This window comes from Podarcis melisellensis, assembly GCF_964234715.1.
Source record: "Podarcis melisellensis genome assembly, chromosome: 17".
Classification (NCBI taxonomy): Eukaryota; Metazoa; Chordata; class Lepidosauria; order Squamata; family Lacertidae; genus Podarcis; species Podarcis melisellensis.
In genome coordinates, this window is record NC_138534.1 from 35,305,927 (window position 1) to 35,374,940 (window position 69,014).

A 69,014-nucleotide genomic window follows, 5' to 3' on the forward strand; every position below is an offset into this window, starting at 1 on the left:
AATAAAGAATTGCATAACTCCAACTTTTAACTGTGTAATTGACTGTCCAGCTCACTCTGTGACAACAACAACAACAACAACAACAACAATAATAATAATAATAATAATAATAATAATAATAATAATAATAATAATAATAAATTATTTATACCCCGCCCATCTGGCTGGGCTTCCAGAAAAATATTAAAATACTGTAATACATCAAACATTAAAAGCTTCCCTAAACAGGGCTGCCTTGGCCAGTGGCGTAGCATGGGGGTGCAGGGGGGGCTGGCTGCACCGGGCGCAACATCTGGGGGTTAGGGTTAGGGGGCGCAAATCCACGGGTTAGGGGGCGCAAATTACTTGCCTTGCCCCGGGTGCTGACAACCCACGCTACGCCACTGGCCTTGGCACACGGAAAGTCTCAATCCCAAGCATCTCAAAGTGGGGCTGGGAATGCCCGATCTGCAGTCCTGGAGAACTGCCACTTGGGATAAGGCATCGCTCTCTTGACACACAGAACTAGAATGTCATATAATCAGCTTCCTTGCCGCTAAGGGGTTGGAAGAGTCATGCACCCATTAGCCAATGGTGGGACACTTGCTTGGTTTTTTTTGTTTTTGTTTTCTTTGGGGTTGACAGGGGTTGTTTGTTTTTTAATTACATGATCAGGAAACACTAGTCACCCTGACTGTACTCATTCAAGCCTGACTGCACAATTCTATAAATTATAATACAAGAACAAGTACATGTGTTAAGAACCATCCATGATCAAAAGTTCTCTCGCTGACGAGAAGGCTTTTTGAAGTTGTTACAATATAATGCATGTAAAAATAGAAAGTTTAAAATCCAATCTCATCATTTCCATTTGTGTGCTGAAATAAATAAGGCAGCAGAAGCCATTAGTTAGAAGTGGCCTCCTTAAGGTATGCTATTAAATCTGCCCTCTCCCCCTTCTTCTTAATGCCAGCTGTAATGGTTCTAGGGGTTGCTCGTGCGTAAGTTGCCGCCACTCCTGGCTAGGTTACCTGGTTGAACCCTTTCTGTCTGGACAGCCCTTCACTTTGTGGCTGTCTCAGTCGCTGGCAGAATCCGTCAGTGGGCGTTTCTTGAACTTCTTCCAGCAAAGAAGTTCTTTGATGCCAAGTCTCCTCCTACTCCCCCTGCGCGGAAGTCTTCTGCGCAGGGAGGGTGTGGGCAGCGGAGGACCCGTGCTCTCCCCACTGGTCTCCGGTGAAGAGTCCTGGAGCCTCCTCTCCGATTCCCCCATCTGCCCCCCTTCTCCACTGGTGTTACGCTGATTTACTTCCCCAGCAGATGGGCTGCCTCTCTCCCTACTGGGACCCTCTCTGGCATCCCTCTTGAGCCTTCCCTCCGCCTCTAGCTCTGATGGCAGTTCCCTGACACCAGCAAATATCATCTTGGTTTTCCTGGAATATACTTCTTGGGGTTTTCCAAGTAAACCATCAGTGTATCTTCTCCCCAGGTTATACCTTTGCTTTTGTTGGCTTTTGTGTAAGAGAAACCTTTGGCCTGACAAGTCTTTCGGCCAAAAAGACCATGTAGGTTAGGGCCAGTCTTGTGCTTGCCTCCCTTCTCAACTATGTGGCACTGCGAACACTTCTGGACAAAGATCTTCTTGCCCTTCTCAACGTCTCCCATGGTCAAAGCACGCAAAGCAGAGGAAGGGATGCAAAGCTGTCACAGCACGTTCTCCCGTCAAGAGTTCCATAAACTGAGCCCAAGAGCACCCCATGCGCAGCGCTACGTAACCGGTGTCCGCGCAACCAAGCTTCGGGGACACTTGCTTATTAAATAAATTTATTAAGCACTTTACAGCTAAAAAAAAAAAGCAGCAGCTCTCAGAACAAATGCCCTGTTTACCCAAGGAAAAAATGTTCTCGCCATTGGTCGCTAACAACAATATTAAAGGAGGTATTTTAACCCCCTCTCCTAACACAGATTCAACAAGAACAAGAAACTGTTTAGCCCCACAACGGACTGGCTCCAGAGATGTGGGGATCAGTTCAGCAGGTGAGGGTCACTGAAGGCAGGTCCTAATACAGCCGCCTCCTTATCAACTTCTCTCCCGCTTTTGCATGCCGATGCCTCACTTCCCTGTGCTGGGTCTCGAAGAACGTATCCTTTTCCAGGAGAAACTGCGGCTTTGAAGGCTTCCTCCCAGCTCTTCGTCTCGTAGAAAGTTGACAAGGCATCAAGCACTGAGAGAAACACATGGAATTATTATAGGGATTAGTGGGAACCGGATGAAAGGTGGGAGACAATCGTGACATTGCAGAATTTTTTTATTATTATCAGGCGGCAGAGCAGCTGGAACGTCTTGTTTATGGAAACCTCCCCATTGCTTACAGCAATGCTTATACCCTTTGCACATTTTAAGCTTGTGACAATTTTGGTGTTTGGGGTTGAAGAATATCCATTTTGCTGTCTCTCACTTGTTCCTCAGGTTGCACTGTTATAAAAGGTACTGTGTAACTTGATAGTATGAGGACTCCTGAGCTAGCTATGTGTTCATGCAGCATTGTTGTTGTTGTTGTTTAGTCGTTTAGTCGTGTCCGACTCTTCGTGACCCCCCTGGACCAGAGCACGTCAGGCCCTCCTGTCTTTCACTGCCTCCCGCAGTTTGGTCAGACTCATGTTTGTAGCTTCGAGAACACTGTCCAACCATCTCGTTCTCTGTCGTCCCCTTCTCCTTGTGCCCTCCATCTTTCCCAACATCAGGGTCTTTTCCAGGGAGTCAGCTAATTCTCTACGAGTCTCCTAAAATCTCTGATATAGAGAATTAGCTGAAATCTAATGCTCCATGAACACATAGCTAGCTCAGGAGTCCTCATACTATCGAGTTACACAGTACCTTTTATAACAGTGCAACCTGAGGAACAAGTGAGAGACAGCAAAATGGATATTCTTAAATCCCAGACACCAAAATTGTCACAAGCTTAAAATGTGCAAGGGGTATAAGCATTGCTGTAAGCAAGACTTGTCGATTTCAACGGTAGTGTCAGGCACAGGCTCAACTGTATCCTAGTAAAATCAATAGTGCCTGAAGTTATTTACCCATATTTTTCGCTCTATAAGACGCACCAGACCACAAGACGCACCTAGTTTTCGGAGGAGGAAAACAAGAAAAAAAATATTCTGAATCTCAGAAGCCAGAACAGCAAGAGGGATCGCTGTGCAGCAAAAGCAGCAATCCCTCTTGCTGTTCTGGCTTCTGGGATAGCTGTGCAGCCTGCATTTGTTCCATAAGACGCACACACATTTCCCCTTACTTTTTAGGAGGGAAAAAGTGAGTCTTATAGAGCAAAAAGTATGGTAACTTTGGCTGAATTATGCCCCTCATTTTAGTATAGGTGCAGACGGCCATTTGGTTGTGAGAATGGGCCAAAAAAACAAACCACATAAGAGCTCTAGAATGCTCTTGCTTCACCCAGCCTAACCACAATGGGAGGCTTTCTACTTCATCCAAAGTTTTCCACCCTTCCGTGCTTCTCAAACTCCCCATTCTTCACAAGACTGAGCTACCAGGAGCGGGTGGTACCCACTGGGAAGGGTAGGGCATAAGGCTGGAAGACCAACACCAGGGGGATCCATTGCTGGTTGGCAGTAATAAGGCAGACAACTAGGTTTGATGACCACCTAAGGTTGGTAGGGCACTAACCCAATCATCATCATCATCATTTTAATATTTATACCCTACCAATCTGGCTGAGTTTCCCCAGCCACTCTGAGTGGCTTACAGCATATATAAAAAATTGTAGAAACTGTAGAAATTTCCCGATATTTGGGGTTGAAATCAAATGCCCAAACCTCCCTTCCAATTACCGTATTTTTCGCTCTATAGGACACACTTTTCCCCCTCCAAAAATGAAGGGGGAAAGTTTGTGCATCCTATGGAGCGAATGCAGGCTTTCGCTGAAGCCTGGGGAGTGAGAGGGGTTGGTGCGCACCGACCCCTCTCGCTCTCCAGGCTTCAGGAAGCTATCCGCAAGCCTGCGGAGCCTGGCGGGAACTCCCACCGGGCTCCGCAGGCTTGCGGACAGCTGCCGGCAGCCCGAAGCTGTTCTAGCTTCGGGATGGCTGTGGAAAGCCTCCGCAAGGCGCCAGGGTGAAGGCACCATGCTGCCCTGCAGAGGCTTGAAAGGCTGTCCCCGAAGCTGCGCTCCAAAGGCTTCAGGGATCTTTGAGGTTGGCGGTGGGGGAAAACAGCGCTTCCCCCCACTGCCAGCCCCACAAGCTTGGGGGGCAGCGGCAAGGCTGGGCACAGCCTTTGTGCTGTTCCCCGATCTGCTCTTGATCGCACCTTGAAAGCACCTTGTTTTTGAGGGGGAGAACAAGAAAAAAAAAATTTCCTGTTCTCCCCCCTCCTATGGTCCAGTGCGTCCTATAGAGCAAAAAATATGGTACATTTCTAGCAACAGAGATTATAATTATTGTTTCCTTTGTTCAAAATAAATGGAGCAATATCTTATAGATAGAAGGTTTAGAAGATCTCCAACATCATATTGAAAAACGCCCCCAGAAATCCTCCCCAAACTGATAAAAGCCTGTTTCTCCTATATCCTAAGTGTACTTTATCATATACTCCTTTACCCAAAATTCCAATATAATCTTATAGATCTTCAACAATTATCAGGGACAAGGCAAAATTATATCAGGATAAATAACGGTTTAAGATATGGGATTATATCAATGGACCAGCTTCCACTGACCACTACATAAAGCAACATTAATAAGACCATTGCATTGGGACGCGAGCAGACAGCGTCATTATGGTGTCCCAGCTCAAAAAGAGGGGGAAATATTTTATGATACTCTCCCATTTAATGGAACAAACAGCAGCTGCAGGTTGCATTTGAAAACTAGCAGCAGTGCATCACCTATGGGATGCATTCTTGTCAGGAGTTCAGCCTACACTCGAGTAGGACCCTGGCAGAGACACATGCCTGACTGGCATGTTCTCTCCCTCCTGGTCGTTCATTCGGGAGCTTCAAGAGCTTTCTTCTACCCGAACATCACAGCAACCAATGCCAAGCGACACCGGCACACTTAGGGATCCGTAGAGTTTGTGCAGTTGCGTAACAGACCTCAGCAACTCAGCATTTTGGCTAATCTACTTTATTTACATATCAACACACACGGAGCACTGCACCATGGCTCCCTCTCTCTCTAGCATCAGACAGCAAAGGAAAAAAGAACAAAGGACAATAGTCCCGCTTCACGGAACACAGTAACACAAACATCCTGTCTTTGTCACTTCCCACTCTGTGGAGTCAAAACATACACCGTCATGTGAAAGACAACAATCCTATGACTGCAATCATGGATCAGGAATTCTAACAAACTTCCAGCAAACACTGCAAGAACCTCACCTTGATTGATGGCCAGTGTTGTGGAGTGATAATTCTTTGCATTGACGTTCTTTACCATGTACTCTTGGATTGGCAGCCGTGCTGTTTGCAGGTGTTCTTCCTGGGCTCTTTGGAAGGTGAGTCTCTGTAAATATATATATAAAAGAAAAGTCGCACCAATGGTCCCTTGGGGACTGTCTCACCAGGAGCCCGTGAGTGAGCTGCAATTCAACCCAAAGACTCAACAGCTGAGTTGAGAACAATAAGAACATACATTTAAAGAAGACGGGAAAACGTTTATTGAATATATGGGAAATAATTGTGTACAGTGATAATAATAATAATAATTTATTATTTATACCCCACCCATCTGGCTGGGCTTCCCCAGCCACTCTGGGCGGCTTCCAAAAGAATATTAAAATACTGTGATACATCAAACATTAAAAGCTTCCCTAAACAGGGCTGCCTTCAGATGTCTTCTAAAAGTCTGGTAGTTGTTGTTCTCTTTGACATCTGGTGGGAGGGCGTTCCACAGGGTGGGCGCCACTACCGAGAAGGCCCTCTGCCTGGTTCCCTGTAACTTGGCTTCTCGCAATGAGGGAACTGCCAGAAGGCCATCGGAGCTGGACCTCAGTGTCCAGGTAGAATGATGGGGGTGGAGATGCTCCTTCAGATATACTGGACTGAGGCCGTTTAGGGCTTTAAAGGTCAGCACCAACACTTTGAAATATGCTCGGAAACGTACTGGGAGCCAATGTAGGTCTTTCAAGACCGGTGTTATATGGTCTCGGCGGCCGCTCCCAGTCACCAGTCTGGCTGTTGCGTTCTGGATTAGTTGTAGTTTCCGGGTCACCTTCAAAGGTAGCCCCACGTAGAGCAGTAGTCCAAGCGGGAGATAACCAGAGCATGCACCACTCTGGCAAGGCAGTCCGCAGGAAGATAGGCTCTCAGCCTGCATACCAGATGGAGCTGGTACACAGCTGCCCTGGACACGGATTTAACCTGTGCCTCCATGGATAGCTGTGAGTCCAAAATGACTCCCAGGTTGCGCACCTGGTCCTTCAGGGGCACAGTTACCCCATTCAGGACCAGGGAATCCTCCACACCTGCCCGCCTCCTGTCCCCCAGAAACAGTACTTCTGTCTTGTCAGGATTCAAACTGGTACCTCAGTTGTTGAACGTAATCCATTCCGGAAGACCGTTCAACTTCCGAAACATTTGACAACCGAAGCGGTTGCAAAGTCAATGGAGAAAATTGGGGGGAAATGCAGCAGAAGTAGTTTGACTTCTGAGGCGTGTTCGAAAACAGAAGCATTTACTTCCGGGTTTTCGGCATTTGAAAACTGAAACGTTCGGCTTCTGAGACGCTCAAAAACCGAGGTACCACTTTACAGCTGAAAATGCTGGCAGCATTAAGATAAATAAAGCGGTGCAAGTAAGTTTTGGTGGATGTAAAAATGGAATACTGAATGGCATAGTTTTTTGTAGAATAGGCAGGGATTTAGGATATGTAAAATGAACCATGGAAAGGGAAGAAGGGATGTCAATGACATCTTAAGGATGTAAAATGAATATTTTAATTGTAAAACAGAAAACTTAATAAAATTATAGACAAAAAGACTCAACAGCTGCTACAGCCACACCACAGAGCATTCACTAGTTTTAAAAGGAGCAGAGTTGCATCAGGACACCCTAATAATTTTCTTCTAGCAGCAAGAACTGGAATACAGTGTTGTGGAAAGGTGAAGAAAGCAGCACTGGCTGAAATTTCCTCTTACCAACAACTGCCTGAAAAGGTATGGAACTTTTTTACTACGAGAGGATACCGAAGCACGGCATAAGCCACAACATGACTAATGTTCAAAGTTGAAAACGTGCAGAAGTTTCCATCAAAACCATGGCTAAATCGTGTGCAACGCACTTGCCTTTTTGATGCTTTCGTCCACCAAACCTCCAAGGATGTACACTTTTCGCGGGTCGACTTCCTCGAGAGCTGGAGTGCAAAAAAGAAACGCGAGCACATGTGTAAACAAAAAAACAGTGACATATTAAATGACAGCATTAGAATGGCAACAGAAACATTATACAGTGGTGCCCCGCAAGACGAACGCCTCGCAAGACGAAAAACCCACTAGACGAAAGGGTTTTCCGTTTTGGAGGTGCTTCGCAAAACGAATTTCCCTATGGGCTTGCTTCGCAAGAAGAATGGTTCGAGAGGATGCTGAAACAAGATGCAAATTTGAGAGTTGAATATCATAGCCTAAGACAAGCAAAAGGCTGGAGACAAGTTTGGCCAGGATGACTTGAAACCTAAATCCCCAAGGCAAGAATTATTCATTTAAAAGAATAAAAAGCTTTAACAGAAAGCTGCAACGTCGTACCATTCTCGGAGTCTGGAGTGAGATACACAATTCTTTCTAAAGGAAACAGGTCAAGGTAACTTTCTGGAGTAACATCTATCTGAAAAATAATAAAACAATATAACACATGTGTATGGGATTGAATTTTTTAAAAGGCAGTCGGCAGACATCTTTTGGAAACAAAAGGCCATCTCTGGCCTAACTTAAGCCTGGGGTTATTTGTTTTTCCAGGGTCTGCTAAATAATAAGCAAATGGCAATTACAAATCCAGAGAATGAAATGAAATTAGCATTTAATCAAGCTGGCAAATAGAAATCCAGGGAATGAAATTAGCATTTTTCCACAGCTTCAGCGCTGAGCAACTCTAGAAAGTAAGGACATTTCCAGGATTGATCACCTCAACATTCTTGGTTCTTCCAGCAAGAAATGGCTTTGTTTGCTCTTCAAAATGTCACTGACTTTACAGTGGTACCTCACGTTAAGTACTTAATTCGTTCCGGAGGTCCGTACTTAACCTCAAACTGTTCTTAACCTGAAGCACCACTTTAGCTAATGGGGCCTCCTGCTGCCGCTGCGCCGCCGGAGCATGATTTCTGTTCTCATCCTGAAGCAAAGTTCTTAACCCAAGGCACTATTTCTGGGTTAGCGGAGTCTGTAACTTGAAGCGTATGTAACCTGAAGCGTATGTAACCCGAGGTACCACTGTATTTCTTGAAGGCAGGAGGGGGATATACTTACAAGATAACTGGCAAATCCATCGTTCATCCTCTGGCATGCTTCGTAAATTGGGCTGTTTTTCACAAACCCTGTGAGGTAGATCCAGAAGGGGGCTTGAGCTTTCTTGTTTGACCCATAGAGCCGCCTTATCTGAGCAGCAAGCCGGCTTGTTTCCTTGAGAGGAAGAAAAGAAAAATGATCAGGAAAATTGGCAACAAGCCTTTTTGCCCTAGCACTTTGCGTACTTTCCAAAATGGCTGACTCAACCACCATACACTCGGTACAAAATACAGTGGTACCTCCGGTTAAGAACTTAATTCGTTCCGGAGGTCCGTTTTTAACCTGAAACTGTTCTTAACCTGAGGTACCACTTTAGCTAATGGGGCCTCCCGCTGCCGCCACACAATTTCTGTTCTCATCCTGAAGCAAAGTTCTTAACCCAAGGTACTATTTCTGGGTTAGCAGAGTCTGTCACCGGAAGCGTCTGTAACCTGAAGTGTCTGTAACCCAAGGTACCACTGTAAGGGATGCTGTTAAACTCAACATAGCTCTTGATCTCAATTAGCTACTCCTCCTCACCAGCGTGGTAAAACAGACCCATTCACCACTTAACCCAGAGTTAAGTGGGCTAAGGAAGCAAAACTGGAAAATCTGTGTCAGTAGCCAAGTAAAAGCCAGTGTCTTCTGAGTAGGACTCCACTGGTCTCCAGTCTGCGTAACTCAGAACCAAACAACAGGAATCTCTTGCACTTTCTGTGCTTGGATCAGGCATGCCAGCAGCATCTGATCTGTGGTGTGCAAGGAGTTCAATCCTGCTTTCTGCAGCCTGCTCTCTGCCCTACACTAGACGTCATAAAGGTAAAGGAAAAGGGACCCCTGACCATTAGGTCCAGTCATGGCCGACTCTGGGGTTGCAGCGCTCATCTCGCTTTATTGGCCGAGGGAGCCAGCGTACAGCTTCCAGGTCATGTGGCCAGCATGACTAAGCCGCTTCTGGTGAACCAGAGCAGCGCACGGAAACGCCGTTTACCTTCCCGCCGGAGTGGTACCTATTTATCTACTTGCACTTTGACGTGCTTTCGAACTGCTAGGTGGGCAGGAGCAGGGACCGAGCAACAGGAGCTCACCCTGTTGCGGTGATTAGAACCACCGACCTTCTCATCAGCAAGTCCTAGGCTCTGTGGTTTAACCCACAGCGCCACCCGCATCCCACTAGACATCTTGGTGTGGGGGAAATGAGTGTGGTTTCAGAAAAATGGCCTAGCAGGCTAAATAGGGAGATCTGGAAGATGTGATCTGACCTATGGGCCAGAGGTTCTTCACCCCCATCTTACAGGCCTGTACTATTTCAGACTGCAGATGCGGGAGGAATGTTTGCAGGACCCTGTGCATTGAAAAAAAATCTCCCTCGATAGTAATCAACTCTCCCCAGCACACCAGGTCTGAGACGACAAGGTTTATGAAGCACTACACACGAGAAATGGATTTTATATTTGTAAGAAATAACAGAGGCGCTGTTTGTGGGGAGGAAACAATGGCTTGCTGTAAGAACGGACAACAACAAGTGAAGGATGAAATGGATATTAAAGGAGAGATGAGGTGGCTACAGGAGGAAATGATGGACATATGTTTGCGACAGGAGCGGGAAACCTGATTTTTTTAAATAAAAAAAATTGTATTAAATTAAAGCAATTTGGTTTGATTTGTAACAATTTGAAAAACTAATAAATAATTTTTGGGGGGAGAAATAAATATTCTTCTTGCACACAGACAACTCGTGTGTTAGGGAGAAGACTCTTACCTAGCTTTGAATGTGTTGGGTTTTAAAATGAGGAAGAATTCAAAGGTCCAGTCCTCTGCCCCACCAGCATTTCTCGGTGGTAAATCGAAACATCGCCAAGTGATGTCGCCGAACACACCCTTGTTCTCTTACAAGTGGCCTGTAATGTGTTCAATACAGTGGTACCTCTGGTTACGAACTTAATTCGTTCCAGAGGTCCGTTCTTAAGCTGAAACCGTTCTTATCCTGAGGCGCTTTTTTGCTAAAGGGGCCTCCCACTGCGCGCGATTTTCGTTCACATTCTGAGGCAAAGTTCACAACCAGGAGCAGCTACTTCCGGGTTAGCAGAGCTTGTAACCTGAAGCGTTTGTAACCAGAGGTACCACTATAGTGGCTACTCAGCCAAAGAGCAAAGGCCCACAATTCCCTTAAGCCAGCCATGAAAAAAAAAGGGGTGGAGAGGATTCACTGCCACTACCTTCTTCGTCATGTGAGCGGTCATGCTCAAATCGATACACAGCCGAGGGCCCGATTCCTTGGCTTCCAGAAGGCGCTCTTTGGCAATCAATTTCAAATCCCGCTTGCTGAGCTGGGGAAGAGAATCTGAAACCGAGGCAAATATGAGAATTGTATGAGAGAGGGGGGGGGAAGAGAACATCCAGTCACTCACATCTAAGCCAAATTAAAACGTGCAGACGTAGCATTGGTGCATAGTAAGGTCCTTGATGAGATTGTGCCCTATTTGAAAGTCCTCATGGGTCAAAATCTCCCTGTAGAGAGAGGCTGTCTGATGAAGTCAGTGAGATTACTCGCCTGCCTTCTAGGTACTACAGTGGTGCCTCGCAAGACGAAATTAATCCGTTCCGTGAGGCTCTTCGTATAGCGGTTTTTTCGTCTTGCGAAGCAAGCCCATTGGCAGCTTAGCGGATTAGGACTATTAGCGGTTTAGCGGCTTTTAGTGGCTTATCAGCTTAGCGGATCAGCTGATAAGCGGCTTAGCTGCTTAGAAAAAGGGGGGAAGGGGAAAAAACCCGCAGGAACTCGCAAGACATTTTCGTCTTGCGAAGCAAGCCCATAGGGAAATTTGTTTTGCGAAGCGCCTCCAAAACGGAAAACCCTTTCGTCTAGCGGGTTTTCCGTCTTGCGAGGCGTTTGTCTTGCGGGGCACCACTGTAAGGTCTTTTTTACAGCTTGATAGTGGAGTTTGGAAGGAATTATCACGGTCCATATTCATAGGTGGAAGAACAGTAGCTATGCATCTTACCAGAATGAATGTGAGAGCAAGATCCACAAGCACACTCCATTTATTTGAATAATAATAATTTATTATTTATACCCTGCCCATCTGGCTGAGTTGCCCCAGCCACTCTGGGCGGCTCCAAATCAAGTGTTAAAAACAGTACAGCATTAAATATTAAAAACTTCCCTGAACAGGGCTGCCTTCAGATGTCTTTTAAAGATAGGATAGCTGCTTATTTCCTTCACATCTGAAGGGAGGGTGTTCCACAGGGTGGCCCCCACTACCGAGAAGGCCCTCTGCCTGGTTCCCTGTAACTTGGCTTCTTGCAGTGAGGGAACCGCCAGAAGGCCCTCGGCGCTGGACCTCAGTGTCCGGGCTGAACGATGGGGGTGGAGACACTCCTTCAGGTATACTGAACCGAGGCCGTTTAGGGCTTTAAAGGTCAGCACCGACACTTTGAATTGTGCTCGGAAACATACTGGGAGCCAATGCAGATCTCTCAGAATGTTTTGGGTGCCAACAAGGCCCCTTAAGAGATCCCAAGTTGACTACTTCAACCTTAGATCCCACATCTAAAAAGCTTGGCTCCCACATCTAAAACTATCTATGTACACAGAGAGTCTTAAAATAAATGGATTTCTGAGTAAAAGTCCTATGGAAGATGTTTTTAAGAGAATAAATCAGCAATGCCTCTAAATCAAGCACCACCATTTGAAGATATGCCTGTTAGCTTCAGAGAAGCCTTTCTACATTTGATGTTTTCTGCCAACAAGCCCAGCACCCCAGAACATTGCAAAAGATGGTGGAGCATCTTCTGGCATGTAAACTCAGCTCATGAAGAATAGCAGCCAGGCCTGTAAAGCCTCAACATTACCCTGCAGGAACTGAAAGTGTGCCCTAAAACAGACACAGCACTCTCTTACAGCTGCACATTGCAGGAGAAGGCCAATGATAGCAGGAACATAGGAAGCTGCCCTACACTGACTCAGGTTGCCCACACTGACTGGCAGCAGCTCGCAAGGGTTTTCGGCAGCCTTTAACAGTCCTACCTCGAGATGCCAGGATTAGAACTCGGAACGTTCTGAATGCAAAGCAGATGTTCTGCTCCTGTCTTTTGGGGAGTCTTGTCCCACTTCATGAAGGGCCTGTGATCAGCTGTGACCAAGCATTCTTAAGAGATGTGGAGAGAGAAAAATGCAATTTTGCTTGTACCTTTTCCTTCCGCGTGCTTAGCTTTGCGCCGTTCTCGCTCGTATTTCCTTTTGCTCTTTTTTGCTGAAATTATCTTCTCCCAGTGCCTCTGTTTCCTTAAAACGTTTCTCTTAATGGAAAGAAAACAGGAAAAAGTCTAAAATTACTCAGGGGAGCATTCATCAACACAGCTGTCTTGTCGGAATTCAAAATGCTGTGCGTGCTTTTAAAATAAAATAATAATAAATACTAATTTTATTTATATCCCGCCCTCCCCAGCTGAAGCCGGGCTCATGGTGGCTAACAATAAAATAATACAACATTCTAAAATCATTTCATTATAAAACTAATTCAAATCAAATTGATGCCAACCACTGGGCTAGAGTTCTGTGAAGATTGCCAAAGGAGGGAGTCAGGCTGCGCCCTGGCCAAAGGCGTGGTGGAACAGCTCTGTCTTGCAGGCCCTGCGGAAAGATGTTAAGTCCCGCAGGGCCCTAGTCTCTTGTGACAGAGTGTTCCACCAGATCAGAGCCACAGCCGAAAAAGCCCTGGCTCTAGTTGAGGCCAGCCTAACCTCTCTGTGGCCTGGGACCTTCAGGATGTTTTTGTTTGAAGACCGTAAATTCCTTTGTGGGACATACCAGGAGAGGCGGTCCCGTAGATACGAGGGTCCTAGGCCTCCTAAGCTCCCAAACTTTCCCCTCCTAAACATACACAGCTCCATTGGTGCACATTACCTGGTGAGATACTTGACTGACCTTGCTTGTTCTCCTTGCGTCAAGGCTTGCAGCCCTAGTCTTAACTTAGATGTAATCATGTTTACATTTGGACACACAGAATCATGGAACTATAGAGTTGGAATGGGCGATAAGAGTATCCTGTGTGTTACACCACTTTTAAAAGATCTGTACTTAAGCAGGTAGAGAGAAGTGAAATGCATATACAAGCCACTGGGCTCTTTAATATCCACCTCCACACTGCAGGCAACAACAGGAATTCTGAATTCCTCCTTATTCACCAGTTACCCTCTTTTTTTTATCGTCTTTATTGATTTAAAATACCGTCTTGTATTACAGATAAAGCTGTACATTACAAATGATTGCAACAGAGTTATACACGAAAATTTAAAAAATATATAAAGAAAATAAAAATAAAAAAGGAATTAACAATAACAAAAGAATATCAGTTAAAAAGCCATTTATTTATATGGCATCATAGCTTATCCAATAAGGTCTTCTGTAATAAACTTCCAATCGTTCTCATTGTACTTTTTATCTTGTCTTGGTTTTATCGCACAGTTTGTTTTATAACTTTTTCTATATATTCCTCTGAGATATTTATTCCATTTGTTTATTATACGCAAGTATCATTCAATTCTGCTAGGATAATATCGTTTTTACAATATATTCACCAGTTACCCTCATTTCATGCCAGCTTGGCTCACAAACAAAGGAGTCAACAGCTGAGAAGCATAAAGGGGAAACTACGCAAGGCCGCCGACGGCAGTTCACACTGGGAAGAAAGGGGCAAACTACAGTGGTGCCTCGCAAGACGAAAAGAATCTGTTCCGCTTTCGTCTTGCGAAGCAAGCCCATTGACGGCTTAGCGGTTTAGCGCTATTAGCGGCTTAGCTGTTAAGCGGCTTAGCGGATCAGCTGATAAGCGGCTTAGCGGATCAGCTGTTAAGCGGCTTAGCGGATCAGCTGATAAGCGGCTAAGCGGCTTGGGGAAAAGGGGGGGGGAGGAAAAAAAACCCGCAGGAACTCGCAAGACATTTTCGTCTTGCAAAGCAAGCCCATAGGAAATTCATTTTGCGAAGCACCTCCAAAACGGAAAACCCTTTCGTCTAGCGGGTTTTCCGTCTTGCGAGGCATTCGTCTTGCAGGGCACCACTGTACTACGGTTGTGGCTGCCACCTCCACCATGTTTATATCCAATATTTCCTTCTCCTTCATTTCATTCTCACAACAGCCCTGTAAAGTAGGCTTGGCTGAGAGGCAGGGACTGCCTCAAGGACATGCAAGGATCTTGATGGCTGAATGGAGCTTTGCACCTTGGTCTGCTCAGTTCTAGCGCTACACTCTAACCACTACACTACACTACCCTTGTCCTCTGCCTTAACAAATGGATTAAAGAGTGTCAGGTGTCTTGCCTCGCAAGTAAGGAAGTCAGAAGGCCGAGACAACGTTGCCGACCTTTCAGACTTTCTGAAAGCAAAATATCACCCTTGTTTGAAAAAGACATTGCCAAGCATCAATGCTTAGATTCTCAAACCATGTGGCTAGATTTATATTGGCTGGATATATTTTTCCCCACCAGGACAGACTTTGCTCATGTGCTCAAGACATCAATTCCATAAAACATATTTTGTTGCATTGTGCAAAATATGAGCAAGCTAGGGCTGAACTGATACTACCCTTGCTGGTACCTTTCCCAGGAAAATCAGAGGCTCACTATGTCGGGTTCCTATTGGAAGATCAGACAAATGCTAGAACGTTAGCAGTGGCAAAGTTTTTATCGTGGTTGCAAGAACAAATGATCCCTATATTCTGAACAAAATGCTTGTTTAATCTGGAGGTAGGCTGTATGAATTGTGTCTTGCTTTGTAATGATTTGTTTGGTCTCTGGACCATAATAAAGATTGATGATGATGATATTGGCAGCAGCTGCTGTTTGTGTGGATTATTGTGGCCCCACAGCTTTACGGATTCATTTCAAAATACAGGTCTGTTGTTTGCACTGTACATACCGAACACCAATTCTGGTTTTCTGCCAACCGGTCCCTGGGGCTTTCACATCCCACGTCAATCTGCAGAAGCCCAAAGGTGTCCCAGAGGTTTTCCCCATCGCCACTTTCCCGGAAAACAACCTCATGCTTCTCACACTGATCCTGCTGGTCTCCACAAGCGCTCGTCTCGCTTGCATACTCAGGGCAGGTCGTCATTTTTGCTATCCCCTTGCAGGTCAATTTGGGGAGCTGTGCAGAGACAAATGCAGAAGATGTTAATACACTGAAACACAGATTTTAACTTGATCTGGCAGAAATCGGCCCTCTAGACTGCTGCCAATGCAGCACTAGATTTGCATTTTTGTCCGTGCTTAATGTGTCTGCTACAGTGATCATAAGAGGCGTGGGTGGCACTGTGGGTTATACCACAGAGCCTAGGACTTGCCGATCAGAAGGTCGGCGGTTCGAATCCCCGCGACAGGGTGAGTTCCCATTGCTCAGTCCCTGCTCCTGCCAACCTAGCAGTTCGAAAGCATGCCAGTGCAAGTAGATAAATAGGTACCGCTCTGGCGGAAAGGTAAACGGCGTTTCCTTGCGCTACTCTGGCTCACCAGAAGCGGCTTAGTCCTGCTGGCCACATGACCCGGAAGCTGTACACCAGCTCCCTCGGCCAGTAAAGCGAGATGAGCGCTGCAACCCCAGAGTCGTCCGCGACTGGACCTAATGGTCAGGGGTCCCTTTATCTTTACAGTGATCATAATGAGCATAAAAATATGAATGGGGGGAAGCACATGCGGCTGGTCTCTGTGCACATTCACACAACAGAGGTTGTGTGTCGTGTTTTGACACACAACAAACCCCTCGCAAATATGTGAATGGCACAAGGTCACTCTCCTCCACAAGCCTCCCAGCTGCATCCCTCTCCGGCCACATGCTTTCCCAAACGAAGCATGTCCACTTGTACCCGCAGGGGCTCTTTCAGACGTTACAATAAACACAAGGGGATCCTTCTTTCCTTCCCACTATATAACGTCTTGAAAGGGGCTGTTTCTATATAATGGGATCCAATCAGCTAGGATGCCTTAATTAGCATTGCAACAAAATTGATCAAGCGAAAGACTTAAATGTAAAATAAACCCGACTTCACTCCAAGACTCATTTAGCTCTCATGAGGGCGCAACCAACGCCCAAATCAGCTGAAGAAGTTACTGCCATTTAATGGTCGGCAATTGCTGGACGTTTGCAACTCACCTGCCTCGGAGACTAATTGCTTCGGAGTCAATCTGATTGCAAAAACAGGGCGGTTAAAGGCTCCCAGGTGGGAGCTGTTTCCTTGAGAATGTGCAGATCGCTTTGAACATGTGATGCGGTATCACCGTGCGAGACTTCCCTCTAACGTCACAATCCAGTCAAGGTGCATTCTGGGGGTTGTAGTTTACTTAATTGGACGGCTCTGATTCATAGCATGGTAAGAGCTGAAAGGGGTCCTAGGATCATCTAGTCCAACCCCGTGCAATGCAGGAATCTTTTTGCCCTGTATGGAACCCACGACTCTGAGATTAAGAGTCTCATGAGCTATCCCACTTGCAGTGATATTTGGGACGAGGCAGCGTTTGAGTGTTTTAAAAAGCGTTATCACTTGATTTGGAAGAAAAGCCATTTTATATTTTGATTTCTGGTTCTTAACGCTAAACTCTTGAGCCGCTGGTTTCCTTCACTGCTTACCCAGCAGCCGGAGACATGATACTGATAGCATCTTTAAAACAGTTTCCTGGAAGATTTTTACCACGCCTTTCAAAAGCAGATTGTAATTTTGAAAAACCACACGCATAAGCTCGAAAGCCCACAGAAACCCGACAATCCAGTCCTCCGGCTGCCGGCCAGAAAAAGTTCCCCTTCGGCAATGCAGACCCAGAGCAAGCGGTAGTTATTTGCAGCAGGGTGGAAGTTGATGTGTTAAGGGCTGCAATTCAGTGGCAGCTCCCATCCTTTTGCATGGAGAAACTCCTCGACATCTCCAGGTCGGGCTGAAAATAAAAGCCTACTGTGGGAAAGCTGGCTATTTTGTTTATTTCATAAAATTTGCACAATGCTCGATTGCAAAAAGAACAATGTCAGGTGTCTGTTTTGTGCAATCAAAGAAGCCGGCGGCGCGTGACTCTCATGGCACACCTTGCAATAAAGGCTTTTTTTGGATGCAGGGCAGAGGATGCGAATCCATTTACAAAAGATGGGGTTTTCTGCAATAGCACCTGGCCACATTTGCCATTCGCTCTCGGAAGGTGCAATGTGACACACAGACACAATCATAAAATTGGAAGGGTCCCCCAAGGAGCATCTAGTCCACCCCACTGCGATGCACACACGCATGGGAGCGCGCGAGGAAACCCAACTAAGTTCTCCATCGTTGGGAAGTCGGGTCCCGTGTCGACATGGGGGGCGGTGGCTAGGGGGGTGGGGCGGGCCTTTCCGGCCATGCGCGCATGCTCTCGCCTCCGGAGGAGCGCTTGGGTATAAAGGAGGAGGCGCCGAGCCGCGCCTGCTCGTCCTTCGGCCCTTCCCAAGTCGCGCGGCGGCCGGATCGCGGCACCATGATGGCGAGGCGGCTCCTCTTGGGTACCAGGCTCCTGCAGCTCCGCAGTCGGGGCTCCCTGGCCGTGAGTATCCCCGAGGCCAGCGCAAAAGGCAGCCCGGCTCGGCTGGGATGTCCTGGCGGGACATGTGCGTCCGGGAAGCGGGCAGCGCTCCAGAAGGGGGCGCTTCCCCTTGGCGCAGCTTCCTGCGTCTTTACGCGCCGCTCAGGTTGCGCCTTTGCGCTCTGGGTAGGCAGGGTGGGCGCACCCAGGAGGCAAGGGGAGGCAATGGTAGAGTTGGAAGGAATCCCGAGGGTCATGTAGCCCAACCCCCCACCCTTACAAATTGCTAAAATACTAAAAAAAACACAGGGGTCTCTATAACGTTTAACCCGGGAGACACCAGCCACACATTGCAGTCCTGGAAGCAGGGCACATTGTCCAGACTAAATAGCATTACGCCAGTAATATCGCTTTGAATCTTGTTTGGTTGCTTGTCTCTAGCATTTTTTATTATTATTTTTTTTTTGTCTTATCCCGCTATGGCTGTATGCTAATACAATAAAGGTTTGATTGATTGAATAGCATTCCGCTCGGGTAAGGTCTGATTCCCTTGGTTGAATCAACGAACATAGGTAACATTAAAATCATTTAAAAGCTCCAGTAGAAGTTACCCTTAAAAAGGAGAAGAAACACAAACCACCCCATCATGGTCTTTCAGTCCCACCCTAACCACAAATAAATTAGAGCAGGCACAGGCAAACTCGGCCCTCCGGATGTTTTTTTGGGACTACAACTCCCATCATCCCTAGCTAACAGGGCCAGTGGTCAGGGATGATAGGAGTTGTAGTCCCAAAAACATCTGGAGGGCCAAGTTTGCCTATGCCTGAATTAGAGAGAGTCTCCCGAAAACGCTCCAAAACTACTTTAAAGAAAATGATGCTACAGTTCCCAGCATCCTTGACAAACCTCAGCTCCCAGGATTCCCCTTTGGAGGGAACCATGTGCTTTGAATGTACAGTGGTACCTCGGGTTACATACGCTTCAGGTTACAGACTCCGCTAACCCAGAAATATTACCTCAGGTTAAGAACTTTGTTTCAGGATGAGAACAGAAATCGTGCTCCGGTGGCGTGGCGGCAGCAGGAGGCCCCATTAGCTAAAGTGGTGCTTCAGGTTAAGAACGAGTTCAGGTTAAGAATGGACCTCTGGAACGAATTAAGTACTTAACCCGAGGTACCACTGTACTTTAAGTGCTGAAAACCTCTGTTCTTTCCTTGAATCCCTTGGCCGCCCCTCTAACTCTTAATTAATTTCATTCTTGCTACAACCAGGTGCACAGAAGCCCCTCCCCCCTCCAGAAACATTTTCATTTTTTTTTTAAGCAAGGATAGCACTTCAAAGTTTGCACACGCTGCTCTTAATTCCACCCAGCAAAATGGGCATAGCATTTGAATTATGGAGCCTGTATAGCTCAGCTGGTTAGAGCTTGGTGCTGATAAGGCCAGGGTTGCAGGTTCAAGCCCTGTATGGGATGGCTGCGTAGTCTTGCATTGCAGGGGTTGGATTCGATGGTGCTTAAGGTCCCTTCCAGCTCTGCAATTCTATGATTCTATGCGGGTGGCGCTGTGGGTTAAACCACAGAGCCTAGGGCTTGCCGATCAGAAGATCGGCGGTTCGAATCCCTGTGACGGGGTGAGCTCCCGTTGCTCAGTGCCTGCTCCTGCCAACCTAGCAGTTTGAAAGCACGTCAAAGTGCAAGTAGATAAATAGGTACCACTCTGGCGGGAAGGTAAACAGCATTTCTGTGCACTGCTCTGATTCGCCAGAAGCGGCTTAGTCATGCTGGCCACATGACATGGAAGCTGTACGCCAGCTCCCTCGGCCAATAAAGCGAGATGAGCGCCACAACCCCAAAGTCGACCACGACTGGACCTAATGGTCAGGGGTCCCTTTACCTTTACCTTATAATTTGCAGGGCTGGCATAGCCACAGCCCCACACCTCCAAAGTGAGTGTATTAATGATAAGACTTTGTTTGCACCGACACTGGCAGGGTAGCTTTTAAAATGAACTCACGGGGTCACTTTTTTGGAATGCAGTCTGGCAAAGAGAAGCTGCCCCAGTGACCCCTCTGTTACTTAACCAATTTCTCTCTTCACGCTTGGAAAAGTTTACGTGTAAGGCAGGGGTGTGTGAGAGAGAGGGTGGTGCTACTGTTGTTAGAAGTTCCAAGAGCTAGCAGTTTTTGGTTAGAAATACATAAATGCAATCCCCGCAAAGTAAAAAAAAATCCTGCTTTTTGAAATATATAATGTTTTGCATTGCTTTATGTTGGGGTTAGGGACACGGGTGGCGCTGTGGGTTAAACCACAGAGCCTATGACTTGCCGATCAGAAGGTCGGCGGTTCGAATCCACGCAACGGGGTGAGCTCCCGTTGCTCAGTCCCTGCTCCTGCCAACCTAGCACACCAGTGCAAGTAGATAAATAGGTACCACTCCAGCGGGAAGGTAAACGGCGTTTCCGTGCGCTGCTCTGATTCGCCAGAAGCGGCTTAGTCATGCTGGCCACATGACCCAGAAGCTGTACACCGGCTCCCTCAGCCAATAAAGCGAGATGAGCGCCGCAACCCCAGAGTCGGCCACGACTGGACCTAATGGTCAGGGGTCCCTTTACCTTTACCTTTATGTTGGGGGTGCATTTTAGATGCACTTTCCAACAAACTGCCTCAGATATTCCCCAAACAACCTGCATGTTAAAGGCATATTTATGCAGACCCACTGGTGAAACTCTAACCCGGGGGCATCCTGATAACGTTGACATTCAGAAACGGACTTTCCATTATGGTCAGGAAGAAAGAGATGACTGAAGAAACTTCGCTAACTGGGTGTTGTTTGACTAACAAACAATGCAAGGAGATTTCAACAGAAAGACGAGTTCTGCCTTTGCTAGTCTAAGTGAAATGGCATATTGCTCTGTGTGTCTCTTAATTGCACAAGTATTTGTTTCATTGCAAAAGAATGGCTGGTATTTTTTCACACTGTGAACAGCTCATTTCGTTGCTTTCTGCCAAAGATCAGGAACCTGGGGCCATGCAAATATTGTTGGACCAGTTCCTTTAATCTCTGACTGACTGAGGCAGATAGGAGATGGAGTTGAATAATATTTGGAGGGCCAGATTTGCCCATCCCCATCTACGGCCCAACAAGTAAATGCTTCCCCCAATTCTGCACGTTCGCACTTGAGGTCTTATTTCAAATTTGGTGATCCCATTCTTCTTTTAAAAAGCTATTAGTCATAACAGTCAATCCATTGTTCTATAGCAACACTGTATGCTACCTCTCAAGCGCTTGGTGCATTTAAGAAAGGCAGCAACCATGTTTGGTTAGAACAAGAGGTCTGTTTGCTTTTAAAAATAAGAACACAGTGTCTCGAACACATCATTTGCCCAGAGGAAAGCAAAAAGCCCACGGGAATAGAAATGTGATTTGGAAAAGCACAAGCAAATTTCACTGCCTATGCAAATTGACTTTAAAGCTTAGCTGATTTCCCTCTCTTGTGAATGCACGCTAGACCTTTTAATTTTAAGAGCTCTAAAGTAGGAAAATGTTTGGCAGCCTTCAACCAGCCTGGCCAATATTCAAGGATGGTGAGAATTGTAGTCCATAAAATATGGAAGGCACCACACTGAATCATAGAATTGTAGTGTTGGAAGGGACTCTGTGGATCATCTAGTCCAACCCCCGGCAATGTAGGAATATGCAGCTATCCCATACAGGGTTCGAACCTGCAACCTTGGCATTATCAGCGCCATGCGCTAGCCAACTGAGCTATCCATATCATATTTCTTGCCATCTTGAGATAGCCTGCTGAACCAATGAGTCAGCCTCACATTCCGTTCACAGAAGCCTGGAACTGGAATGTGTTAGAATGTAGGAATTTTAAGAGCAGCCCTGCAGAATCAGACTAAAGCTCCCATCTAATCCAATATCCTGAGAGGTCAGCCCTTAAACCTTCCCCAGCAGAAAGACTACGCTCAGTTTCTTGCCTCTAATTGATGCTGTAGACCCGCCAAGTGTCCCCATTTTCTGGGGATGTCCCTGATTAAGAAGCCGTCCTGGTTTCTGAGTTGATCCCGGAATGTCCCACTTAGGATGTCTCTATTTTCATTGGAGAAATGTTGGCAGGTATGGAGTTATCCGGCCCACAACACAATCCTGCATAGGGAAGTTTTTTTAATGTTTAATTATGTTTTTGTATATGCTGGAAGCAGCCCAGAGTGGCTGGGGCAACCCAGTCAGATGTGTGGGGGGTATAAATAGTAAAATTATAATTATGGAATGGGGTGTCCTTCTTTTCATCAGAGAAATGTTGGAGGGTATGTTAGTCCATCATCTTGCAATGCAGAAATATGCAGCTGTCCCATACAGGGATCGAACCTGCAACCTTGGTGTTATCAGCACTATGCTCTGACCAACTGAGCTATTGGCTATCCCTGCCCTCCAGAATAATGAGAAGAGAAGAGGATGAGTCCAGAAGGCTGGAAGAAGCGTAATGGGAGGGAGTGCTTAGGAGATGATGGGAAGTTAACACAGAAACCCAGGATATTTGAGCCCCAAACACTGAGGCATGTGAGCCCTGGGAAATTGGAAGACACTCAGATTTATATATCTGTGCCAGGAGCCATAGAACCAGACAAGTGGTTCTGCATGCGGCCTGTGGCTTTGTCCTCTGCCATCTGGCAAACAGTTACAGTATTTGCTTTTAAAAAGTCACTCAGTTTCAGCACTGCTTGAAGCTCTCCTCTTCAAGCGTTGTAGGGACACGGGTGGCGCTGTGGTCTAAGCCACCGAGCCTCTTGGGCGTGCCAGTCGGAAGGTCAGCGGTTCGAATCCCCGTGACAGAGTGAGCTCCCGTTGCTCCTGCCAACCTAGCAGTTCGAAAGCACACTAGTGCAAGTAGATAAATAGGTACCGCTGCGGCGGGAAGGTAAACGGCATTTCCATGCGCTCCGGCTTCCGTCACGGTGTCTTTGTTGCGCCAGAAGTGGTTTAGTCATGCTGGCCACATGACCCGGAAAGCTGTCTGTGGACAAATGCCGGCTCCCTCGGCCTGAAAGCGAGATGAGCGCTGCAACCCCATAGTCAGCTTTGACTGGACTTAACCCCCCAGGGGTCCTTTACCTTTACCTTGTTGGTTTCCTTTAAAAAAACCCACTGCATTGGATCCTAGCCTTTTTTGCATCATAGCCCTGCAGTGGTGCCAAAAAGCAGAGAAATCCAGCCGTTCTAGAACTGCATGGAACTGCTAGATGGGGAACCAACAGCCCTCCAGATGTTGTTAGATTCCAGCTCCTATCAACACCAGGGATGGTTGCTGATGGTCAGGGATGATGGGATGGGATCCAGAAACATCTGGAGGGTTGCAGGTTCCCCCACCCCCATGCTAGTGGGTTTACAACTTTGTTTTCTACACCGACGAAGCCAACATTGTGGTGCTGCACTTTGTCAAACAGAGTATATTTCCCTTTATTTCTGTGCTTCCAGCTTCTGCCTCGCAGTTTGATGTCTTCCCCGAAAACTCCTCAACACTCTGTACCTCAGAACCATGTGTGCAGCACAGAGGGAGGGAGTGCCCGCAAACCGTCCGGTCGCTATCCAGTACCCAACAAGAAGGATTTGCCATATGATATAGTAGAGCTCATGGAGGAAGTGGAAGTAAAGGTAAGGGGGAAGGTGGAATCTTGTCCTTTCAAAGAAACTTGGAACTATCTTAAAGCCAGATGTGGTCACAGTTGGACCCACACTAGAAATAGTAGCAGTGGTATGATAAGCAAATTTTTTTGTGTGCTTGGTGGCTACAAGAGAGTGGCAGGGTTAGGCCGGCATCTGTGTCTGCTTCACTGCCCATCCGGGGGCAGTTGCGACCTGTTCTGGGTGCAGGTGGAATCAAATGACCATATGTCATTCACCATGGGTGAAGGTCCTGTGTGAGTGTCTGGAGGCGGTTGGAGGATGGATGGTGGCTAACAGATTGAGGTTGAATCCTGACAAGACAGAAGTACTGTTCTTGGGGGACAGGAGGCAGGCGGGTGTGGAGGACTCCCTGGTCCTGAATGGAGCAACAGTGCCCCTGAAGGACCAGGTGCGCAGCCTGGGAGTCATTCTGGACTCACAGATGTCCATGGAGGCGCAGGTCAGTTCTGTGTCCAGGGCAGCTGTTTATCAGCTCCATCTGATACGCAGGCTGAGACCCTGCCCACGGGTCTCGACAGTGTGGTGCATGCTCTGGTTATTTCTCGCTTGGACTACTGCAATGCGCTCTGTGTGGGGCTACCTTTGAAGGTGACCTGGAAACTACAACTAATCCAGAATGCGGCAGCTAGACTGGTGACTGGGAGCGGCCGCCGAGACCATATAACACCGGTCTTGAAAGGCCTACACTGGCTCCCAGTACGTTTCCGAGCACAATTAAAAGTGCTGATGCTGACCTTTAAGACCTAAACAACCTGGGCCCAGTATACCTGAAGGAGCGTCTCCACCCCCATCATTCTACCCGGACACTGAGGTCCAGCACCGAGGACCTTCTGGCATTTCCCTCACTACGAGAAGCCAAGTTACAGGGAACCAGGCAGAGGGCCTTTGGCTTAGGGAGTCTCAGGCCTGCCATTTTGGAACGAGGAATGCTTGATAGACTTTTTCTTTCGTGGCGCAGTGGTCTAAACCACTGAGTCTCTTGGGCTTGCCGATTGGAAGGTCAGAGGTTTGAATTCCTGTGACTGGGTGAGCTCTCATTGCTCTGTCCCAGTTTCTGCCAACCTAGCAGTTCAAAAGCACAACTGTCTTCCTCTTGCACACAGACAACTAGTGTGTTAGGAAGAAGACTCCTACCTGACAACCTAGCTTTGAAAGTGCTGTATTTTAACATGAGGAAGAATTCAAAGGTCCAGTCCTCTGCCCCACCAGCACTTCTTGGTGGTGCATCAAGACATCGCCAAGTGATGCCGCTAAACACACCCTTGTTCTCTTACAAGTGGCCTATGATGTGTTCAATAGTGGCGCTGTGGTCTAAACCACTGAGCCTCTTGGACTTGCTGATCAGAAGGTCAGCGGTTCAAATCCCCTCAACAGAGTGAGCTCCCGTTGCTCTGTCCCAGCTCCTGCCAACCTACCAACTCGAAAGCACGCCAGTGCAAGTAGATAAATAGGTACCACTGTGGCAGGAAGGTCAACAGTGTTTCCGTGCGCTGCTCTGGTTTCCATCACTGTGTTCGGTTGCGCCAGAAGTGGTTCAATCATGCTGGCCACATGACTCAGAAAGCTTTCTGTGGACAAACACTGGCTCCCTCAGCCTGAGAGTGATATGAGCGCCGCAACCCCATAGTCACCTTTGACTGGACTTAACCGTCCAGGGGTCCTTAACCTTTATCCCAGCTCTGCTGATTTGTATATCTTGTCCAATATGGTCTACTGTAACAGGGAGCAGTTACCCAGGGTTTTAGGCAGAGGAGAGGGTCTTTCCTAGTCCCTGCTTCCCTAAACCTTTTGAGTGGAGAAGCCGAGGATTGATAAGCTGAGACCTGAGTGCAAAAGATGTGCTCTGCCACTTCCTCCCGCACTGCTATGAGGATTGAGAAGGGGAGACTTGCCGTTTTCTAGGAACTGACCCGTGAAAGTGTGGGGGAGTGGAATGTTACTAGGATGATTATTTTACTGTTAGGCTCTCTGTCATGTTTTTATTACGCTTTTATTATTGATGTTCTGTAAAGTGGTTTTTAACATTGTACACCGCCCTGGGATTTTCTAATAAAGCGTAGTATCTAAATTGAAATAATAATAATAATAATAATAATAATTAATAATAATTAATAATAGAAGAAGAAAACTGTATCAGCATCTTCTCTTAACTATTTTAAGGTGATTGACTGGTGTGTTTTTCTTAATTCTTCCAACAGACTGGGTTTCTGCCCAACGTGTTTAAGGTTATGTCTCACCGACCGGCAGAATTTAGAGCATTCTTTGCTTATTACAATGCCATCATGAACAAGGAGACAGGTAAGAACAGAAACCATACTTGGTCTATCTTAACGTGACTGTCACTGAATTCCACTAGGGTTACCTATGGGTAAGATGAGCTCTCATGCTACAGGCCTTCCTTGGTTCTGTCAACAGAAATAAGTACCAGGCAATAATAATTTCCACCGGCTCCAAGATTCTTTAAGGCCTCTAATCAACAGAACAAACAAATAATGCTATTCCGGAACCCCTAGCTCACACTGCATTACCTTAAGGACTGCCTCTCTCCTGATGAATCTACCCAGACCCTGAGATCATCTTCTGAGGCTCTTCTTCATGAGAGATATGGAGGGTTGCAAAATGAGATGAGGCCTTTTCTGCAGTGGCTCCCTGTTTGTGGAATGCTCTTCCCTTCTCGGTAGTGGCACCCGCCCTGTGGAACACCCTCCCATCCGATGTCAAAGAAATAAACAACTACCGTATTTTTTACTCTACAAGACGCACCAGACCACAAGACGCACCTAGTTTTTGGAGGAGGAAAACAAGGGGGGGAAAATTCTGAATTTCAGAAGCCAGAACAGCAAGAGGGATCGCTGCGCAGTGAAAGCAGCAATCCCTCTTGCTGTTCTGGCTTCTGGGATAGCTGCGCAGCCTGCATTCGCTCCATAGGACGCACACACATTTCCCCTTACTTTTTAGGAGGGAAAGAGTGAGTCTTACAGAGCAAAAAATAATGTATATGACATTTAGAAGACATCTGAAGGCAGCCCTGTTTAGGGAAGTTTTTTATGATTGATGTTTTAATGTATTTTTAAACTTCTGTTGGAAGAATGGCTGGGGAAACCCAGCCAGATGGGCAGGGTAGAAATAAACTATTATTATTATTATTATTATTATTATTATTATTATTATTATTTCCAAGGGGTTTGGCTGGCAACTCCATTATACAGCTTTAGCCACCAGGCAAAAACGTTCTTCTTTAACCCGGCTTTTGACTGATTGACAGTCAATGCCCTTTTAAATGCGTTGGGGGCAGGAGGGATTATTGGGTGGTTCTTGTTTTTATTTTTATGATGTGTTTTGTAACCCATGACCTTGATACTAAGAGTCTCGTGCTGTTCCAGCTGAGCCATCCAGAGCTTTTTTTCCAATATACCTGCTGCTGCTTCTAACTGACATCTTCCAACCCTTATTATTTGGGAGCCAGTGTGGTGCAGTGGTTAAGAGCGGTAGACTCGTAATCTGGGGAACCGGGTTCGCGTCTCTGCTCCTCCACCTGCAGCTGCTGGGTGACCTTGGGCTAGTCACACTTCTCTGAAGCCTCTCAGCCCCACTCACTTCACAGAGTGTTTGTTGTGGGGGAGGAAGGGAAAAAGGAGAATGTTAGCCGCTTTGAGACTCCTTAAAGGGAGTGAGAGGCGGGATATCAAATCCAAACTCCTCTTATCTCTATATAGTGGTATTTGTGCATGTTGCTTAAGTGACTCAATCCCACTGCCACTCTAGAAATATGACCCACCTTCTGCATGTCTCTTCTTCTATAGGAAGCCTAAGCAAGGCTGACAAAGAGCTCATTATTGTGGCCACGAGTATTGTTAACAAGTGTCCTTACTGCGTGATTGCGCATGGTGCTCTACATCGGATATACTCCAAAAAACCAGCACTAGCAGATCAGGTTGGTACACATGTCTGTCCTGCTCGTCTGTCTCATCTTATTCTGTTTCACTTCCTTGCTTAGGATTTCTCTCCTGTACAGTGGTACCTCTAGTTAATAACCTGAAGCTAAAGCGGTGCTTCAGGTTAAGAACAGTTTCAGGTTAAGAATGGACCTCCGGAACAAATTAAGTACGTAACCAGAGGTACCACTGTACTGTATATAAGTCCAATAAATAAAAATAATTATTAATAAATAAATAAGAAGTTGCACTCAGCATAATTCCCTCTCTTGAACAAGGAGCAAAGATAGAGAAACCCTTTACTCCTTTGCATCACCCTGTTCAGGATCTGGCAGCAATGCACTGTGGTTCATGTTCACGGTTGTTCCCTAATGCTTTTCAGCCCTCCTTCTCTTTGACCTAATGCTGCCTATAAATTTGGTCCCCATAACTGGTCTAGTAAGGGACGCAGGTGGCGCTGTGGGTTAAACCACAGAGCCTAGGACTTGCCGATCAGAAGGTCGGCGGTTCAAATCCCCGTGACGGGGTGAGCTCCCGTTGCTCGGTCCCTGCTCCTGCCAACCTAGCAGTTCGGAAGCACGTCAAAGTGCAAGTAGATAAATAGGTACCACTCCAGCGGGAAGGTAAAGGGCGTTTCCATGTGTTGCCCTGGTTTGCCAGAAGCAGCTTAGTCATGCTTGCCACATGACCCGGAAGCTGTACGCCAGCTCCCTCGGCCAATAAAGCGAGATGAGCGCCACAACCCTAGAGTCGGCCACGACTGGGCCTAACGGTCAGGGGTCCCTTTACCTTTACCTTAACTGGTCTAGCAGTTGACCATAACTGCCAATAACCTCCCGTGGCTCTGATTTTGTGCAGGTCACTGTGAACTGGCAAATGGCCGAGCTGAGTGATCGGGAGAGGGCCATGGTTGAATTCGCACTCGCCGTCTGCCGAGCAGATAATATCACTGAAGAGCACTTTCAGAAGCTGGAGGCGAACGGGTTTGGCCGAGAAGATGCCTGGGACATAGGCACGATTGCAGCCTTTTTTGCCATGTCGAACCGCATAGCTCACTTCACAGATATGCATCCAAACCCAGAATTCTACATCATGGGAAGGATACCAAGAGAGAAAGAGAAGAACGACGCCTCCTAACAAGGCTTGCTGGCACCCAAATCATTGCCAGGACATTGGGCTCAGTGACAGGCAGGAAGGTCAAGATGGGCAAATGTTGCATCCACTGAAAATGAAATGTGCTTCACTTGCTGTTGTGCTATACTTTTGAAAAAGGTTTTCCGGTAGGGTCTCGATTGTAATGAGGTGCTCTGAAGAAACGGCAAGATTGGAGATTTGCTGCTCAGTTTCTTTTGATTGTAATAAGCTGTATACTGTGATTTCTTCATAACTGCAGAGTTAATACTTTTGTCATATCTGTTGTTTCTAATAAACGTATTTGAGCAAATACATATCTGCTGTGGCAAATCTTTTAACGGACAGAAATTGGAAAGAGCTTTTTATGTATACACTGGAGAAAATCTGGAGGAAGATCTCCTTTCCTCTACAAGTGTAAAATCTCGTTAGTCTCCTTGGAAGGTCTTCTCAGGAACAATTCCATCTGCATTTCCCCAACCTGTACAAATGAGGAAAGTTTTCTAGTCGGCATCCCACAGATCTGTTAAGCAAACTTGATGTCTTACTGATTCCTTAATTCTTACAAGGGGAATAAGCAACTATTTTCCATGAAGGAACATGCTCCTTGTCTCACACATTGGTTGCAGTTTTGACCTTAGTTGTAAAATATGTATAAGCGTCTTTCCTGGAAAGAATGTACTTTGCAGTTTGGATTCCATATCTGCTTTAACACTAACTTGTTAACTTGAGGCCTTTGACCATTGTACAGGAGATCTCAAAACTACTTGCAGGCAGGTTGTTGTTGTCGTTTAGTCGTGTCCGACTTCGTGACCCCATGGACCAGAGCACACCAGGCACTCCTGTCTTCCACTGCCTCCCGCAGTTTGGTCAAACTCATGCTGGTAGCTTCGACAACACTGTCCCACCATCTCGTCCTCTGTCATCCCCTTCTCCTTGTGCCCTCCATCTTTCCCAACATCAGGGTCTTTCCCAGGGAGTCTTCTCTTCTCATGAGGTGGAGCCTCAGCTTCAGGATCTGTCCTTCCAGTGAGCACTCAGGGCTGATTTCCTTCAGAATGGAGAGGTTGGATCTTCTTGCAGTCCATGGGACTCTCCAGAGTCTCCTCCAGCACCATAATTCAAAAGCATCAATTCTTCGGCGATCAGCCTTCTTTATAGTCCAGCTCTCATTTCCATACATCACTACTGGGAAAACCATAGCTTTAACTATACGGACCTTTGTTGGCAAGGTGATGTCTCTGCTTTTTAAGATGCTGTCTAGGTTTGCAGGCAGGTACTGGGTCCAAAATGCATTCTATTTGATTCACAGCCTCACATCTTGTTGCATTTTTCATCAAACGTCAAAACTAAAATGGAGTTGAACCTCATCTAATTCTGTCCCCTGCATAGATGAGAGGTCCTGTATGAAACAATTAGATGCCCTCGTATGGGATCTGTTGCAGTTCACATTCCAGGTCAAAGTGGGCTTTTTCTCTGTGAAAAGGATGCCCTGGAGGTAGAAAGTCTAATAAATACTGACCTTGAGAGACGGGCATAAGAAGAGATTCGTTGTCTAAGAATGAGGTGTACCGCACTATGAAATTACTCCAATGACATCTAATGTCATTGGCCTTTCCTGATAAACACCGTAAGGATCAGACCTTCCCTTATAATTTGACAACACTTGTACAACCAGTCATGCCATGAATAAAATATATCTGCATTCAGCTGACAACACATGGGTAGTGTCTTTTCTGATCCATGGAAGGGTTTTGTGGTAGTGTATTTGTTTCAGATACAAAAGGGCCCAGGTCCAATCCCTGATGTTCCCAGGAAGAGCAGGGAAAGCTTATCTTAAAACTGCAGAGAACAGCTGCCGGCAGGAAATCTCTGGATCTCCTGATCTCTGGGTGATTTGCAGTAGATTGGAAAACGTTTATGACCCCCTTTTCTTTAACAATAGCAACAGCGCAACTGCTTTCCCACCCCAAATTTTTTTTAAAAAAAGCTTGGGTAACCAATAATTGCCTTTTGTGTGTGGAAGAACTGTGAGCTCCTGTCACTTCTGTCAACTCAACTTCCTGGATTCATAATAATAATAATAATAATAATTTATTATTTATACTCCGCCCATCTGACTGAGTTTCCCCAGCCACTCTGGGCGGCTCCCAATCAGTGTTAAAAACAGTACAGCATTACATATTAAAAACTTCCCTGAACAGGGCTGCCTTCAGATGTCTTCTGAATGTCAGGTAATTATTTATCTCTTTGACATCTGATGGAAGGGCGTTCCATAGGGCGGGTGCCACTACCGAGAAGGCCCTCTGTCTGGTTCCCTGTAGCCTCACTTCTCGCAATGAGGGAACCGCCAGAAGGCCCTCGGCGCTGGATCTCAGTGTCCGGGCTGAACGATGGGGGTGGAGACGCTCCTTCAGGTATACAGGACCGAGGCCGTTTAGGGCTTTAAAGGTCAGCACCAACACTTTGAATCGTGCTCGGAAACGTACTGGGAGCCAATGCAGATCTCTCAGAACCGGTGTTATGTGGTCCCGGCGGCCACTCCCAGTCACCAGTCTAGCTGCCGCATTCTGGATTAATTGCAGTTTCCGGGTCACCTTCAAAGGTAGCCCCACGTAAAGCGCGTTGCAGTAGTCCAAGTGGGAGATAACTAGAGCATGCACCAGAGTTCTTTAATTCTAGGGCTGCAATCCTAATCCTAACCAATTACCTGAGAATGAATTCCACTGAATTCAGTTGCCTCTACATAGATATGGTTAGGAAGTAAGTACATGGATTTTGCAACAGGCCCAGTTTAGGGGAATCTCAGGATTCCAGAAGAAAACAGAAGCAGAGCCTACAACTTGAAATCTACCCACTTCTGCTGTGGAGCAATTGTTGTTGACTGAGTAGGGATTTCAACAGGGCGGGACTTGCTACTCTTTACTCTTCCACGGGCTGCTGTTCCTTGTGGACTAAATAGATGTGTGTGTGTCCCCCCCCCCCCCTTGCACTGGGGAAGTGTCGAAATGTGGGCGGGCTAGGGGAGACGCCGTCCTGCCAGCGCGCTTGGCTGGGTTACTAGAAAACGGCTCTCCGCCTCGCCTGCGCCTCCGTCGGTGCCGCCCAGGAGCGCAAGGAAAACAGCCGCGGTTTGGCAATGTGGCGGCTTCTCCGCAGCAGCCTCTTGCAGCTCGGCCGTCGGGGCTCTCCCTCCGTGAGTATCTCCATCGCCATAGGCGTTCAACCCTGGCTGTGGATGCGCGCTTGGGAGGATAGCAGTGGTCCAGAAAGGGGCGCGCGTCTCCTTGGCGCAGCGGTGCCATTGGCTCCGTGCGTCTTTGCGCGACCGAGGGCACCTGGATCAGGTGGATCTAGTTCAGCCCCTGGCCAGACAGGTAACATCGAGTCAGACCATTCATCGCCCTAGCTTAGGACAGTATATGTTCTTCTCTGCGCTGACTGGCGGCTTGCCGGGCTGGGAGATCCAATGGCTGCAGCGCTGGTTCCGAAAAGGTGGTGCGCTCCTCCAAGGACGAGAGGTGCAAAACTTCTTTTAAAGGAGAGTGAGTGCCAAATGCCAGAGCCGAGGGACTTCCGGCTGGCGCAGGCACTTGACTTCTTCAGTTTTGCCTTGCAGTGTTTTCCCCCCGCACCTCTCTCTGGTCACCTATATTATTAAAGTAAATCCTCATTAAAGTAAATCCAAGAGGGAGAAAATGGGGAGCCCTTCCAGCGATGCTGCCAAGCATCTCTCCCCCCCCCCATAATAATATTTATTATTTTCCAGACATAGACATAGCAAAAGAAAAAGTTGACAATAATAAAGGGAAAATAATGGAAAAGGAAAAAGAATATAGAACATAAAATACAACAAATCATCACTACACTAACAATTAATTAGTTAAGATCCATCTTCATAAACATATTATTTGACTTCCTCAAATCTCTTCCATCTGAATTTCTTAGTAAATATATATAGCAGTTTCCAATATCATCATTTCATAAAACCATATCACAGTCATAATCATATTTCCTAACTTTTCTTATCGTACATTTTCTTATTTATATATTTAATCCTAATTTAATCCTAGGCCTAATTGATTCTTTCAAGCGATTACATATCTTTAATATTACAATATTTATTCAGATAGTCTTTAAATTTCTTCCAGTCTTCTTGGTGTTCCTCTTCTTTCTGGTCGTGGATTCTCCCGGTCAGCCAGCTCCATAAACTCCATAAGGGTATGGTGCTGATAACGCCAAGGTTGCAGGGTCCCTTCCAGCTCAACAATTCTATGATTCCAAGCTCTTTTAATCAGATTGCTTTATTGCAGAGATGAGGAACCTGTGGCCCTCCAGATGTTGCTTCCATCAGTCCCAGCAAACATGGCCAAACTCCAGTTTCCATAAGCCCCAGTGAGCATGGCCAATGGTCAGGGATCATGGGAGCGGACGTCCGGCAACATCTGTACAGCTATAGATTCCCCATCCCTGTGCCAAAGAGTTTTTTCAGGCCCTAAACTGTGCAGTTAATCGTTTTACAAATAACACTTGAAGCAGACGGAGCCAACTTTGCACGATACTACGGCAAATGGGTCATTTCTTCCTTTCCGCGTTTTAGCTCCTGCCTCCTGGTGCGTTGGGGAGCTTTGGGGTAAGACCTAGAACTGTAGCTTCAAACCTTGCATATAGTACAGGCGAGAGGAACGCCACTAAGTCCACTGAGCGCTTTCCGCTACCTAAAGAGGAGGATTTGCCAAACGATATAGCAGAGCTTATGAAGAGAGAAGAAGCAAAGGTAAGACTGATATACTGGAATCACCTTATAAGACAGCTGAGCACCTAGCAGGTCAACCGGTTCACTCCATTAGGTTTAGCATGTCAGAGGCTTGCAAAATTGCGGCAAAGAATACGTGCTAGACTTTATTAAAAAGCTGGCTTAATCCCAGGTCAACCAATTTACTCGCCTTGCCCTGCATGGTTTGCTGAACTGAACTACAACTCACAGCATCCCTGGCCATGCTTCCTAGGGCTATGGAAGTTGTAGTTCAGCAACATCTGGAGGGACAAAGGTTAACCTAATTTTTCACTCCATAAGGCACACTTTCTTCTTCCTAAAAAGTAAGGGGAAATGTCTGTGCGTCTTATGGAACAAATGCATGGTCCCTGGAGCTGAAGTGCCCAGGGGCAAAAAGCAGATCTTGCTTTTTTGGGGAGGGGAGAGGAAAGTGGGTGTTGAAACAAAGCCGCCGATCAGCAAGCGATCGGGGAGGGAGATAAGGGACGCTAGCAATAAAGGAGGCTGCCTGGGAGCGGGGATGTAAAGAAAGCAAACTTGCAAGGAGAGGAGACAGGAATACTAAAGCAATGAGGAGAGAAATTAGAAGAAAAGGAGGAGCAAAAAACTGCTCCAGCTAAGGAAAAGACACTAAGGCAAACAAGAGGGAAAGGAGTGTTGAAAGGAAGCAACTGATCAGTAAGTGATTGGGAGGGAGATAAGGGACGCTAGCGATAAAGGAGGCTGCCTGGGAGGGGGGAGGTAAAAGCCCATGGATCCTCAGGATTTTTGCATTGGGTCACCCCAAATTCACCATCAGATCACATAGCATGTCCATGGCTACAGCCTGCACCAAAAAACACATGCACCCACTGTTTTGTGGGGCCGCAATGGCGCAAAAACGTGGTTACAAAGCACAGATCCACATGGGTCCTCAGGATTTTTGCATTGGGCTACCCCAAACTCACCGTCAAATCACATGTCTGTGGCCACAGCATGAACCACAAAAATCATACATCCACCGTTTCGTTCAGAATATTTTTTTTCTTGTTTTCCTCCTCTAAATACTAGGTTTGTCTTATGGTCAGGTGCGTCTTATGGAGTGAAAAATACGGTAATTAAACACATTAAGCACAGTAAAGCATCAAGTATGTTCCCCATGTCTGGTCTATTCTGGCTGGTAGCAGCTTTGCAGAGCCTCAGACAGCGGATCTCTACCACTGCCTGATTCTTCTGAGTGGAGAGATTAGGCTGAGAAATTAGGATCTTCTCTGCAAAGCACATCAGCTGTGGCTCTTCTCCACTGCTTGGATGATTTGGAACAAGAGACTTGGCATCAGCCTGCAGTTTTCTAGCGAATGGCCCTTAGCTAATTGTGCCATATCTGAGAATGGATGGCATAGTATAGACTCTTCCCTTGACGGCAATTTCAAGGTGTCTTGACTAGCTTCCCCCCCCCCTCGATTCCCGAACAGCGTGGGTTTTTGCCCAATGTGCTCAAGGTGATGTCTCACCGTCCAGCAGAACTCAGAGCATTCCTTGCTTATTTCAGTGCCGTCGTGAACAAGGAGACAGGTAAGCATGGCGATCAGACTATGATCTTCATTCCTGTTCCAACAGTCATAAACCCCCAGTGGCAATTTTATTATCATCTACTCTTCTATTTTTATACCAGTTCTCATAAAAAAAGAGAAATCCCAGAGGAGTTCACACCAAAGTATGCTGGGGTGAGCGTCGGCTCTGTGTGCACTCCAAATTATAGGGCAAATTGGGCCAATCCTGGAAAGGTCCTCCGGTTTCTGAGTTGCGTCATACCATGAAGGAGATGCCTCAAGGTGGACCTGGGACTCCCGAAGCTTTTAAGACGCTTTGGGGCTTCAGTTTTCTCCCACCCCCTCATCAGAAATGAAACCAAGCTGACTTAGACAACACCCAGAACTTGAGAGGAGGGAAGGAATGAGGGCAGGATGGAGCCAGTGCTGTTCACAGCACCCCTGAGCATCATTCAAATCACCCCAGGGTGCTACGGCACACTGGTTGAAAACCTAGGCACTAAAGCAATCATAGAACAGATGCATAGCACCCTCAAACTCAGATACAGGGTATAAGCGCATAAGCCCAGGTTTAAGTGACTCATTCCCATGACTAGATATATGATCCACCCTTTGCATGTCTTTCCTCCCACAGGAAACCTTAGCATGGCTGACAAAGAGCTCATTATCGTGGCTACGAGTGCTGCAAACAAGGTTCCCTACTGTGTCATTGCACACAGTGCCTTACATCGGATGTACTCTAAGAAACCAGTGCTGGCAGATCAGGCGAGAACCCATATTTGCTAGTCTTAGTGTGTATGTGCGCGCTTCACTTCCGTGCTGTCTTAACTAGCAAGCTTCCACTTGCGACCTTGCTTCTGCGCTTGTTCCAGGTTCAGGCAAAAATCCGGACTCTACCTACAGCTTGCAAAAAAGAGAGAGAGATGAATGAATTGTATGAAGGCGACTTGAGTCTGAATTTGAATGCTAGTTTATGCAAATTATTCTGGTGAAATCTTTATAGTAGGGTTTTTTTCCTTTTTGTGCAGTGCACTGGAAATATGATTGTAAATTAGTATATACAGTGGTACCTCGGTTTATGAACTTAGTCCGTTCTTAAACCAAGGTGCGCTTTCCCTAATGAGGCCTCCCGCTGCTGGTGCCCTTCCACTGTTCGGCTTCCATTCATGGACCGAGGTAAAGTTCACAAACCGGGACACTACCGATTTTGCGGAGTTCGTAAACCGAATAGTTCGTAAACAGGACTGTTCGTAAACCAAGGTACCACTGTATAGCAATTTAAAAGAAACTTTGAAAGATTACTGAACAAAAATTATGGGATTATAATTTATTATATTCATATTTATACAAACCTTTTTGGGACGCAGGTGGCACTGTGGGTTGAACCACAGAGCCTAGGACTTGCCGATTAGAAGGCCGGCAGTTTGAATCCCCGCAACAGGGTGAGCTCCCGTTGCTCAGTGCCTGCTCCTGCCAACCTAGCAGTTCAAAAGCACGGCAAACTGCAAGTAGATAAATAGGTACCGCTCTGGCGGGAAGGTAAACGGCGTTTCCATGCACTGCTCTGGTTTGCCAGAAGCGGCTTTGTCATGCTGGCCACATGACCCGGAAGCTGTACGCTGGCTCCCTCAGCCAATAAAGCGAGATGAACGCTGCAACCCCAGAGTCGGCCACGCCTGGACCTAATGGTCAGGGGTCCCTTTACCTTTATCTTTATGATTAGTTTATATTAGCTTTCTCTAACCTGGTGGCCTCCAAATGTTTTGTAGTGAAACTTCTATCATTCCTGATCATTGACTGAGCTGGCTGCAGCGGATGGAAATTGGAGTCTATTTAAAAGCTGCAGGTTGGGGAAGACTACAGTATAACATTACAAGCTGCTGGGCACTTTATAACTAGATAAGTGCATTTAAAAGCCTTATGCAGCAGTGTTTAAAAAGGCCCTTGCCCAAGGCTAAGAATTGTATGGAAAAGGGCAGTTTGCGAGGTGCTTATTCTCATGCCACAAAGCTGAGTAGTTGCACTTGGCAATATTCCCTTTTCTGTACAGCCAAGCTGGCTGCTTTCTTTTGGACCACATCAGCGAGGCTGAGATGGTGGGTCTGGTTGTCTGGGCATCCCTGGACCTCCATACACACTGCCCAAGCTTGCGTCTTAGGGAGGTCAAATCACTGCTGCTAACTTAGTGGTTTGACTTCACCCCCGGAGGCACACTCTATTGTTTATTGAGACAGCCGAATGCCAACAACCCAAAACAAGAGCAAAGATTGGGGAAGCACTTTACTTCTTTGCAGTGATGCATTGCAGTTCATATTCAAGGTCACTCCCTAACCCTTCTTTTCAGCCCTCAGTCTGTTTGTCACTGGTCTGATACTGCCTGTATATATGGTCCCTTATGTCCCACACTTGGCCATTACGTACCCCAGCAGCTGTGTTTATGATTTCCTGCTGCTTTGTTTCTGTGCAGATCATGGTGAACTGGAAAATGGCTGACCTAAGTGATCGCGAGGTAGCCATGCTCGAGTTTGCACTCGCTGTCTGTCGAGCAGATACCATCACCAAAGAACACTTTCAGAAGCTGGAGGCACACGGGTTTGACCGAGAAGATGCCTGGGACATAGGCGCCATTTCAGCCTTTTTTGCCATGGCAAATCGCATAGCTCAGCTCACAGATATGCAGCCAAACCCAGAATATTACATCATGGGAAGGACACTGAGAGAGAAGGAGAAGACCAAATAGCACCCAAATCTTTGGAAGGAAATTGGACTCCAGATGCTAGGGCCAAAGTTCACTAATTAGTAAGTGGCTACAAGTTGTACAATAACTTGTACAAGTGGGTACAAGTTAAAAATGGCAGGCAAAGAATCCAATGAGAAGGGAAATGTACCGTATTTTTTGCTCTATAAGACTCACTTTTTCCCTCCTAAAAAGTAAGGGGAAATGTGTGTGTGTCTTATGGAGCAAATGCAGGCTGCACAGCTATCCCAGAAACCAGAACAGCAAGAGGGATCGCTGCTTTTACTGCGTAGTGATCCCTCTTGCTGTTCTGGCTTCTGAGATTCAGAATATTTTTTTCTTGTTTTCCTCCTCCAAAAACTAGGTGCGTATTGTGGTCTGGTGCGTCTTATAGAGCGAAAAATACGGTACTTAATAGTCCTGAAGAGGAGTGCTATTTTTCTAGAAAAAGAGGAGCTGGAACTCACCATGAGTGCCTCCCTTGTTTTCTTATAATGGCACCCACTTGAGAGGGGCCGGAACTGAGTTCAGGTGAGTCCCCCGTGAAAAAAGCCCTGCTGAAGAGGATAGCCCTTTACAAGTACTATATATAAACTATATCCCTATATATCTTCTTAGGAACATTTCCATCTGCACCATCTCAAACTCAAATCATAAAGATGTGAAAGGTTTCCCAAGTTATCTGTTAAAATTAAGAGGGCGAGCCTACGAAGAGTAATTACGGAGCCTCTCATTTCATCACCCTGTGTTTTCCAGGAAGTCAGTATATAAACCTGGTATGCAAGGAAGCCAGTGAAAATATACAGCTAAATAAATAACCAACCCCATTGTGCAAGAAAGTAAATCTTTGCAGGTTTAATGATGTACTTTGGTCATTGCATTCCATTTCAGACTGGTAAATAAACAAGATAAAAATGGTCAAGTATAATGGTACTAGTGTGCTTTCTAAATCCCTGAAAACAGTTTACTCCTTTATTTACTCTGGCAGCAATGGCTGTGTGTACTATCTTAGCAGCCAGCTGGCAATTTGAAATCATTCTAATAAGTGCTGAAATTACACCTCAGATGGATCTGCTACTCAGTGAGAATACACACAAAAACACATGGTTTATTTTTAAAAATTCAGATAAATCTGATGGCATGAAGGAACACGGCAATCTCAACAGTGCAAGATCACTCCTCCTCAAGTTACCAACATTTTTTTTGAAATGATTTTTATTTGATTTTACAATTCTAACAATGCAAAATACATACCCATATTTAGAGATTTCTCTGAATCCCTGGACTTCCCACCTTCCCCTCCATGGGACCTATTGTCAACCTTTTCAACTGCATATCTGTATTATTTAGTAATCCGTATTTTATGCCCCTCCATTTTGTCCATAATAATAATTACCGTATTTTTCGCCCTATAGGATGCACCGGCCCATAGGACGCACCTAGTTTTTCAGGGGGGGGATAAAGAAAAAAATTATCCCCCCCCAGCCGCGGCTTCAGCGCGTCCTGCGCTCTGTGCAGCAGGCTGCGGGTGTCTGCCCGAAGCGCAGGGCGCTCTGCTTCAGTGCGCCGCTGCGCTCCGGGCAGCAGGCTGCTATCCGCAGCCTAGGGAGCCCTGGGGAACTCCCGCAGGCACCCCAGGCTTGCTGATAGCTTCCTGAAGCCTGGAAAGTGAGAGGGGTCAGTGCGCACCGACCCCTCTCGCTCTCCAAGCTTCTGCGAAAGCCTGCATTCGCCCCATAGGACGCACACAGATTTCCCCTTCATTTTTGGAGGGGAAAAAGTGCGTCCTATAGGGCGAAAAATACGGTACTACATTACAAGTGGTATTGCCATCCTGCTAATGTTTCCACCTGCTTACAGGAGTCTCCTAGGTAAATTACAAATGTTCCCCCACAAACATTTTTTTACGGAAAAAAGTAGGTGTGAGGCTGCTCAGTCACCCAGCTCGTCGGGCAGTGCCCACGGGTCCCTGTGGAATAAAGGAAGGATTCCAGCCAACCGGAGCAAATAGCTGTAGACCAAAGTTTATTGCGCAGTAGGTTCAAAGAGCAAATTTGAACCCCCAGGATGGGGTGACAAAGACTTTTAAAACTTTCCCACCATATCCCAGAATACAGTTCGTACAGCATCATTGTGACTGACATGTCACAAAATGGGAGGGGTTAACTTTGGCAAACATGTCCAGACAAGTCCTTGGTACAAGATTAGCATAAGCAGACATGGCAGGGCAAGACTCAGGTATAAGATTAGCATAGACAAATATGTCTTAAGTGCCCCCCACCCAAAAGTATAATAGAAGTTCCTTTGCATGTCTGGAGCCTGAGGCGAGTCAGGTGATGAGATTTGGCTTCCCTTGGCTACCAATGAGCCCAGCAATTGTCACGTCTGGGAACTTCCTGGAGTCCTTTTTCCAAGGGAAAAATAGCTTTGGAATGGCAAGGAGTTGATTTTATATTATTTTAAAGCTAGGTAACTTCCCTGAGCTGTCAAGTTGAAAGGATCCATTCAGGCATAATATTTGTATCATTTAACAACTTTAAAGATGATAAGAAGAAGAAGAAGAAGAAGAAGAAGAAGAAGAAGAAGAAGAAGAAGAAGAAGAAGAAGAAGAAGAAGAAGAAGAAGAAGAAGAAGAAGAAGAAGAAGAAGAAGAAGAAGAAGAAGAAGAAGAAGAAGAAGAAGAAGAAGAAGAAGAAGAAGAAGAAGAAGAAGAAGAAGAAGAAGAAGAAGAAGAAGAAGAAGAAGAAGTGTCCCCCACCCCCCTTAATTTCCGTAACCATTTACAGTATTTTTTATTCCCCTCCCGCCGCAGAAATCGGGCAGAAATCGCAGTGGGCGGGGCGACCCACAAAGGAGGCGTGGCCTTCACAAGGGGCGAGGCTTTAAAAGCAGGGCGCCAGGGAACCTCCCCTCTGGGGGAAAGGAATCCCGGCGGCCCTTAAGAGCCAGGTCCGTGTTTCCGGCCGGCGCCTTTTCGAAGGGTGCTCCCCGCACCGGAAGTCGGGGGAAGGAGGCGGAGGAGGCCGAAGGGTGTGTGTGTGAGGGGGAGAGAGGAATGCCGCTGCCGGTGGCGGCGGGGCCGGGCTCGGGATGAGCTGGAAGGCGCGCTGGGGCCCGACGCCGGAGCGGCCGCCTCGCGGCGAGGGGGACCAGACGACGCCGCCTCCGTCGCCCCCCCGGGAACCGCCGCCCCCGGACGCCGCCGCCTCAGCGGCAGCAGCAGCCTCCTCAGCAGCAGCGGTGGCGGCCGCCGTCTCGGTGCCCGGCGGGGGCCTGTTCGCCTGGGTGCGCGGGCGGCGCCTGGGCCATGGCGGCCGCTGCGTGGAGCCGGCGAGGGACACGTTCCGGGCTATGACGGGGCTCTACGGCGCCATCCAGCCCGCCGACTCGGTCTCGCCCATCACCCGCACGCACGGCGCCGTCTTCAACCTGGAGTACTCCCCTGGAGGGTAAGGGAGGGACCGTCGGTGGGAAATTCCCCTTCCGAGACTGGTAAAATCTTGGAAAGGGGCCCCGAGGGTCATCTAGACCCACCCCCTCTGCGAGGCAGAAAGCTCGGCTGGGTCATTCACGGCAGGGGGCCACTCAACCTCTGCTTAAAAAAAACCCAAGGAAGGAGAGTCCTTCAGCTTCCGAGGGAGACCGGTCCGCGGTCGAACAGCTCTTCCTCTCAGAAAGTTTGCTTTTTTTCTTCCTGAAATGGATTTTATTTTATTTTACAAGTATAAAATGATAACAATACAACCATTCATATCCGCATTTACAGAGGAATCTGTAAATTTTACAGAGGAACCTGTAAATTTACAGAGGATTCTGTAAATGTCAGAAAGTTTTCCCATATGTTTAGTTGGGATCTCCTTTATTGTAACTTGAAGTTACAGTGGTAACCCGCAAGACGAACGCCTCGGAAGACGAAAAACTCGCTAGACAAAGGAGTTTTTCATTTTCTTAGCCTCTTCACAAGACGCATTTCCCTATGGGCTTGCTTCGCAAAACGAAGCTTGCCCCGCAAGCTCCGGGGATAGCAGGGAAGCGCAGCGCGTCTTTCCCGCTGTCCCCGGACCTCTTTTGAAGCAAGGGGCGGCAACGGGGAGAAGCGATCTTCTCCCCTCCGCCCCTTGCTTCAAAAGAGGGGACAGAGGGGAAGGCGCGTACGTCTTCCCCTCTGTCCCCGGACCTCTTTTGAAGCAAGGGGCGGCGGGGAGAAGATCGCTTCTCCCTGTTGCCAGCCCCGCAATCTCCGGGGACAGATCTCTCCCCGGACCCCTTTTGAACCAAGGGGCGGCAACGGGGAGAAGCAATTCTCTCCGCTGCCCCTTCCCTTGCTTTAAAACAGGTCCGGGGACAGAGGGGAAGTCGTGCGGCGCTTCCCCTCTGTCCCCGGATGGTCTCCATAGGAACGCATTGATTGATTTTCAATGCATTCCTATGGAAAACTGTGCTTCGCAAGACGAAAAACTCGCAAGAAGAAAAAACTTGCGGAACGAATTAATTTCATCTTACGAGGCACCACTGTATTTGGTTCAGGTCCTACCCTCCGGAGCAGGAGAAAACAAGTTTGCTCCATCCTCCGTGTGGCAGTCCTTGATATATTTGAAGATGGCTATCATCTCTCCTCTTTTCCAGGCTAAAAATACCCAACTCCCTCAACTGCTCCTCTTAAGGCTTGGTTTCCAGACCCTTGATCATCTTGGTCGCCCTCCTCTGCATACACCGGCTTGTCAATATCCTGAAATTGCGGTGTGCAGAACTGGGCAGAGTATTGCAGTGTTCAAAAGGGATCTATTTAGATACTGAGCTACAATGTGTTTCGCTTCTTTATAGTCTCTCTGTCACACCTACCCACCCAAAAACCCGAAGTATGGGTCTAGCAGCTGGTATTGAAATTTGAAGCATAGACTTGTGCCCTGCACATGCTTACTGACTTTTGTCCCCATATCTTAATCTTTGGAGATACTGTATTGCATTGCAATGTGATTTCGGATCTTTCTGCCCCCTGTGACTGTTTGTGAAAGTGTTGAGGAATTCTATAGTCGAGTAATTGACCCCACAAGACTTTTGAATAATAATAATAATAATAATAATAATAATAATAATAATAATAATAATAATTTATTATTTGTACCCCGCCCATCTGGCTGGGTTTCCCCAGCCACTCTGGGCGGCTTCCATAGAAACCAAAAATACACTAAAATATCATACATTAAAAACTTCCCTGAACAGGGCTGCCTTAAGATGTCTTCTGAATGTCAGGTAGTTATTTATCGCTTTGACATCTGATGGGAGGGCGTTCCACAGGGCGGGTGCCACTACCGAGAAGGCCCTCTGCCTGGTTCCCTGTAACTTGGCTTCTCGCAATGAGGGAACCGCCAGAAGGCCCTCGGCGCTGGACCTCAGCGTTCGGGCAGAACGATGGGGGTGGAGACACTCCTTCAGGTATACAGGACTGAGGCCGTTTAGGGCTTTAAAGGTCAGCACCAACACTTTGAATTGTGCTCGGAAACGTACTGGGAGCCAATGTAGGTCTTTCAAGACCGGTGTTATGTGGTCTCGGCGGCCGCCCCCAGTCACCAGTCTAGCTGCCACATTCTGGATTAGTTGTAGTTTCCGAGTCACTTTCAAAGGTAGCCCCACGTAGAGCGCATTGCAGTAGTCCAAGCGGGAGATAACTAGAGCATGCACCACTCTGGCAATACAGTCCGCAGGCAGATAGGGTCTCAGCCTGCGTACAAGGTGGAGTTGGTAGACAGCTGCCCTGGATACAGAATTGACCTGCGCCTCCATGGACAGCTGTGAGTCCAAAATGACTCCCAGGCTGCGCACCTGGTCCTTCAGGGGCACAGTTACCCTATTCAGGACCAGGGAGTCCTCCACACCAGCCCGCCCCCTGTCCCCAAAAAACAGTACTTCTGTCTTGTCAGGATTCAACTTCAATCCATTAGCCGCCATCCATTTGAAGTGTATTCCAACATGAATGTAAGAACACAGTATTCATAAACTACATGAGGGTTGATGCCACATTTCTAACTGTTGGTGTGCATTCGTATGGCACATACAGATGTTTTTAAAATAACCTAAACCTAATTTGTAAATCCACCTTCATTTCAGTCTTATGTCAACTAGAGATAGTGGTTCTGCAAATAAAACTGCTAGCACATTTGCAAATAAGCAGGGTCTGGTATGGTTTCAAATTGGATGGGGGGCACTGCATGCTGAGATTCCTGCATTGCAGCGGGTTGGTCTAGATGACTCTCAGGGTCCCAACTCCACAATTCTGTGATTCTATGAACTTCTGACTTTCAACAAGGTTTTCTGCTCTTTCACTCCATCTGTTGGGCATCCCTAGAAACACATGACATATCTCTGATGCCTGCAGTTTATCAATAACTGATGTCCATAAGTACATTTCTTCCCAGTCTAAGCTTCAGTACTTATTGTGCATTTTCTAGTAGCAGGAATATAGGAAGCTGCCGGATAACAATTCAGACCATTGTCTGTCTAGCCTGGCATTGTCTACACCAGGAGTGGAGAAGTCTTTCCTCTTCCAGTCATTTACTCACAGGAAAAGTAAATTGGGTGCTTGAGATAACTTTGAGAAGAGTCATCTCTTCTCTCTCTGTCCCCTCTTTTCTTTCATTTTGCACCCCTCGCCCCCAATGATTCTTGGTAAATGGTCCATTGACATAGCAACTAGTGAGTCAATTGGCATTGGAAGTGTGCTTTCTGAGTTTTATGGAAGAAGCAACTGAGTGGTATTCATCTGTGTTTTACTTAATGAACATGATGACATCACACCTGAGAGTTTTGTTGCACATACCTAATTGGGGGAGGAGAATTGGGCACTGAAGTTTGATCAAATAGGAGTGGCCTTTTGGAATAGGCAAGAGCAAAGTAACATGCACGCCATACTGTTATACGACTTTAACAGTCATGCTTTCCCCAAAGAATCCTGGGAACTGTAGTTGGTCACAGGGCTACAATTCCCAGCACCCTTAACAAGCCAAAGTTCCCATAATTCTTGCTGTGACAGTTAAAGTGGTATAATACACTCTGATTAAACATATGGTTGGGTTGGGTGGTGAGAGGAGCATGTCCCTTTGCCTTCTGGTTTCAGGGATCATTTGATTGTGATCATATAACATGTGATCAATTGGTGGCATTTAATTAATTGATTCACGATCCACTACATTGCAGCAAATAAGAGAAAATAAATGTAGTTCTAATTAAAAAATCCAGTGCATAGAAATTCTGCAAGTTACTCCATGGAACGCCTCTCCCTTTGGAACTATTATTCACGTTTCAGCTCTGTGTGTGCGCGCCCTTTAAATAAGGAAACCTTTCTGTTCTTTACCAGATGTCACTGAGAGGGTGTTGAGTTTCTTTGGGCATAATAGCCTGTTTCTTGTTTCTTTCCTATCCAGGTCAGTGCTAACTGTTGCTTGTGAACAGACAGAAGTCCTTCTTTTTGATCCCATATCTTCAAAGCACATCAAAACTCTCTCCGAAGCTCACGAGGACTGTGTAAATAATATCAGGTTGGTTGGCTGGGAAATGAAAACCAGTTACAGATATCTAAAATTCCAGTACTTGTTTTATTTACACTCTGGAAGCATTGATGCTGTAGTGACAAACATATCTTCTATTTTCTCTTTTATGTTTTTCCCTCCCATCAATTAGTAATGAGAGTCATAGTACTAATTTTTAACTTTTTGTTGCAAGCCAAGCCAGAACTTGAATGCTGTTGCCCATAAACAGCCACAGAAAACTGAGGCAGGCCCTGTCTGCCTTGCCCATCCCTGAATCTGTTTCTTGGTTTGAAGCTAGTTTGCAGTGGAACCAAGGAAACTGCCTTCTTGGTGTACAAGTTGGACCTTTCCCTCTGTACACTGCTTCACCGCCAATCCCCAAATAGTTGTAATTGTCACTTGCCATTCCCTCCCTCCACCCAAAAAAAATTGCTAAGTGTTTTTGTTTTTCGGCTGGTGCCTCCCCTAAAGAAGCACAGGTGTGTGCACATCTTGGACAGCTCATTGCATCAGATAACAGTGTAATGCTCTATTGAAATTTTGCATGGTTTGAGGTTATTGAAATCTCGGGAACAAATGTGCATTGAAAGGATGATGAAACCAATCCAAACATGGGAATGCGTTTTGGCAGCTTGCTAAATCTGTTTCTGAAACTCTAGCTAGCTCCCGAATGTACACCTCTAATCTGACAATGTCTGTCTTTGTTTCCACATCAAGATGTTGTGAAAATCAATATCCTGGCATTTCTCTTCATGTGGCTGTCATCTCAAAGTTTCTTTTGTGGGGGGCGATTTAGAGAGGTTTTGCATGTATTTCAAGATACGAAATGGCCTCCCTCCTTGTCCACTTTATTTGTAGGTTTCTTGATAACAGACTGTTTGCAACTTGCTCTGATGACACTACCATAGCACTTTGGGATCTGAGGAAGCTGGACACGAAAGTGTGTACCCTGCATGGTCACACTAGCTGGGTAAAGAACATTGAATATGACACTAACACAAGACTGTTGGTAACATCGGGATTTGATGGAAATGTTATCATTTGGGATACCAACAGGTAAGCAGATTTTAAACAGGCATCCCTCTTGAAATGGAAATATTGAGGGAGATAGATGTCTGTTGCTCTGAAATGCCTTTATTCTGTACCTCATTTGCAAACTTGCCTGTTGCAAACATGGTGTTATGGCAGCTGGGGTTGCATAGACTCAGTGTGTGGGTTAAATCAAACAAGTGCCAAGTAGATGTGAATAGAAAAAGGGGCTGGGTAAAAGTCTTATCTCCTGTCATCCCCATCCCCCCATCCCCAAAGCATCCCTCTCAAAATTCAAATAACAGATATAACTCTGGTTTCAGTTGATAAGAATGAACTTCTGAGCATGCTCACTTGAAGCAACCCTTGATAGTTCCAAATAATAATAATAATAATAATAATAATAATAATAATAATAATAGTTTATTTATACCCTGCCCCTCTGACTAGGTTTCCCCAGCCACTCTGGGCAGCTCCCAACAGAATCTTAAAAGCACGATAAAACATCAAACATTAAAAACTTCCCTAAACAGGGTTGCCTTCAGATGTCTTCTAAAAGTCAGATAGTCATTTATTTCCTTGACATCTGATGGGTGTTCCACTGGGCAGGTGCCTATAACCTCATTTCTATCAGTGAGGGAAGTGGCAGAAGGCTCTTGGAGCTGGACCTCAGTGTCTGGGCTGAACAATGGGGATGGAGACGCTCCTTCAGGTATACTGAAGGAGGCTGTTTAGGGCTTTAAAGGTCAGCACCAACAGTTTGAATTGTGCTCGGAAACATACTGGGAGCCAAAGCGTGAGAGGGAGTTTAAATAATAATCGCTGAATTACAATTACAGTGCTTTATGCTTAAGCAATCCTATGGCTTGATGTAGTAATCCTTTGTCACTACTAAACAATGTTCTGATTGTATTAAGCCTGAAAACATGGAACAGTTGAGAAAGAGAGAAGGAATGAAAGCACATTGGAACTTGTGTGGTTTGGTCTCAACAGTCTTTCGGTATTCACAGCAAAACACCCAGTGTAGCTGGATATGTTAATGCGAAATTTCCTCCATGAGATCTGACTCAGGTAGCCTTGTCTTGTAAGCAGAGACCAGAAAAGTAACCCAGTGAGACCAGCCTTATCCCCTTCTTTCATTGTACAGTGGAACCTCGGGTTGTGGACGTAAACCGCGACAGGCACGTCTGCAACCCACAGCGTTCGCAAGCTGAAGCACCACTTTGCGCAGGTGCCAGCGCGATTTGGCGCTTATGCACGAGCGGCAAAACCCGGAAGTAACCCGTTCAGGTACTTCCAGGTTTCCTTCAGTCCGCAACCCAAAAACACGTAACCTGAAGCAAACGTAACATGAGGTATGACTGTAGGAAGTAGAAAGCGAGGAGTTACAATGAGCACTATATTACTGTTAAGATACATACCATCTTAAATATAAGGCTGAGGTTCTTCCACATGTGCCTACTCCATGAAAAGCAACAGAATGGGCCTTTTCTGTGGTGACTCCTCGCTTGTGGAATGCTCTCCCCAGGGAGGCTCGCCTGGCGCCTTTGTTACATATCTTTAGGCACCAGGCAAAAGCGTTCCTCTCCTCCCAGGCCTTTGGGTAATTAAATAATCTATGACCTTTTAAACTGAGGGAGTATTGTCTATGTTTGTTACTATGTTACAGTGGTATCTCGGGTTACATACACTTCAGGTTACATACGCTTCAGGTTACAGACTCCACTAACCCAGAAATAGTGCTTCAGGTTAAGAACTTTGCTTCAGGATGAGCACAGAAATCGTGCTCCGGCGGCGCGGCGGCAGCAGCAGGAGGCCCCATTAGCTAAAGTGGTGCTTCAGGTTAAGAACAATTTCAGGTTAAGAACGGACCTCCGGAACGAATTAAGTACTTAACCCGAGGTACCACTGTACGTATTTTTGTGCTTTTATATTGTAACCCTCCCTGTGATCTTCGGATGAAGGGTGATAATAGAAATTTAATAAATAATAATAAATAAATGGAATTCTTGAAACTAGAAGCCAACAGTGGATGTGGTTTGACGCTTCTCTTTCCCCAGGTGCACAGAAGATGGTTGCCCTCACAAGAAGTTCTTTCACACCCGCTTTCTCATGCGCATGAGGTTGACACCAGACTGTTCCAAAATGTTGATCTCAACCTCCTCTGGGTATCTCCTGATCTTACACGATCTTGACTTAACCAAATCCTTAGAGGTTGTCAGCTATCCGATTTTAAGAGCTAGGAGAACGACATCCAATTCGGGTAAGTCGTTGTGTTTTGATTAGTATATACCCGTGTCATGTCTGCTATTCATTCGCCTAACAAGAGATAGCTAGTACTGGGGGAGCTGCGCTGTGAGCAGTGAATTAGCCAACCCCTCCGTTTATTGCATTTCATCAAGTTTATGCACCGTTTCATTGCTTTAAAAAAACCTCAAAGCGGTTTACAAAAGGAGACCGACTTGTCCACTGAAAAGTCTTTACATGATGCATTGGATTCTGGGTAGTGTTTTAGGCCATGCGCTCAAAGTTCATATATAGTCCCTGCTGTGATTCCACCATCTGCTCATGTGAACTGAATGTTTTACACTCCCCCCGCCCCAAGGCTTCCCTGTGGCTGCAGCATCTGTGGAAGGAACATAGGTAGTGGTGTGTGCAAGATGCCTTTCAGATTCACCATTACAGTGGTACCTCGGGTTACATACGCTTCAGGTTACATACGCTTCAGTTACAGACGCCGCTAACCCTGAAATAGTACGTTGGGTTAAGAACTTTGCTTCAGGATGAGAACAGAAATCATGCTCCGGCGGTGCGGCAACAGCAGGAGGCCCCATTAGCTAAAGTGGTGCTTCAGGTTAAGAACAGTTTCAGGTTAAGAACGGACCTCCGGAATGAATTAAGTACTTAACCCGAGGTACCACTGTACTGATCTACTCACTGAAGAACTCTGATCAGCTTCCAGAAACCCAGGGTTTCACAGCAGACAGTTTGTAAATATTTGCTTTGTAGTGGTTTTGAGTTGTGTCTTTTTAATAAAAAAACCCTGCTGCCTTTTTCCTTATCTGCGACTATGACAAGTAACCTATTGTCCACAACCTTAGGAGGCAAATAAGAGAAACCTAAATTATGCCTCCGCAAAATAGAAGCTTATCAAGAAGATCCGTGGGCTCTGACATTAGCAGACATCCACAGGGAAGAGTTTAAATCCGTGGTTCCCAAAATGGGGCACATGCCCCACAGGGGGGCAATTAGATTTTTAAGGGGGGCAATTCGAGAACCAGTTATTAACAGTGAATGGCCTTTTAGGCTTCCTCCACGTGAATAGGAGTTCACTTTTTGAATAATAAGAATTATATGTCGGGGGGGGGGGAATCAGGATTTTGGAGATGCTTAGGTGGGGCATGGCCAAAGAAAGGTTGGGAACCACTGGTTTAAAGTGATGGAACACAGGAGACAATGGTTGAACAGGATCCCTTCTGTACATTTCATTTTATACGTTACTGCTTTGTTCTCAGATTTGACATCTGCCACATCGTCCATTCCTCGAAGCGCTGGGTCAACGTGTCATCAGAGTGACACAAACCCAGTGTCTGAGAAGCATATGGCACGAGCTACCCAGCGAGAAGGTGTGTTAAAACAGGGTTAAACCAAGTGGGGGGGAGGGATATTCCACCAACAAGGGTGTCCCAGAAACTAAAAACGGTTTCCTCCATTCAGGTTCAATAAAGTTAATGCAGCCTTGCAACTCCATGTAGGCTGCTTGAGGACTGGTTCAGAACTTCATGCTTGTCCTTTGATAACTACAGGCCACACACTTGCATGTGTCGCTGAGCTCTGGGCCCAGTGCAGTACAGTAGACTTTCCATTCATACCATAGTTCTTACGGTCCATTGTTTCCTTTGGCTGACAAGGAGTTTGGGAAATGAAAGGGGGATAGCGACAGTGATGCTTTCTCTCCCTGTAGGTGGATCTCCGCGCAATAGTCTTGAGGTTTTAACCCCAGAAGTTCCTGGAGAGAGAGATCGCGGGAACTGCATCACATCGCTGCAGCTTCATCCCAAAGGATGGGCTACACTTCTTCGATGCTCAAGTAACACTGATGACCAAGAGGTATTTTTTGTGTGTGTGTGTGTGTGTGTGTGTGTGTGTGTGTGTGTGGTTATCACATAAGGTCGGTGGTTTGAATCCCTGTGACGGGGTGAGCTCCCGTTGCTCTGTCCCAGCTCCTGCCAACCTAGCAATTCGAAAGCATGCCAGTACAAGTAGATAAAATAGGTACTGCTGTGGTAGGAAGATAAACGGCATTTCCATGCGCTCTGGTTTCCATCATGGTGTTCCGTTACGCTAGAAGCGGTTTAGTCATGGTGGCCACATGACCCGGAAAGCTGTCTGTCGACAAACGCTGGCTCCCTTGGCCTGAAAGCAAGATGAGCGCCACAACCCCATAGTCACCTTTGACTGGACTTAAACATCCAGGGGTCCTTTACCTTTTACTTTACCTTATATGTAAATAATTTTCTCTTCTTGAAGAGAAATGCCTTCAGATGTCTTCTAAAAGTCAGATAGTTGTTTATTTCTTTGACATCTGATGGGAGGGCATTCCACAGGGCAGGCACCACTACCGAGAAAGCCCTCTGCCTGGGTCCCTGTAACCTCACTTCTCGCAGGGAGGGAACTTCCAGAAGGCCCTCAGAGCTGGATCTCAGTGTCCGGGCTGAACGATGGGGGTGGATACGCTTTTTCAGATATACTGGGCCGAGGCCGTTTAGGGCTTTAAAGGTCAGCACCAGCACTTTGAATTGTGTTCAGAAATGTACCGGGAGCGAATATGGTTTTGGCAATCACTCCCAGTCACCAGTCTGGCTGCCGCGTTCTGGATTAGTTGTAGTTTCTGGGTCACCCCCACGTAGAGCGCATTGCAGTAGTCCAAATTATGTTCTTTGGCCCACAAGAGTAGGATGAACTGGCACTTAGCAAAGTGGATTAATTGTGCTTTTCTCCCCCTTGCTGTAGTGGACTTGTGTCTACGAATTCCAAGAAGGAACTCCGGTCCGGCCCGTTTCTCCTCGCTGTTCCCTCCGATTGACTCATTGCATTGAGGAAGCCAATGTCGGCCGGGGCTATATCAAAGAACTCTGTTTCAGCCCTGACGGCCGGATGATCTCCTCCCCGCACGGCTACGGGATTCGCTTGTTGGGATTTGACACCCAGTGCAGTGAACTGGTGGACTGTTTGCCCAAAGAAGCCGCCCCTTTGCAAGAGATCCGTTCGCTGTACTCGCACAACGACGTGGTCCTGACCACCAAGTTCTCGCCGACGCACTGTCAGATAGCCTCCGGGTGCCTTAGCGGTCGTGTTTCTTTATATCAGCCAAAGTTCTAGGCACCTCTTGCCTTGAAAAGAACATTTGACTATTTTTTTTTTAATTACTTCAGTTTAGTTGGAGTGTTCTTTTTTTAAAAAAAGAGAAACTTGTAAATTTGGACGAGTACAGAGTTACTCTGACCCTTGGACTGGGAAACAAAAAAAAAGACAGGTTCAGTCCAGCCCTTTATGTGTGCGTGTGTGTGTGTATGTGTGAGTGCTGTGATTCTGAATTCACACACCAGACCTCCTGCTCATTCTCCCTCTTTCCTCCTGCTGATTCCACCTGTGTCGTTTCGATGTAGCATGGCAGCACTTCTAAGTCTTGTCTTTCCACGTGACTCTTAGTGCAAGATGCTAGCTGGGCATGAGAAGGGAGGGAACACCCAGACACAGCCCACATGCTTCCTTTGCCTGGAGTTCGCTGTATTTTTCTTCTTCTTCTAGGAATGAAGCAGTTCTCTCGCACACTAGGTTAGATACAGCCAGCAAATGCATTGTTTTTTGTTTATTTGTTTTTTGTGAACTACAGGAAATGCCGTTGCTACATTTTGGGTATTGTTCTGCTGTAGTTCAATCTGTTGGCTGGAGTTCCTAAAACTGTATGCTGTTTATTGCCAGTTCTTTCTCCCCACACACACCCCAAAAATGACTGGAAGCACAGTTATTCTTCCTTGTTTAACTAGATATAAAATTTATTGAGAACTGGATAGCTTAACATCTTGCCCTCACGAGTCTTGTACAGGAGCACCTTCTATAATAATGTATGGGCATGGGAAGGGGTGTTAGTTGTTCACCTGAATATGTGCCCCAAAATTTGAGATATACAATCCAGCAGGAAGTCCTGCACAAATCTCATTGAGACTTGAACAGCAGAATTTTCTGTTGAACTGTGTCCAAACCCTATGATCGCTTCCATCACTGTGGAAGGCTTTTGGAATTAATAAAACCATTTTTTTCCAATATCAGACTAAAATGTTGCCCCGTACTGTTTCCATTTTGCAACATTATAAAGGCCCGCTGGCCTGTTATTTATGTGCCTTGCAAGCCACAAAAGGATGCTACCCCATCTGAGAAAAGGCCCACCGTATATGGTCAAAAAGATTTGTCAGAACGATACTTTCTCTCCCGTGGCAGTAACAACACATAATTCTTAGCACATAATTGTTACATCCTTCAGAAGCATTCTGCAGATCTTCATTAAGATAGCTTTAAATTGTTTCACCGTTACAGACGCTTGTGTGAAATAAATTGAACCATCATATTTGTGTAGTTTCATTTTGACAAAAGGAAGGGTAATACTGCAGGCAGTCAATAGCACCTGCTGCATATGATTACGGCGACTCTGCCTCATCACTCAACAGGATCAGACAGTGGAATTTAAACGTGGCAGCAACAGCTTTGAAGATGATCCAGGAAACAGAAGGCTTGCAACTCTCCATGACAACAAAGAGATGGCCAAAGTAGAATCTGTGATCGTGAAGGATCCCCAAGTCTCCATTGAACATGTTGTGCACAGACTGAATGTTTGGACCACTCCAGTTATACACAACCAGCAATATTCATGAGAATACAGCAGTGTCTCTTAAGTAATTTGTCCTGAACTGCTAGAGCAGATTGCAAAAAGATCTAGAGAAATGTCAGCAAAATCAGTGCTCCGAATGAATGCTAGGTCCATCACTAAGGTGCAAGCAACAGAGAGCTGGCATGCGGTGTGTGTGTTGCCTCACTCCCACAAAAGTGGTTTGGCATCCTGAAATCGGCTAAAAAGCTGATCTTGAGGGATGATAGGGTGCATTTCTTACCGATTTGGGGGTTGGCAGGAGAACTACAATGAGACCCTTGCAACAGATTTTAAATAACATGAGATTATAAAGAAACGGGTATGTTCCACATTAGTGCACAGAAGTGCTCTGGCAGCTCAAACGACCATCACAACCATTAAAACAATCTGATTACTATCTGTTTGAAAAATTAGAGTCTCTGTGGCATGTGCTCTTATCTAATGATGAAACCCTGAAAAGTGATACCATGGTTGGAAGACCAAAAAGTAGTTTTTACAAAGAAAGGAGTTTTTGAAATTGAGGCATTGGTTTCGGCTGCGATTAGTCACCGTCAGTTGTTCTCACAAGAATGACAGGGTATAAATTTGTAAAATAAAATAAATCATGGGGGTGGGGTATATGTAACTTCGTAAGGAGGCTATATTGAAGTGTTAAACTTGTATAAAATTTGGCTAATAAAAATACGTTTGCAAATACAGTTTTGACCAAACCTTTTGACTGAACCCTCAGAGCGGTGGCTAGTGCGTTGCCTGCAAGGGGAATTTCTGGTTCTCTGGATCTGTTTCTGATGAGATTGTGGAGCTTGACTCCTCTGGAGATCCTTGCAGGGAAGCTGCCCTAAATACCAGCAATCCCAGGTTTCTTATATCCTGAAATGTCGTTTGAATCCAATATACCTACATCTGTGTTGCAAAAGCTAGTTATTCTGTCGTCTACGAACTTTGTTTTAGACATCGTTTTGAATGGTGAGACTCAATTTGTAAGACTGAGCATTGATGGGATTTGAATAAAAATAGACACCCACACTCCACACACAAAAAGCTCAGCAACATTGGCTCATCCTCCCTTTAAAAAAGCTCAACAATGGGTAGATCACTGCAAGTTTTTTTTAATAGTGGGAGTAGATCGCAGTCTCTTGGAAGTTGGACGTGCCTGGTCTAGGATGATACATTTGCCCCAAAAGCATTTAAAATAAAATGGGGGGTCATAATCCAGAAAAAACCCATTTGCCATATTTGAGGTTATCTGCTATGTTAACAGTCTCAAAGGCTGCTGAGCATGGAGATAGGGAGCAGCTCTGTCCACCTCCCAAATTAAAAAAACAACAACCCTGGGCCTGATGTGCTCCCAGGTGAAAGGAGGAGGGAAAGGGGTGGAAGGAAAATATATTTTGCAAAACGCTCTACTGTACATCCTATTCTTTTCTCTCTCGAGTTCTGAGCTGTTGGCTCTTTCGCAGAGGCTACTGCAAGAGAGAGAGAGAGAGAGAGAGATAATATCCCACATCCCCGGCTCAGAGTGGCTAACAACAGGAAAAAATAGCACAGTACATAAAATTGCACAGTCAATTAATTAAAATACATTCTAGAATCAGTAGTGTGTAATCTTCACTACAAGCTTTTTCAGTGGCATGTAACTGATATATATGCCTTGCAGGGGCGCCGACTTATAAAAAATATTGGGGGGCGGGGGCCCATACCGACTTATAAAAAATATTGGGGGGGCCCAAGACCTCCAAACCGCTGCTGCTGGGGGAACGAAAGGGGCGAGCCCCGGGCTGCCCCGACCTTAAGTGAACCTGTGAGGGCCCGCCCTTTGCGACAGCCGATTGGCTGCCGCCGTGGGCGGTGAATATTAATGAGCTAGGGGGAATCCCCGCTTCTCACAGGCTGACGCCAGCCCCGCGAGATTGTTGATGGGTCGAGAGCCCGCAACCCCACCCCCTCTCTAGATCGGGAGTGGCTTTGTTTTAACTCATTACTGAATGTATTTTAAAAGGTAACTATCATCAAACAAGGAAAATAAAAAATAATTTTCTTAAATTATTGGGGGGGCAGAGCCCCCCCAAACAAATTTTTGAGGGGGCTCGGGCCCCCTCAGGCCCCATGGAGTCGGCACCTATGATGCCTTGTAGTTATCCTCTGTTAGGAAACTAGTGCTCTCAAAATGGAACATGCAATATCCCCCTGTCTTGGTTTTTTCTTTTTTAATTGAGGTGCAAAAATTCATAGTGAGAACATTTTCAGGTTAATTTTACTCTGGCTTAGTAGAAACTAACATTGTCCTCAAGAAAGGAAAAACTTTCCATCCCTCAGTTAAGAGAAAATTCATACCGAAATAGCTAACTTGTTCCCCGGTTATAAAACACAGCATTGAGAGCAATGCCTATTTTATGCTTATTTATTCAAAGTTCCTTAGAAATCAGTGGCTCATTCTAAGAAAACATGCATGAAATCTGGATGAAAACTAAGTTATGGGTTAATGCCAAGTGTTTTATTGTTGGGTTGACCTTGCATTATTCCTATACATTTATATATTGGGACACACAACTAAAGCTTTAGCAATTCTGTTTGTGATTTTGAAGTGTGAGATGTACAAACACATATGCTTTGAAAGCATTGTTTTGTCACCTTTTAATTCCTGCAGAATGTTGTTGTTGTTTAGTCGTTTAGTCATGTCCACCTCTTCATGACCCCCTAGACCAGAGCACTCCAAGCACTCCTGTCTTCCACTGCCTCCCGCAGTTTGGTCAAACTCATGCTGGTAGCTTCGAGAACACTGTCCAACCATCTCGTCCTCTGTCGTCCCCTTCTCCTTGTGCCCTCCATCTTTCCCAACATCAGGGTCTTTTCCAGGCAGTCTTCTCTTCTCATGAGGTGGCCAAAGTATTGGAGCCTCAGCTTCATGATCTGTCCTTCCAGGGAGCACTCAGGGCTGATTTCCTTCAGAATGAAGAGGTTTGATCTTCTTGCAGTCCATGGGACTCTCAAGAGTCTCCTCCAGCACCAGAATTCAAAAGCATCAATTCTTCGCGATCAGCCTTCTTTATGGTCCAGCTTTCACTTCCATTCCTGCAGAATACCATAAGCCTAAAGAGGCATGCTTGCCTGGCCAGAAGCAAATTAACTAGCTATATTTCGGAAGAACAGCAAAACCTATAGAACGTTTACCAAAAACCACTGCTAATGTAATCTGAAGCTGGTAGCTGTTCTGCTGGTCCAGGGAGCACAGTATTGAGCAGATGGTGCACTTTTTAAAAAAACCCACTAGAGGTCATACTTAATTCTCAGCCTGCTTAGAATTGTGGAGCCGGGATTCCAAAGGGAATCTAGTCCAACCTTACTAAGAAAGCACATTGCAACTCCAATTTGCAAGCAAGTTAGTCATCCTCAATGAGATGGCCCCTAACTAACTTGTTGCACTGATATCAAATGGGCTCAAAATGACCAGAAATGAAAAAATGCAAATATTTAAAGTTTGTCGATTGCACCAACTTCACCATTCACATTTTAAAAGCAAGGGGTTCTGCCCCCCCATTTAACCTTGGTGAAACTATCAGTAAGCATGGACAAGCATTCCTGAAAGACAATTTGATGACCACAATTGTACATTACAGAAAAAGATCAGGTGTGCGAATGTTAGATTTCCCAGAGGGCACTCTCCATTCAAAATTGTGACACCCAATAAAACTCTCTGTGAAATGGGTATGCACCATAGAACATACCAGATACATACATACATACTTGCACTCTGACGTGCTTTCAAACTGCTAGGTTGGCAGGAGCAGGGACCGAGCAATGGGAGCTCACCCCGTTTTGGGGATTTGAACCACCGACCTTCTGATCGGGCAAGTCCTAGGCTCTGTGGTTTAACCCACAGCGCCACCTGCGTCCCTAAGTAAACTCTAAGCTTTACCTAAATACCCATTCCATGGTTTTGATGGCAGCAAATAGATCTCTGCATTCTCCAGAGTGGAGCTTTTCCAAGTACTGAAACAACCAGTTTCCACAATTAGGAGGCTTAGAACCTCAGTGACCTGCCGTGATAGGTTTGTGGCCTTCTTTTTGGATAAAATCACTAATGCCTAGCCAGACCTTGATGCCATCAGACTCAACAGCAGAAGATCCAGTCTCATCATATAGTTTTGGAACTTGCAGCAGCCACAGCATGAGACTGTTATCAATGTCCATAATCACAGCTAGCTTTGGGAAACCAGAAGAAAATGGATGCATCTGTTTTGCTGAATGTCTTCTTTCTTCTCTGGCAATCATCTGTAGCTGAGTAAGATTGTCTTACATATAAGGTTTTAAAAATGGGTCCGTGACTGTGGAGGCCAATTCTGGATCCACACATCCTTCCACAGTGGAGATGTTTCCAGCAGGAGTTGATCACGATGTGGATTTGCCAAGCGTGCCTTCCTCTTAGCACCTTTCTCCCTTTCATCCTGACTTTGAGCATCTTCAAAGCCCACGACACCTTTCATAAAGGCTGTTCTCTAATTGGAGCACTCGCAGGCCAGCGGTTCTCTCTTGTTGGTGTTAATACTACATTTTTGTATATTTGCCTTGAGAGTCTTTGAACATCTTTTGTTGACCACCAGCATTATGCTTACTTATTTTAAAGTTCGGAATAGAGTAGTTGCTTTGGAAGACGAAATCCAGCATCGCCTGAGCTCTGTGAGTGCAGCTTTCTCCTGATTGAAGTGCAGAGTGTTTGAGGACCAGGACATTCGCAGGGAAACCAAAATGCTTGTTTACAAAGCTATTGTACTACCAACCTTCCTGCTGAATGTAGCCAAGGCCTTGTTGAGCGAGGGCTGTGTTCTTACTTCAGCGAGGCTGTAGCGAGATTTGAACCCCATGGGGTTCACTGCCACTGGGCAAGAGGCAGACATTTACCATGGTGGTACCTAACTCTTGTGTTACTGCCCAGCTGATGGCTATGGCTATTATTACGGAGAATGTTTCCTGTGACTGTAATCCTAAATATGGTAGTATAGTCTCTACTCCGCCATGCTGTTATACAGAATTCCGCACCCCAAAACTCACTTGTGGACATTATGCTATTTATGCAATTATTTTCTATAAACTTAGAAGAAAAAAGGGACGTCTGAGAACAAGAACAGTATTCCTCATTGCCTTCCTTTTTCAAGTGTTCAAGATACTTCTAATCTCACATGGACTAAACTTGTAAGATAATGTTTGAAAAATGCTAGTCTACTTCATTGCAGCAAATAAATTCATGTTTGTTTATTCCATCAAAAAAATAAAAAACACACTGGTAAAATCAGATTTTACCAGCTAAACATTCCAACAGACATTTTATTTAAATGCAGATCATCACAACATTCAAAATATCAAACATTCTTTCATTTTGTGCTTGGCAATCTGTGAGGCTAAACAGCATACACTGGTACAGTACAAGAATCAAGAAATAGGATAAATAGGTTCACAAACTGCTGTTGAAGGGCAATTTTCAGGTTGACAACAGGCAACATAAAGTAAAAAACAAAAAACACCACACCATCTCAGTAGTGAGATATTAGTTCCACTTTAAAAAAAACCCTCACTCTGAGGATAAACGCTTGGAGGATTATCAATTCAGCTAGGGAAAGCTTTCCTGTGTACCACAAATAAGGAAAATATTAACTCCTATTTGCATTAAAAAAAACAAAACTATACAAAATCATTTCACCCTCCCCCACCCCATTAAGAGCATTATTTTGATATTCAGACATGCTTTCCTCTCCGACTTGAAACCTTCTAGGTTGCTTCTCTTCATCTTTTGCTTCTTACCTGAATTCCAATGTACGGAAAAATGTTTATTAGCATGATTGAATAAACACAGAAAATCAGCTTGCAGAAGCTTATGTCCTTTTTACATACATGCATGGTCCTTCGTACCAAACTATGGGCCAGTTCGCACGCCTGATGCGAGTTTTACATATATATATATTTATATGAAGCAAGGTCTGAGTCAACAACTTCTCTGTTGTAAAGTGAGTGGACGGATCTCATGAACTGGACCTACCTGTATTGATTCTATACTGAATGAGATACAGGTGAGGGAGCCGTGCATGAGGCACATTCCCAACATAAAACAAGCCTGAGCAGCGTGTGAAAGGAGCTATTTAAATTCCTTTTTCAACCACTGTGAAAGAGCCTGAAAATTGCAATACCTGGGTAAGTCATTTTCATTCAAGCACACAAAGCCTTGCTTAACTAGAGCATTCAAAGTTTAGGTGACAGAACATAACATTTCAGATCCGAATACCAATTAGCCAGAATTGTAGAAAGTATTAACAAATAGACCACAACCCACCGAAAAAGCTAAAGCAGTTTAAATATCACCGGGGGGGGGGGGGAGAGAATTCAATGGGGAAAATGCATAATTTTGGTTGGATTGCACCAATTGTCATTCGCACCATCCTTCCTAAAGCAACCCTTCAGAGAAGTATATTCACTTGCAACAAAACTTAGTAGTGTAAAGAGCCACACAAAAGACCACATTGACAAGTCAGGTGGCAGTGTAACATGAAGGGCACTTAAAAACTTTTCTCACCTTTCCAGCAACACACACACACCTATTTATTTTTAAACAGATACTCCCACTGCTGAGCTTACAGTGAATTCAGTTTCTGAAATTTAATACGAAATCTCGACAAGGTGTTGCTTTGCATCAACAGTCTAGCAAAAGCTATTTGACAACTTTTACAGAACCTTAAGGTTTGGGGGAAAGGATTTCTCTTGAAAATTTGGCAGTCTCTGCTCAAGGAAGAATAATTTTTTAAAAAGTGGGGAAGGGGAGACTTGAAACATCTTGGGAGTTTATTACAGCATGCCACTGTTTGTTCCGAAAGGGCCAAGCGACAAATTAAATACCAGTTTTCCGCCCATTTACACATTTCTTCAAAGTGCATTCTCTGGATCACCAGGAGTGTGAGAACAGTTGATGGTGATCTGGAGCAAATGAATCCATCTTCAGGCATATCCGAGGAAACTTTTCAAACAATTGCTCTAGCGGTACAGTTCGCTCGCACCCACAGATTGAAAGGCCATTAATATGACTGAATACATTTTGAGCTAAGTAGGCACTGTTTAAAACTGGCATCTTTACCTACGGATTAACTATTATGCTGGAGTTCAGTGTTATTAGTGTGTTTGACTTCTCCCTGGAAATTGACAGTTCTGTGTGTGTCTGGCGTCCAACTGAGAAAATGAACTTTACAAGAACTTTTCACAATAATTTGAGCAAGAATTCATATGTCGCATTGATTATTCCCCAAGAAATCAGAGACCGGTGATAATTCAGATGGGCGCCTCGGAAGAGGTGCGTCAGTTTCCTGTCACGCTCCAGCCAAATCTTCATGAAAACCTTGGGAAAAGACTGGAATTCCCCACCGATCTGTGACTGCATGCGAGCTTTTACTACGTTCAGTGGGAAAAAGAGGAACCCCAGCATAGCGCCCAACAGGCCTCCACAAATAAAATCATTGATCAAGTGAGTACTGTAAGTTGTGGCTTCAGGCAAACACTGCTTGATAGGTCCTCTGAGACCGAAGAAGAGGGCATTGCTAGGGCCGTTCCGGAGGAGGATTGGCACTAACCCCCGGTAATATTCCCTGGCCCCATGGTCTCGGAGAACTCTGAACGCCTGGTAAGTGTTTGTAAATTTGTCGTGGTGTTTGTAGTCCTGCAGAAGTGTCTGGACGCGCTCAAAGGGGGTCAGGACCGCTTCCGTGGTCCCAGCAAGCACGGCTGCCAAGCTACGGGTCAAAATTTCAGGCGCGCTCATGTGCCTCAGGAGTACGGAAGAGAGGTCCTCATAGAGGCCGAACATGATTGCCAGGGTTGTGCTCTTCTGCATGAGCGGTGGAAGGATCCCACGGTACAGATTCCTGAGCCCGTCTTTCTGCAGCTGACGTACCGCATCTCTGGTTCGTACGCCGTACAACTGCTGCCGAAAGAGGACTTTCTGGACGGGGAAGGTGACGGCGACATTTGTGATGGCTGCACAATAACCACAGAAGTAATGTTTGCCTGAGCTAACTTTTACAATGCGGTGACCGACTTGGTCTGCCGTTGATTTGTTCAGGACAAGGTCTTTTGAATCCATCATGCTGCTTGTTCTGCCTTCACAGTTGACTTCTCTTCTCCTACAGAAAGAGTGAACAAAGCTGTACATAACTCAGCTTAGTTTTATGTACTTTGCTACGCATTTCTTCCCCCTGAAAGACCCCAACTACCCTAAACACTGAGTAAAGGGGGAACACCTGGCTTTAAAAACATTGAGGACATGTCTGAGCCAAAATCGGCTGGCTATGAAAATGGATTAAAACTAATAGAAGGTTGAGAAGGTGATCAAAGAAGAAGAATGAAGCGGTAACATCAGGAATTTAATGGACATATGCTTGCAACGGGACCGTATTTTTTGCTCTATAAGACTCACTTTTTCCCTCCTAAAAAGTAAGGGGAAATGTGTATGGAGCGAATGCAGGCTGCGCAGCTATCCCAGAAGCCAGAACAGCAAGTGGGATTGCTGCTTTCACTGCGCAGCGATCCCTCTTGCTGTTCTGGCTTCTGAGATTTAGAATATTTTTTTTCTTGTTTTCCTCCTCCAAAAACTAGGTACGTCTTGTGGTCTGGTGCGTCTTATAGAGCGAAAAATACAGTAATTACTTTTTAGGCAAATGTATTGAATTTAAAAAATTGGGTGGATTTGTTTAAATTTGAAAACTCACCCCCCCCCCACACACGCATATATGGACATGTCTGGGCCAACTATTTTCCCCGTAATAGTATGAACCGCCCTGAAAATATTTATATTGAAGTCAGCAAAGAAAAGTTTAAAGTAATTTTTAGTAGTCTAATCAGCTTAGGCAATATTCACCTCATCCCATCTCAACTGACACCCCATGTCTGGATTTTTTAGGATGGAATTTAATTCCTGCATTTCGCACAGCACTATCTTAGGTCCACACAAAGTTAATTTCAGGTTTCTCTGGCAGGGACCATTATCATAAAATTAATAGTGCATTTAATTACTGAAGGTAACTGGGAAGAAAAGTTAAGTCTTCCATGGACAGAAAACATGTATAATGCAAACCATTCTCTTCAAAAAGAAAAACAGAACCCTGCAAGCCTAGTTCCCTTTCTTACTGCTTGCTATCTTCTTTTATCTACTCGCACTTCACTCAGCTCAGCAAACAGATAAATTGCTTCCAAGTTTCACCAGAGTTCCCAAACAGTTTCATTTTCTTACTTTCTTCTTGCAGAGCTCTGGGTAAACAACTTTCTCCAAATAATCACTTTCACAAAGAAGGCAGGGTCTTAAAGGGCATGTTAAAAAGAGAAGCACTGGGAATGTTCGTGTACTTTTTGGGCAGTATCTGGAGTGGCAGAAAGTGGGAAAGGGAGAAATGGCTGGTCCAAGATGCTCTACTCTATTGCACAGGCTAGTAACAAGATTATCCAATGCGACATAACTTGAGGCTTGGGTACCTGGAAGAATCTCTGCTTCCACCTCAATCTGTCCTTGCATTATAATCAACTGAAGAGGCCCTTCTGTCAACTGAGATGAAGTGGTTAGAAACCAGAGAGTGTGTCTCCCCCCCCCAGCGACACCCCACTTACAGAACTGTACCCCCAAGGTAGTTCAGCTGGTGGCAACCGGTGCAAAGTTCGTTTACTATCTAAGGAATTTTTCTCATCTACAAGAGTCTACCCACATAGCAACCAAGTATTTGCATCTGGTTAAAAGAGTTGGGGCCTAGCCAGGAAAAGCTCCAATGTTTCACCGTTTTTATTTAAACCGACATCATTTTCCTTTTAAACAGCTCCGCCAAATCCATTGCTCATTCTTTTTCAATGTTTAAAATGTAACAGACAATAACAAATCTGCATTGCAGAATCACAGACTTGAAGATTGGGATCTTTCACCCAATGTGGGGTTCAAATCCATGGCCCTGAGATGAAGAGGCTCATGCTCTGCCAACTGAGTCATTCTTCATATATTCTCGAACTAAGCAGATCACTATTGCCACCAATCATGTGATAAATATATTTCATTTTCTGTGCATCAGGACACAAGTTGCAGGAAACTGCTGCTGGTGCGTCTTAAATCTTGCAACCCATGCAAGCACGTTCCTGGTTGACTGAACAGAAGCAGCCGTCAGCATTTTAAAACTGCCACTTTATTTTCCTCAGTCTGTTAAGTTCTATTTCCTTGCAGCAGCCTTCATCTGCCACAGATTCCTTCTCCATTCCCCAGTCCAAGGGTCGCCAACCTAAGGCCCAGGGGCCACAAGTGGCCCATGGGGGTCGTTTAACCGGTCCACGAGCCGCCCCCAAACCAAGCAGCCTGCTCAGTGAGTCCCCGCGCACTGTGCTAAACTGGCGCAGCACGGCACGGGGACTCGCTTCTGTGGTGCCGGAAATCACGTCTGCGCCGATGCAGACGCCGGAAATCTGGCTCATAGAGGTATCTCCGCTGGAGTGAACCAGCCCAGGCAAGGTAAACCTTGCCAACTCCTGCCCCAGCCTCTGCCCTCCTCCTGACAAGTGGTTCTACAGCTGTTCTCTTTCTCTTTCCCCTCCTGAAATGGGGAAGGAACCCAGCCGTTTTGTTCCAAACGCCTCTTTTCATCCTTTGGTGATGAGACTGCATATACACTAGACCTTCAAAGCACATCCTTTCCCTCAAAGAATTCTGGGACCTGTACAGTGGTACCTCGGGTTACAGACGCTTCAGGTTACAGACTCCGCTAACCCGGAAATAGTATCTCGGGTTAAGAACTTTGCTTCAGGATGAGAACAGAAATCGTGCTCCGGCGGTGCAGCACCAGCGGGAGGTCCCACTAGCTAAAGTGGTGCTTCAGGTTAAGAACAGTTTCAGGTTAAGAACGGACCTCCGGAACGAATTAAGTTAACCCGAGGCACCACTGTAGTTTACTCTTCACAGAGTTACAATTCTCAGCAACCCTCTACAAACTACAGTGCCCAGAATTATTTGGGGGGAGGGAGGGGGAATGTGCATTAAACTGTGCACACAGTCTGGCCGGTTTGTGAAGAACTGAGCTGCTGTGAGGAAGGCAGAAAAATCCGACCAACTACTTTTGTGGAAAGATTTGAGTGTGCGATTCTTTTTAGCCCTGGTGTGGAAAGCCAATGCCCTCTGTGCTGGTGCTGAATTGAATTTTTTATTATTACGGTCACAGACCAGTTCCGGCTCGCTTACAATATCAGGGAAATCATAAAACACAACAGGAATACATTAAATTGCAATTGGGTATAACAGAGGTGTATATAAGATTTTGCATGTCTGGACCTTATGACTCACCCGCTGAAAAGTGAATGTGAGTACCGACCGGTTAAGTCATTGTATTGAAAATCCTCCATTCACATGCATATATATATATATATATATTCTGTTTCTCCTCCCCTCCCTGCACCCCACACCCTCAACCAAAGTTCTTTTGCCAGCTACTTCATGGGTACCAAGCAGCCTGAGCCCTGCAAGTTGGCAGGAAGGAAATCCTCTTCAAATTCATTTGGGAATCAAAATATTTCTCTTTGAGGTTCCCTCCCCACAAATGTATTATATGTATTGCTAACACACGTCTACCATAACAAACACAGGAAATGTCCCTTATGTGCATGAAAATATGTGTGTTTGTGCATGAAAATATGTGTGTTTGTGCACGAAAATATGTGGGTGGGGGTTGGGGGGTGTTCCCACACACTACTTATTATTAGTAGTAGTAGTAGTATTTCAGCAGCCCTGCCCCTGCAAACATCATCATCATCATTATTATTATTATTATGCCAACTCTGCCCCTGCGCCCTTCAAAGCAAAACATTATTAATTATTATTATTACTATTATTACTACTATTATTTTGCCAGCTCTTCCACTGTGCCTTTCAAAACGAAACATTATTATTATTATTAGTAGTAGTAGTAGTAGTAGTAATAGTATTTCACCAGCCCTACCCCTGCGCCTTTCAAAGCAAAATGTCATCATTACTATTATTATTATTATTGCTGTTGTTATTTTGCCAGCTCTGCCCCAGTGCCTTTCAAAACGAAACATTATTATTATTATTAGTAGTAGTAGTATTATTTCACCAGCCCTACCCCTGCACCTTTCAAAGCAAAATATTAACATTACTATTATTATTATTATTATTATTGCTGTTGTTATTTTGCCAGCTCTGCCCCTGTGCCTTTCAAAACGAAACATTATTCTTATTATTTCATATTTTGCCTTCCCAAACAAAAGAGGATCCCGACCTCTCCTCCGCAACAACGGCAAAGCAAAACACCCCCCGCAACCCGGAGGCGAGACCGCGAGAGGAAGGCGGCAGGAAAGCAAGGGAGCCCCGCCTTGCAGCCAGAGGTCCGGAAGGGCCTTGGCCTTACCCTTGCCCGAGGTCAGCAGGCAGCAGCCACCTGCAGGAGGAGGAGGAGGGAGGAAGGCCCGGCCCGGGTCCCCATCTCGCCTTCCTCCTCCTCCTCCTCCTCTAACCACTAGGCGCTCCTACCCCCGAGCCCAGCTGACTCCACACTCACCCGCCGGGGCTTCATGGCGGCGAAAGGATGCCCCGAATCGCGCGCGCGCTCACGTGCACACGTGCACACGCGCGCGCGTCCGTCCTGCAGCCCAGCCCGGCCCCGCGCGCGCGCGCGAAGGAAGGCTCCCGCTCTCGGCAACTGCTCTGACAGCGGCAGCCCCGCGGGAACCGGCCGGGGAGCGGGACCTTCGCCACGCCCTGACGCAAAGACGCGTGACGTCAGGAGGAGGAGGAGGACGGCGTTCACGTGACAGGCGCCGCCTCTGCCACTCCCCCCCACACTCGGAAAGCGCATGCGCGGAGAGGGGTTCGAAGGAGCGCCCCCTTCCGGCTGTTCGAGCAGGGCAACTTTATCTGTATTTACTTCGTAGGATCTATAACCCGCTTGGTTTGCGGGTTTTCTGAAGGCAAGCAGCCCCAAAGCGGTTTACACACAAAATAGGAAAAGGGAAATTCATATTTTTTAAATATGCGTTTCTGTTAAAAGTTCCTCTTCGAAGCTTTCAAGTCGCAGAATCACTCAAACAAATCGGTCATATTCAGAAAGACGCATCACCGCTGCAGGCAATATGGAAAATAAAGTACCTGTTAATGTGACTGTTATGTACTGAAGTTCTCACCCTGGGCCAGCAGAGGGATACTGTAGATAGTCTTCACTCAGGTCCACATATGCAAATAAGGGATTGAAAGTGACGTTCAGTGATTGGATAGTTACAGAAAGTGGTCACTGTTGCGTTGTAGTGGAGCTCTATATAAGCAGGCTGGCTGAACCCTTCAGTTCTGTTCTGGCCTGTGAATAAACAAGAGCTGTTTGAAGAATCGCTGTGGCGTCTGATATGTTCATGCACAACTTAGCAGTGACACCTACGCAAAAGTTTTGTTCATATACAGTGGTACCTCGGGTTACAGGTGCTTCAGGTTACAGACACTTCAGGTTACAGACTCCGCTAACCCAGAAATATTACCTCGGGTTAAGAACTTTGCTTCAGGTTGAGAAGAGAAATCATGCTCCGGTGGCGCGGTGGCAGTGGGAGGCCCCGTTAGCTAAAGTGGTGCTTCAGGTTAAGAACAGTTTCAGGTTAAGAACAGACCTCCGGAAATAATTAAGTACTTAACCCGAGGTACCACTGTACTATGCAAAAGAATGAAATTCTACTGTCTGTCCTAAACCTCCATCCTCTCTTCCCACTTCTCTTTCCCCAGAACCCATCTTTTAAAACATGTTGGCATCAGTCCTTCTCGAGAGACAATGGAGTAGGTCTCTAGGGGTGAAGTCAAACTGGTGTTATAGCAGCACCAAAATGTCCTTCCCAAGGCGCAAGCCTGGGCAGTGTGTACAGGTAAAGGACCCCTGGACAGTTAAGTCCAGTCAAAGGCGACTATAGGGTTGTGGTGCGCATCTCCCTTTCAGGCCGAGGGAGCCAGTGTTTGTACACAGACAGCTTTCCGGGTCATGTGGCCACCATGACTAAACCGCTTCCGGTGCAACAGGACACCATGATGGAAACCAGAGTGCATGGAAACGCCATTTACCTTCCCGCCACAGTGGTACCTATTTATCTACTTGCACTGGCGTGCTTTTGAACTGCTGGGTTGGCAGGAGCTGGGACAGAGCGACAGGAGCTCACCCCATCGCAGGGACTTGAATGGCCAACCTTCTGATTGGCAAGCCCAAGAGGCTCAGTGGTTTAGACGACAGTGCCACCTGTGTCCCTGGGTGGTGTGTATGGAGGTCCTGGGCTGCTGAGACCTTGCTCTTGGCCTTGCTGATGTGGTCCAAAGGAAAGCAGAGCCATATGTTTGGCAGCAGGAATTGCCACCATCCAACCGTCTTAGGGACTCCATCCAGATTTGTGTTGGGTTTACTCCTGAGCCTTTTCTTCTCCCTAAAATATCCCACAAGGCAGCAGAGGTTTAGGATCAGGGTTTTCCATCTTTTAGGTAAGCTACCTTCCCAGGTTCACAGGCCCCATCTGTCCTTCAATTCCCTCCCTCTACAGCAAGTGCAGAAACCTTCTTGACCATTGGACCCACTATTGGTCTTGTCTGCTCAATCTGCTGGAGCCTGTCTTTGCATGTAGTAAAGGTAAAGGTAAAGGTAAAAGGACCCCTGACCATTAGGTCTAGTCGTGACCCACTCTGGGATTGCGGTGCTCATCTCGCTTTATTGGCCGAGGAAGCCGGCGTACAGCTTCCGGGTCATGTGGCCAGCATGACTAAGGCGCTTCTGGCGAACCAGAGCAGTGCACAGAAACGCCGTTTACCTTCCCGCCAGAGTGGTACCTATTTATCTACTTGCACTTAGGGGTGCTTTCGAACTGCTAGGTTGGCAGGAGCAGGGACCAAGCAACGGGAGCTCACCCCGTCGCAGGGATTCGAACCGCCAACCTTCTGATCGGCAAGTCCTAGGCTCTGTGGTTTAACTCACAGCGCCACCCGCATCCCCTTTGCATGTAGTGGAAGTCCCTAACTCCTGAGGGTTTGAGACCCATCGGCTTCCCTCGCCTGGTTTAGCCGGCCAGTCCATGCCTTCTCCTGAGGTGTACCAGGAAAAAAACACGCCAAGAACTCAGGCCAGTGTAAGCTTCAATAGTGGGAGTGATCCCTACTCTCAAATCAATAGTCAGTGGTAACAAATACTAGTCCATTCAAAAGCATGTATTCTGAAAAGGATCACAAATTCAAATAGACAAATAGACTACAAACTCTAACAGAGACTACAAACTCAAACTCATAAAGTCACCTCCCCCAAGGTGTGGCTGCTGTTGCATGCTGGCAGCTTCTGGAGCCACAGATGAAAGGTGAATGTAGCATGGGGAACAAAGGTGGACCAACTACCCCAGGAGGAGCATGACGTTTTCCCCACTCCCCCTTCTGTAACACCCCTTAAAAGGTAAAGGGTAAAGGGACCCCTGACCATTAGGTCCAGTCGTGACTGACTCTGGGGTTGCGGCGCTCATCTCGCTTTATTGGCCGAGGGAGCCAGCATACAGCTTCCGGGTCATGTGGCCAGCATGACTAAGCCGCTTACAGTGGTGTAGCGTGGGTTGTCAGCACCCGGGGCAAGGCAAGTAATTTGCACCCCCTAACCTGTGGATTTGCGCCCCCTAACCCTAACCCCCAGATGTTGCGCCCGGTGCGGCCAGCCCC

The 69,014-nt window shown here is 46.2% G+C and overlaps 5 protein-coding genes across 6 annotated transcripts; 3 read left to right on the plus strand and 2 right to left on the minus strand.

The window, feature by feature from the left end:
* Positions 1 to 1,785: 1,785 nt before the first annotated feature.
* Positions 1,786 to 16,640, minus strand: TRMT10B (tRNA methyltransferase 10B). Its single transcript, XM_081894653.1, has 9 exons — positions 16,622 to 16,640; positions 15,392 to 15,619; positions 12,664 to 12,772; positions 10,690 to 10,814; positions 8,453 to 8,605; positions 7,736 to 7,814; positions 7,280 to 7,347; positions 5,376 to 5,499; positions 1,786 to 2,204 (listed from the first exon to the last, which is right to left on the minus strand). The coding sequence occupies exons 2-9, from the start codon at positions 15,584 to 15,586 to the stop codon at positions 2,005 to 2,007; spliced, it is 1,053 nt and encodes a 350-aa protein (XP_081750779.1). The 5' UTR covers positions 15,587 to 15,619; positions 16,622 to 16,640; the 3' UTR covers positions 1,786 to 2,004.
* Positions 16,641 to 17,850: 1,210 nt separating this feature from the next.
* LOC309360141 (uncharacterized protein) lies at positions 17,851 to 29,079 on the plus strand. The gene is made up of 5 exons (XM_081894757.1): positions 17,851 to 18,027; positions 23,489 to 23,665; positions 25,897 to 25,996; positions 27,502 to 27,632; positions 28,492 to 29,079. The coding sequence occupies exons 1-5, from the start codon at positions 17,854 to 17,856 to the stop codon at positions 28,768 to 28,770; spliced, it is 861 nt and encodes a 286-aa protein (XP_081750883.1). The 5' UTR covers positions 17,851 to 17,853; the 3' UTR covers positions 28,771 to 29,079.
* Positions 29,080 to 31,811: 2,732 nt separating this feature from the next.
* On the plus strand, positions 31,812 to 37,875 carry LOC309360190 (uncharacterized protein). The gene is made up of 5 exons (XM_081894832.1): positions 31,812 to 31,960; positions 33,365 to 33,541; positions 34,996 to 35,095; positions 35,708 to 35,838; positions 37,541 to 37,875. The coding sequence occupies exons 1-5, from the start codon at positions 31,904 to 31,906 to the stop codon at positions 37,811 to 37,813; spliced, it is 738 nt and encodes a 245-aa protein (XP_081750958.1). The 5' UTR covers positions 31,812 to 31,903; the 3' UTR covers positions 37,814 to 37,875.
* Positions 37,876 to 39,947: 2,072 nt separating this feature from the next.
* Positions 39,948 to 53,991, plus strand: DCAF10 (DDB1 and CUL4 associated factor 10). Of its 2 annotated transcripts, none has more exons than XM_081894412.1 (7): positions 39,948 to 40,048; positions 45,232 to 45,345; positions 46,195 to 46,392; positions 48,426 to 48,628; positions 49,881 to 49,991; positions 50,330 to 50,475; positions 51,379 to 53,991. In XM_081894412.1, the coding sequence occupies exons 1-7, from the start codon at positions 39,963 to 39,965 to the stop codon at positions 51,745 to 51,747; spliced, it is 1,227 nt and encodes a 408-aa protein (XP_081750538.1). In that variant the 5' UTR covers positions 39,948 to 39,962; the 3' UTR covers positions 51,748 to 53,991. The 2 variants fall into 2 exon arrangements, with proteins under 2 accessions (XP_081750538.1, XP_081750537.1); XM_081894411.1 differs by lacking the exon at positions 39,948 to 40,048 and adding an exon at positions 40,777 to 41,259.
* A 4,610-nt stretch (positions 53,992 to 58,601) lies between these two features.
* On the minus strand, positions 58,602 to 65,802 carry SLC25A51 (solute carrier family 25 member 51). Its single transcript, XM_081894672.1, is given in 3 exon segments — positions 58,602 to 61,449; positions 65,713 to 65,756; positions 65,758 to 65,802. Coding segments are annotated over 3 exon segments (993 nt in total). The 5' UTR covers positions 65,788 to 65,802; the 3' UTR covers positions 58,602 to 60,530.
* Positions 65,803 to 69,014: the final 3,212 nt, after the last annotated feature.

Bases quoted from the DNA above. Each gene is read 5' to 3' on its own strand.
- TRMT10B (XM_081894653.1), bottom strand. From the start codon at position 15,586: ATGACGACCTGCCCTGAGTATGCAAGCGAGACGAGCGCTTGTGGAGAC. The intron at 12,773-15,391 runs GTATGTACAGTG...CTTTCCATTAAG, and splicing joins AAAACCAGAATTGGTGTTCG to AGAAACGTTTTAAGGAAACA. The intron at 2,205-5,375 runs GTGAGGTTCTTG...TGTTTCTCTCAG, and splicing joins AACACTGGCCATCAATCAAG to TGCTTGATGCCTTGTCAACT.
- LOC309360141 (XM_081894757.1), top strand. From the start codon at position 17,854: ATGCTCTCGCCTCCGGAGGAGCGCTTGGGTATAAAGGAGGAGGCGCCG. The intron at 23,666-25,896 runs GTAAGGGGGAAG...TTCTTCCAACAG, and splicing joins TGGAGGAAGTGGAAGTAAAG to ACTGGGTTTCTGCCCAACGT. The intron at 25,997-27,501 runs GTAAGAACAGAA...CTTCTTCTATAG, and splicing joins CATCATGAACAAGGAGACAG to GAAGCCTAAGCAAGGCTGAC.
- LOC309360190 (XM_081894832.1), top strand. From the start codon at position 31,904: ATGTGGCGGCTTCTCCGCAGCAGCCTCTTGCAGCTCGGCCGTCGGGGC. The intron at 31,961-33,364 runs GTGAGTATCTCC...TCCGCGTTTTAG, and splicing joins GCCGTCGGGGCTCTCCCTCC to CTCCTGCCTCCTGGTGCGTT. The intron at 35,839-37,540 runs GCGAGAACCCAT...GTTTCTGTGCAG, and splicing joins AACCAGTGCTGGCAGATCAG to ATCATGGTGAACTGGAAAAT.
- DCAF10 (XM_081894411.1), top strand. From the start codon at position 40,901: ATGAGCTGGAAGGCGCGCTGGGGCCCGACGCCGGAGCGGCCGCCTCGC. The intron at 46,393-48,425 runs GTAAGCAGATTT...CTCTTTCCCCAG, and splicing joins ATCATTTGGGATACCAACAG to GTGCACAGAAGATGGTTGCC. The intron at 50,476-51,378 runs GTATTTTTTGTG...CCCTTGCTGTAG, and splicing joins GTAACACTGATGACCAAGAG to TGGACTTGTGTCTACGAATT.